Here is a 59,374-nt window from a genome sequence, read left to right on the forward strand (position 1 = left end):
CTTGTGAGTGAACTTTCAGTCCCCTCCTGTTTTTCACATGATCTTGTTTAGGGCATCCCACCAAAATTTGCTGTGAGCACGGCTTTTAAACAGGTCTGGAAAGTAAACCAAACTTCAGCCAAAGCCATGATTTCTGGTCAAAGCCCACCCCCCTCCTGTTCCAAATGCAGTTCCATCCTAAGCAAAGGGCTTGTGAGGCTCAGAGATGTTTCTAATTGCTCTTATCTCAGGTTTTATTTTGTAGAGAAACTATTAATTTCTCCAGAAAAGCTTTCATGGATTTCATGCGAGTAATTTATTGGCACCTCTGAAGCAATCTCCCTGCACTGTATCTACTCTCCACATTCACTTGCTTTTAATATATTAATTTCATTCTGGGCCCTTTCCAATGATAGCATCTCACAAAATATTTGATTTTCTGTCTTCAGAGAATTAATCTCTACATCTTCCCATTCGTTCATACATTTCTTTATTCTTCTATTTCCCAACCCTCTCAAGAGTACTGTCACTGACTGTGTCACATTTTTCCAACATCCTTATTTCTTACACAAAGACATGAAAATTCTCAGGTCCAGCCTGGTCAGTGTTACAGACCTAAATGTGTCTTATGTTTGCATGTTATAACGGGTTTGTTCTTGACTCTCAGAATACATTTAATCCTCTACAGTTTGAAAGCTCTGCAGAACATACCTCTGATGAAGTAAAGCAGCAGAACACAACTTATCAAAGTTACAAAAGTAGACCATCTGCCTTTACAGTTTTTGGTTTTGTTTTTCTTCTATGAAATATTTGCCAAAGTCGTCATAGGTAGCTTTCTTAGAAGAGTGAGCTGGGCAGTATTAAGCATCTGTTTTTTGCCCTCATCTCAACTGGTTGAGCTTCTGAACCCATAAATATATAAAAGAATCCCAAGTCTGTATCACACACCTGAGACCTGGCTAGCCCCATGCTAGCTCAAACATTATTTGTTGGGTTTGATGCATTTCTGATCTCTTCCCTCCACCCTCCTCGACCACAGAAAAACATCACTAAATAAATATTGACACATACAGAAAGACGTTTAGGGAATATAGAACTGGGACACATGATGAGAGAGATGTTTTCTTACTCTGAAATCTCATTCTTACCAGGCCAAAACTTTGGTGACCTTGAGGTACAGATCTGAATCCTACTCCTTCAACATAGCTGCTGACAAAGGAGCTTTGAAGGTACAGCCCAGGCACAGAAAGCTTTCACATGCAGCTGATGGCCATGCTGGCTTTATCAGAGCATCCACCTGATTCATATTCTAATAGTCTCTACTTCATTTAATAATCTGTACTCCAGAAGGCATGTATCATTAAAAAGCATTTATTTGGAGAAAAGTCTTGTTTCCAAGCACTGTGTTCTGCAGTTTGTGTTTGCTATTCAAAGAGAGGACATTTTGCTAGGTGCTTTGCAGATGTAGGATGAGAGATAGCTCTAACTTCCCGGCACGTCTGATTCAGAGGTAGTGAATGATTAGTGGTGACCGAAGGAAATGGGGAGAGAATCCATCCTCTCAGTGCTGAGATACAGACAGACAGTCCTTGAAACTTGACTCATCTCTTCCTAAGTCAGACATTGTCATAGGGGGAATTGCCAGGAGGTATCTCTTCCTCTCCATTGGTGATGAAGAGAGACAACAGTGATCAGCTCAGACTTTTATATTTAATTCACAGCCATCTCAAGGTTTGACTCCAGGTTAAGACACCTAAATATAGGTGTCTGCACATAACCTAGTAATCTAAGGTCTTTTTATAGTCAGTGAAGATCCAAGACTTCATTCAGTAGCTGACAAATAGTTATTTACTACAAATTTGGATGCCCTAGAGCATCCAAGGCATCTACATGGGACTGACAGATATGATTCAGGACCTATGGGAGACACGGCCTTTCTGGAGAGCAGTTGGAAAACAAATGTTATTCCCTTGAGCATGACATGGAGGCTATGCCACTGGAGAGCTATACTTGAGCAACTCCATCTACCCCAGCACAGATACAGCTCTTGGAGCCTGGAGGACCAAATGTGGGTGGTTTGATTCATGAACCCAAATGCTGCAGGGACTATGTGTGTTCATGGCTATCTCCAAGGATCTCAAATTGGCACTGTTATTCGGACCATTGGCACCATCGATGGATGTGGCTATGCTGCTTCTGGAGGGTGGGATTCCACATGGCCAGCTGGCCTTCACATCGCTGGAGTGTCCTCTCTCATGAATGCAGGATCCTGTACTGAAGTGTGTCTGGCACAGTAGTGTGTCCAGGGCAGGGCCGCAGAGGGATCTGTGGCTGGCAATGTGAGACGTGTACAACGCAGAGAAGACAGAGCACATGCTCTGTTTCCAGCTGCTTTCAGCATGGGATAGTTTGGGCTGCCAGAAATACACTCACTTCAGCTACCTGAAAATCAAGATCTTAGGCTTTCCGCTCTTTGAGATCCATTTAACAGCTTACATGGACACTGAGCCTTGTTTTTCTTCCAGCAATGGGCAGATTTGGGAGTGCGGGATTTGAAGGAGGGGATATTTTTGAATCCAGCCCACAAAGCCTTTGTTCAAGAGTAGTTTTTTGCACTTTCTAGTCAGCCATTGCAGCAATAAACAGCATGAAGGCCTGGACACAGGCAGCATTATGGAGTTGCTATTTGTGGAGCAGATGCAGTTTGGGTTTCTGAGCAGACGAAAGACCTTTTGTGCCCAGCACTGCCCCCGCTGATGGTACAGAGTCCCTAATCCGGAGAGTGATACCTTCCTTGGATATTTTTAATACTGGTTCATTTAAACAAACACATATCCACATGGAGGGATGTGGAAGTTTAAGTGATTAGAATCTACTGAATAGTCATGAAAGCTATATCCAGACACAGCAGCTCCTCAGAGTGCAAATTGCATGAATATATATGAAGTGACTTATTTAAAAACACTAGCCTTTAATGCTGCTTCTTTCAGTTCATTTCATGCAGAAATAGAAGTGAAGTTTTAAGGTGAAAATCTATTCTCTTTTATGCTGCCATAAATCAAGATAGTTAATTCAAAAAAAATGTCCAAGTCAAACCCTTGGGTTGTGACTCACCTGGATTCTGCTGGAAAGCATAAAAGGAAGCAAGAGAATAAAAGGGTTTCTTTTGTGAAAAAAAGAGTCAGGACCCTAGAATTTAAGAACCAGATTGTTAAAACTGCTCAATGAAAACAATGAAAACAGACTGCTCCGTTTCTAGGAGGAGTTGGGCAACATTTTAAAATAAGAAGTTGTTTGTGTCTCTTAGAAAATTCTGTACCAATTTCCAAGCAAAGGAAAACATAAAATAGCTGGAAACTGATGTAAAATCTTTTGTTTCAAGATGAATAGTATGCTTCATTCTGATAAAATCTGAGTGAGATGAGTCATTTTGGCTGTGATCATAACCTGAAATGCATGACTTGTTTTCACCTTTCAATTAACTGATTTTTTTTTTTAAATCTCTTGTCATCTAACTTGAGGAAAAAATTATGTCTTTGGTTATTTCATAAATGAGAGCTCTAGATCCATCCTGCTTTGGGAATTAGCTTACTTACTGGCTCTGATGGTGCAAGTGATGATTTCTTGCAAAGAGCCCCATTTTGTTGCAGTCTATGGGTGGAAATGGCACCAAAGCCACATTTTCCTGCAAGGGGGGTGATTCGCATGCAGGGACAGGGTGGGTGTGACATGGACCCGCGTGGCAAATCTCCTTCCTGACCTGCCACCACCCCGTGCATAGATAACTATGTGATGGCATTGTGGGATGCACAAACACCTCCCTGGGATCCTGCCAAAACCACAAAACACATTTCCTAGCGGGAGCTTCAGCAGGGTATGAAATCTGGTCCCCAAGGAGGGAAATGGGAACATGGACCAGTCCTCCTTCTTGCCACAGTTATTTGGAAAATGTTTAATGGGCATTATTTTTTCCAATAGGGAAATTGCCATGGTTGCTGTGGGCTGTGGTGAGAATATATACACATATACACACACATATATATTTATATATTTATACATATTTAAGTTAACATCTTTAAAGAACATCTTGAATAGGAGTATAATAGGGGCTGGAGAAAGGGGACACAGCAAAGGGAACACACACACACATAAATTCTCTGGTCTCTGGACATACATCCAAGGATATGTGGGTGTCTGGTGCAAACATGTAGACATTACCTGTTCTAGATGGGGAAATCAGGGTGGGAGGAAAGCGGAGCTGGGATTTCCCAGGGAAGGTTTCCTTGGGAAAATGCCTGTTAGGTGTGGTTCGAGGTTTTTGGCAGAACGGGTCTGTTTTAATCAGTGTTTTCACCTTTATTTCAGGTATAAAAGTAAAAAAAAAAAAAAATAAACCTCCTGAACCAGCTAGGTTGGACATTTTAAAATAATAAAGATGTCCAGCTTCACCTTGTGTTTGGAAGATGTTTCTGAAAATGAAAATTAGTTAAATGGGAGTATTCTGAATCACAGGTTTGTATTTATATGTATATGTATATGTATATGTATATGTATATGTATATGTATATGTATATGTATATGTATATGTATATGTATATGTATATGTATATGTATATGTATATATATAAAGCTTTGCCTGACTTTGCCCACATATTTCTCAAAATTTTGGTTTAGACAAGTTTGGTGGTTTTTTAAACATCTGCTGTGGTCCAGGATCAGAATTATTCCAATGCCTTCACATCTTCCAACACAAAGAAAAAAAAAATAAAAATAGTTCTTGCCTAATTCTAGTGACTGACTTCCCTTCTCTTTTAGTAGAAGTGGAGCAGGAGTAATGTATGAGTGTCCAGGGAGTCCCCTGGTCCAGCAGCATCCCTCTGCACCCTGGCCAGGAATGGTGAGGGGTGCTGGAGAGCTGCCACCTCCCAGGAAAAAGAGGTCACAGGGACAGATTTGCTGGGATGTTCCCTTTGGCAGTTCTTTCTGGCCTTGAAGTGGTGTGGAGAGCAGATAATTTTTTTCCAGAATTTGACCTCTCTAGTCCCACCCGCTCCCCCTCATAGCATCCACTGCCCACATCAGGCAGGGCATGGCTGGAGTTGTCTTCTCAGTCATCCACAGAAAAGGGCTGTTTCCCTGATCATTGGCACTAGCAGTAATAGAGCCTGGGATGCTTTAACACAGAAATTTGGAGTGGAATTATTAAAAAAAAAAAGTCTCTTCAGCACCTATTGCCCAGATCCCTTCATCACCTCGTGAAAGTTTCATGCCTGGAAAAGACCTCTGCAAAGAGGCCTGAAATTGGGAAACAGAGGTGTAGAGGGAACTAGACACTCCTCACTCATCCAGAGACCTGAGAAATCAATCAGGTTTTGAGGAAGACCAACATGGCCTGGCCCAGGGCAAAAGTCCCTATTGTGCTTCTGGATAAGGGTGACCTCTGCTACAGGGACAGAATCAGAGTAAATCATAATCAGTGGGATTTTCTGAATTGCTCCCGTCCCCAAAACATTTTCCTCCCCTTCCACTGCTAGAGAAGAAACATCCAGTCATTGCTCTAGCAGGGAAGGAAAAAAAAAAAAAGAAAAAAAATGAATGAAAAGCCTTGAAAGCCAGCACACAAACATGTCTTGTAAGGGTGTCTTTATTTAAGCGGATGGGGTAAGGGAGTTGGAATCACTTTTTGAGGATGAAGAATTCACCAGGGAGGCTGCCATGAAGTCTCACAACGGTCTCCAGCACAATGCTGGGGTCTATGTTACTCAACCCGCGGGAGCACCTTGAAAAAAAAAGCTGTTTTTAAAAAGGTGTGCGGTGGGATTTATGGCATTCCAGCATTTAGTCTGGTATGAAACAGATCTTGGTTTTTTACAGCTACAGTCAAAGAGGAGGGCTGTAGGCCGAGAGTGACAGATGCACTGCGTTCATGAAGATTGTTGCAAGATACTTTCGTTTCTAGAAAAAAACACGACCCAATCGTTGAATTTAACATTTGAGTACCAAAAGCTGGTTTGTTGTTACAGGGATACACAAGTTCAGACAGCATTCCCAAGGACCCTGCTTCAACCTGTTGGTTGTACACTCAGGTGGTATGATACCATTTAAAATTCAGTCAGTTATGCCACAATAAATGTGCATATTTAATAGGATTAAAAGCAACAGTGGGAATTAGCCTATGGAAGAGGAGGAGGAAGAGAAGGAAGAGTATTCTGGGAGAAAAAGGATGTAAAATGCCAAGAAACATTACCCTTTGCGTTACCTTGGCTCTTGGCTACAGGTTGTTGCAAATGCTCCATCACAACTGTTTTTGAAAGGAAAGTAGGTTTTCAATTAATTATATTTTTTTTTCCTAGAGATCTGCTTTCCTGGGAAAGGCTTGAATTTTTTTCATTGAAACAAAAAGTATCTGGACTCTGCAGCTGAATTTATGTGTTCCTACATGCAAATCCCAAGATGTATGGCCTTCTGTCTTTTAGGGAAAAGAATTGTGAGGCATTGCAGGCATTTTAGTCCAATAAAATGGCCAGTAAAGAGAAAGTAGTGCTGGCATTTTCAAAGCCCAATATTTAGGTCTTGCACTGCCCCTGCCCCTCACAAAAAAAAAAAAAAAAAAAAAAAAGGGGGGGGGGGCTTATTTATTTCTGCAAACAAAATATTTTCATGGATTTTTCACCTATTTTCTCCTAAGCATTCCATTAGGGACAAATAAATAAATAAATCCTGATCAGTTGTCTGGGGACATCCAGGCCAAGCTTCCAACGTTCTGTATAACAGCTGATAAAGTTCTTGCTCATATATTTATAATTTTGGTTTAGACAGAAACGTGCACACCCCTTCAATCCCCCACTTCATTTACATACAAAACCCCATTTTTTAGTTATACCTGAGACACTTAGATAAATTCCTTCTGCTTTCATCTTGGTTTTTAATTCTCAGTGGCACCCTGTGCTGGGAGCAGACTGACTCTGAGTTTTTCCCTGTTTTCCTCCCCAGTAACTTCTGGAGATCTCGTCCATCCTTTCCAAACACACGTGGGGTGGAGGGAGGCTCTGCAGATCGGTATGGAGGGTTACCAGGACAGGCCCTAGCAGGATGGCTGAAAGCCTTACTGAACTAAACTGATTTTTGACCATGGTTAGAGATAAAAGTAGAGAAAATGAAAAAGCAAGACCATGAGCCGATTTTTTCAGTTAAATCTTTGATTTCCTCGATCTCGAAAGAAGAGCATTTCTTCTCGCTCACACATGGCAGCTTGCTCACCCACACAATGTCTGGTCTCCAGGGCCTGACTGAGGTACGTGTAATACGGACAGCATCTTGGCAGTGCCTCCAGGCAGGAGCTGTGTTTAAAGTTAATGGGAATCAGCACCCCAAATACTCTGATTTTCATTTACACTGCAAAGCTTGTTCACATCATCCTACAAACCCCCAGAGGCCCTCCATGGGAATAAATGTGCAAAGTCAGAAGCAACACCTACTGCTCAGTGCCCCTCCTTCCTTGATTGCTGGACATTTTGTACTGCACTGGTACAGTAAGTTGTTTGGTGCAGGGAGTTTCTTTGCAGCACTTACTATTGCATGCTGCTGGCCCATGACCGGGTACAGCATTCCTGCTGCTGCAGCTCCTAATTCTTAAATCCCACTGTGGTTTCGGGCTACTGCAATTAGCTCGGAAATGTTTACTAAATGGGACAATGCACAGATTGGAGGAGAGTTCGTTTTGGCTCATGCTGCCAGGTTCACAGTGTCCAGTGTATTCGTCATGAGCAGCACCATGGCCACTTGTGTTGCAGATCCAAGTTCTGAGCTGAAAATTGGCACCAGCACACCGGAACGACAGCGATTCTCACTGTTTGCTTGTTGGAGATGTGAAAATGAGTGAAAGAGCAGGAGAGATGAAGACAGATTGAGAGATGACAGGGAACAGAAGGTGAGGAAGGAGCCGTCATGCCGCTGGCTGGCTCGTTACCTTCACAGCTAAAGAAACTTTTGAGTTAACGCTCTGCACCTCTCCTCCGTGGCCTGAATTTTGGGAGGCTGCCTGGAGTTGCAGTGGTGCAAATGGGATGTAACTCCATCAAAAACGGTAGGATGGCCTCATACACTGGGCCGAATCTATATGGTTATAATGTAAACACAACCACAGTTTGGTCCCAGACACTTTCTATCATAGACTTACAAACTCTATATTCAGTCTTTCTAAACTTCCCAGTGCCCTGATGTAACTGGTTATGAAAATGAAGTGTGTCTGGCACAGCTGGAGTTGGAGAGCTAAATTATCAACTGGCGCCTCGCAGAAAAAATCCGGTGCCTTTAAAGCAGCCAGGTGTCTGCTACGCCGTAAAACACAGAAAAGAGCCTGTGCTTCGCCTGCTTTAGACTGCCTCCTCCATCCCCCACCTCTCAGCCTCACTATAAAGAAACTCCCTAAATCCCACCGTAGATCGTGCAATCACGGCATTGTCTGTAGAAAGGTATTTGTTTAGATTAAGTCTTTTAAAAATAATGGTGACAAAGGAATACGCATTAAACAAGGAAAATCTTAATTGACCTAACCAAACCATTTGCTAAATTCCTTAGCAGATGTAGCAGTGTATATAGAATAGAAATAAGTATATTATGTTTACCGTAACATAAGAAAATGAATATAGTGGAGTAATAAAAGCAATTAATCTTGTCTTATATTAGCTAGTAAATTTAGAGTGTGTGGAGAGGAGATAATACACTATTTTAGCATCAAGTGTCCTTATAAGACATTAGTGAAGCGATGCTGTGATGAACGAAGCATTTTGTTATATATTTGTGAATTCTGAAAGTGATGCATTAGGTGGTCTTAATGCTGCTGTCAAGGTCGAAGTGATATGAATGTAATCTTAACCAGTAGAATGAGGTCTCGCTAAGTGTATCACATGGGATGCCAGACTGCATAGGTAATAAATTAGTATGTAAATTGGGGTAGTTTTAGGAGATAAAAGGGCATATTTGAGGGGTGTACTCCGAGAGCTGCTCTCCCAAGGTAAGGTCACCGACAGCTGGCATGGTCCTCTTGCTGTCAAATCAGCCTGTAGCAGAAGTTACCAAAGATTTTGCTCTGTTCGAATTCTTATGTGCTACAGAGTACCGCAGGTACTGAACTTTTGTCCTGTCTGCCCTTTTTTTACTGCTTTTATTCCAACAGATCTAATAATTTTCATGTGACTATTGAGAAAAAATGGTATTTACTTGACCTGTGTTTTCTACCAGCCAACAATGGAAAAGGTTACACTCCAGAACTGAACCATGCACTTGTATTTAGGCATTTCCATGAAGTCCCATTTCTGCAGTCAAAAAAAAATTGCTATAAGAATAACAATAAAAAAACCCACCCTTCTTCCTAAACAAAGAACCTGGCTTATTGTATCTCCTTTCTTCGGCTCTCCTGCACAATGTGTTGTCTGCAAATGGAAGTCCAAACTAGCTGCAGTGATGAGGTTTCCAGCTTTGTGCAATCAAAAGGCACAAATCTCATTTGCAGGCTGTCAGTTACAAACCCCAAATCTTTTCAAGGCTACACAACAGTGCTAACAAGTGGGGGTGGGCAAACTAGAAAAAGGCAGTATTTTCTTGTGAAAAAGGAATCCCAGATACCTGCCTATATAGAGCAACTTGAGCCAATACTCCCAGGGTAGGGAACCTATTTAGGACCGCTCCCTAAAGCATTTACTCTTACCTTTGATCATTTCTGTGTCTAGCTACAGTTAGAACCTGGTACTAATAAAAATGCAAGATAAAGTTGAAAATTAATGACTATAGAAACTAAGGAAAGTTGGTTGTTGTTTTGTTTTTTTTTTTTAATAAGAATTGGACCTTTTTCATCTGATGTGAGGTCTAACCTACAGCACTTGCCCCATCACTGGTAAAAAATGAGCTCTGTACTGCTGGGACAAATCCCCTCCTGGAAATATCTCCATTGCTTCTGTGCTTTTTCCCTGGAGCTTAGGTGACTGCTAGGACTAACTGCATGATCTTTTTAAGAGCTAGTTAGGACAGGTGAATCCCATTCTCTGCAGGTATAATTAATTCCACCTCTAATTAAGCTGTTTCTGATCTTCTAGAACATCAAAGCTTCTCTATGTGGTAATCTTATATGCTTTAACTATTCTTTTTCCCCCAACACATCTGCTAAGTGAGGAAAGGGAAACAACAACAATTCTGCAAAATATCAAGGATTTGGTATGGTCAAATTGTTCTTTACTGCTTTATTTTAGGATTTCCTTTTTAGAATTCTACCTGCAACCAGGAAGCCTGACTGGAAACAAATCCTGTTTCATTTTTCTTTACATGGGCAAATGACCTATATTTATTTCCCAACTTTTTAACAAGCTAATTTAGTTTTGGAGAAAGTTCAGGTTGTTTCTTTATTCTAAAAGAGAGTGCCAGTCTTTAATTTCTTCATTTTAAAAATCTAACACTGTGTAGCTAATATCATTGTTACCTTGGAGTAGGTTTCTCTGTTATTCCCCACAGCTGAAAAAGAACATTATAGATATGAAATTGTTCTGGGCAGAAGCTGGGAAAGAAAAGCTGGCCAGGAATATAAATGACTTTTCCTTTCATTCATATTGAGTTTGCAGTTATTCTGGCATAAAACTAGAGTAAAACCACTCTTAGACGATTTACACCACTGACTTCAGTCGGGTTGCTTTGTGTTCACAATCCTGGATTCAATGGAGATGATAGAATAACACCAATAAAAGCACCATACAGACACCAATAAAAAATAAGCAGAATCTGGCCCCTCAGAAGCACCTTTTAGACAAGTTGGAGCCCTAAGTTATGGTTATGTGCAGCAAACAAGGTAAACCTGAGGCCAGCAAGGAGGGCAAAAGCAGTAGTGTCTTCCTTGCTAGGAGCTATTGCTCATGGGCCTGTGATGGTGGGAAACCACTGCCCTGGGTGAGGCCAAAGCTTCTTTCTGAATACATATAATGTGGTTTTCTAATCCTCCCTCTGAGGTGTCAGTGGGGCTTTCCAGGAGAGTCCTCTTTTTGGGTTTTGGAGAGCAGCTTCCTGATGGGTGGCCCCTTGAGTACGAAGAGGTCAAGGATTCCCCACAGTCACACACCAGCTCTTTGACTTGGCAGAGGTGGACCTCGCAGAGCAGATGATCCTCTGCCTCATACAGGTGTAAATACAGATTTCCTCCAAGGAAAGCTGCACGTGACACCTACCTGCCTTGCCGGAGCTGGTGGAGTTGCTGCTGATTCACGCAGGGAAAATTTGGCTCCGTGACCCCGACCACTGGACCACACAGTTCCCTTCCCCTCTCCATAATTTATACACAGTAACACACTTGTAAGGATGATATACACTTTCAGCAGATATTCCCCATGCCGATATGATGAATACACATCCAGGGTATTACACTACGTAACCAGTGACAGTAAAGAAATGGTCTGGTGAGCTCAGATCTCGAAGGGTTGATCCATGCAAACAAGAAAAGCCCTTGCCTGGAGATCCTGAGGCATTATCCCAAAATAGAGGCAATCAGATGCATAGATGGCAGCAGGAGAATCATTTTAGGGACTTCTCTCTGATCTGAAATCTAATAGTACAAACTATGGAAAAAAAAAAAGATCCCATTTATACATGACGCAGCTGGTTTAGAGGAAAAAAGCTTTTTCCCCACAAGAATTTTTATCCAAAATTTAAAGAGAAGTTTGCCAAACTTTTCTTTTCACATTATTCAGTGTATCCAGCAGGGAAGGGAATGGATATAAAGGCTGGATTGTGATGCCAAGTGTTGGTTAAATCCAGACCCCTCCTCAGGTCCAAATGGGACCTGAAAGAGGACGTATTGCCAGAAGGCAATTCTTCTGAGACTTCTGGGCTGAATTTCAAAGACATAAAAGAAAACTTGGAAATAAATGTAACATTTTGGACAGCTACCAGGATCAAAAGAAAGTCCCAACTGATAGGGTTCCTCTATAGCTACTATCAAACATACGTAGCTGCTACCCACATAATACTTTTAAAATCTGTGGGAACAGCAAATGAATATGTCAAGAATGTATCTTTCTGTGTGTCGTAGAAATTTCCCATTGAGACCTATCACTGGGCCATCCAAACTGCATCTGTATAAAATAGATGAAGTCATCAGTGAATTTAATGGAATCTCTGCTCTTTTCTCCTACTGGGCTATATAAAACTCTGCTTAGATCATTTTTCTTGGAGTGTAGAAAGGAGAGGAAGTGGTTGCTTTGTATTGTGTTCTGTTCTTAGTCTGTGTTGCTTCAGAAGAATGGTTCAGTAATTGCTAAATGTTTTCAGCTATTTTTCTCCTTTTCCTTCACTGAAATCTTAAAAAATATCCAATCAACCCTATAGTTCAACAACATTGAGAAGCTATCACAGAAATTTCTTTTGTACATTTCAAAGAACTCTTGACAAAAATTTTAAAATTATTATACTTTCTACTTACGGTGATGAAACTCCCTGTGATAATTATGGTTGGTGTTTTTAACCCAAGGTTTGTTTCAATGAAGTATTGCTTATATTTCTCTTTCTGCATCGCTTGTCTAGCTGAGATATGTATCTAAGCTGACATGCCTACTTTGCCTTGCTCCAGCTGGAGTTTGTCTGAACAGGACTTGTCCCAAGATTCACCACCAAATTGTATTTTCTTCCATATTCACATCCCTATTTTAGGTGAATGCACTAAAACATCATGGATAAAGTTACCAACATAGTGACTGAATGCTCAAGAGCAGTCCCACAGAATTATTGACTCTGCTGGAAAACTTCTTATTAGAGTAAAATTGCTCCACTGCTGGGTCAGATAATTTCACCCAAATTAATAGTTTTGTGGGCAGCAAAGCATCTTGCCTCTTGAAATAAGTGGCAGGATGGCCTTTATCTTTCTAATTGATGTGGAACCTAATCAGCAGAGTCAGTGTTCGCCAGCGCAGGGAGGGTGGCACTTTCAGCCATTTCACTAAAACTGAGTTTCCTTGCAGGATTTTGCAGTGGGACATTGATGACAGTTACAGGATGACAGATGGGTGCAATTCAAGGTGAGGGTCTTCTGCAAGGAGAAAAAAGAAGGTCTCTTTGTGCAAACCACAGAGCTCCAGCCACTCTATTCAAAAGCAATTCAAAATCCTGTTCAAAGACCTCATTAACTCAGCGGGAGCCTGGTCTGACCAATAATTTTAAGCTTAGACCCTTAATAAGGACAGTCACAAGGGGACAGAGACAGCAGGATATATTTCATTTGTTTCTAACCAGGGTGAAATTCATCTCTATGCAGAAAATCAGCTTAAGGACTCTACCCTACTTAAATTCCTGCAAGGCCTCTGTAGTTCACTTGAGTAATCATTGATTGGATTCTTAAGAGATACAGAGGAGCTCTAGCTAATTACAGTACATCTGTGAATAACTGCATTTTTGGTCCTTAGGCAGTTCTGAAATTTGGAAGTAAAAAAAAAATCAACCTGAAAGGAAAGTATTCAAAAACATGGCGTCTTGAAAAATAAGACTGTCAAAATCTGGTCAAGTGAAACATTTTGATTTGATTGCTACAGGGGTTTTTTTACCACATATAACACGGAAACATATTTTGAGGTCAAATGTTTTCTCAACCTGGGAAGGTGAAATGTTTCATTTTGAAAATGGCAAAACAAAATGTTCCCATTTTTATACTATAATTTGTGTGTGGAGAATTTTTTAAAAAACTCTGCAAAGTTTTAATACATTTGTGTAGGGTTCCAGCTGATCCTTATCTGAGTTTTGGTGTTCAAAAGTTTGGCACAGACTTCAACTTTCAGGACCCATGACACAGAGTCCTTGTCCTATATTAAAGCTACAGATGAAGCACTTGCACAAGAGGGTCTGTCTCCATAGACAGTTATAGTGGACATATATGGAGAAAATGGATTGTTCTCATTTTGGCAGAAAAGATGAATGTTTGTGTGATCTATGCACACAAACTGCAGCAATATTTTAAGATCAATGATACTGAGGACAGTCACAAGAAAAGACCATTTGCAACCCTGTAAGATTGATGCTTCCTTTCAGGAATGGGTGAAAAACACTGGAAAGATTTCTCTCTACTGTCTTAAAAATGCTCCCAGCATGATCCAAAGCCATCTGAGCCAACAAACTGATCAGTTGTATTACGGTGACATCAAGAGGCCACTGCTGTGCTGGAGACAAAACCACTCTGCAGAGCTTATGGTCTCCTGGCAGCAGGCAGGAGATTGAGGAGAGCAGTAACTTGCTCAAGGACATCTCTGTGCTCAGGGCACAGCTGAGACCCAGACATGCCAGATCCCAAACCTGAACCGCACAGCGCACGCTGCTTTGCCTGCATCTGAGGCAGATTTTTGAGGCTAGAGAACAAGCTGCAGAACTGATATGGATTTTTGCTGAAAGAATCACCCAGAAGCTGTAATTTACTGGGTACCCCAGAGGGTGGCTCATGACCTGCTGTAGGGTATCCAACTGAGAGCAGCCTGCAAGGCTGGGATCAGTGAGATCTGGAGTCAGGCATGCCTAGACCAGGCAAGGCAGAGCAGGGATCTCACAACCTTGAAGAAATGCCTTCGCATGGAGTTTTCTAAGAAAAACAAGGTGTTGGTAAACTGCCACCAAATTGTTCTTTCTGTTTCCTGGGAGATGAGAGTGGTGATAGTGCAAGGACTGATTGGCAAAGTGTCCTCCTTCTCTGCCCCACTCCCTGCATAACAGACTCCCTCCACCCCACTGTCCCTCTCTGCCATCTCTCCATCTCCTGAAGCTCTTTGCACAGGGGACACTAGCTGCACCATGCAAACATACTCTTTAGTTGTAGTATTGCTAAATCTCTCACGCCGAGGCACAGTGGTCTCTGCCCTCCTGCATGCCCTGGGATGCAGGAGAGGATCTGGCTGTCAATCCTGATGATCCCTGGCTGGCACCAGCCAAAATCCTCCTCTGCTACGGGACATCTGAGCATTTTGACAGGCCAATTTTCTCCCACTCACAGGAATGTGCTCCAGGAGGACCAGCTTGGGTTGAATGCTCAATATGTAGGTCTGAGACATAGCCTGGTGCCTCTCACCTCCATATATGCTTGTGGGGAAGGAATGGCTTACACATCTTTCCTGCCAAGCAAAGGCTTGATCTTATGGCTAAATAGTAGAAAAAATACCAAAGGCCAAGAATGCCACAATTTTTTTCCTGTGAGGTTCCTCATTTGAGAGGTAATTTAATTTTAATCATAGTGTTTATCCAAGAATATGATCTGAGGAGTCAAAATTGGGAAATCCCTTGAAGTGGTGACATTCACAAACAGAGCTGGGATTTGCAGTGCATCAGCAATGGCTGTGTGCACCTCCACCCCATCCTGCTTTTTGCAAGGTAGTTTTGGGGACAGGCAACCTACCTCGAGGACAGCATGAGTACAGCATCTGAGTGCCAGCAACACACTGCTCCTGATTGAGGCTTGTCCCTTCTCTCACGCTGTCTCAGGAGTTTCCCTTAACAGCCTTTCTGTTGACTTTCAAAGGTGCATATTCTGCTATAGGCAACAGTCCCTCAAACCGAAAGTGTGAGCAGTTAAATTTTACTAAGACGCTTGGGTTTAACACAGCAAATGTACCTTTCCAATCAAGCCAACAGGAGCCTTATGGTCCACATTTGCCCTTCTTCCCTACAGCTCCTTCATCAGTGTGACCGACTCCTAGAAGCTCTCTGCTTTCCTGAGCTCAGTTTAGGCTTCAATTGACTTTCACGGTGCTGAAGAGGCTTCACTCTGTTGTGCAAATCGTCCATGTTTTCCTACATTTCTTGGCTATTGTTCTTGGCCATGGCTGGTTTGTTAAAAAAACATATTCAACATTTCTCTATCTGCTGCAAGTCAATTTGGGTGGAAAGCTTGAGTGGGTGAAGGAGCAGAAGCAGCCTCCTTACAGGCTCCTATGTACGTGTAAATATTTGAAAGGTCATACAGTTATTCATACAGTATGTTCTGCCAAGCTTTGTGCAGAAAACACTCACCTTTTTTGGTGTCTCCTAATAAATCTTTTGGGGTTTGCAAATGTAGCAGCAGGCAGTCTTGTTCCCTTTTGCAGCTAAATAATCCATTGTTTGCTTGTTTGTTTGTTTCCTGAGCAAATCACACCTAGAAACAAAAATATCATTAATGGGAGGTGATTGCAGATGCTTACAGTGAGCAACAAGGGCAGGTTATGAACAAACCTGGGGATGGAAAACACAAAAGGGGTAAGATTTTTATATGGTGACTAAGTTCCAGAAATGTGTTGTTTTCCTGTTGTGGCAAGCAGCAACCCACTAATTGGGCCAATGATCTCCCACGGTTTGCAATGGGCAGGGCCCAGGACTGAACTGTGGAACGGGACTCTCCTTTGCCCTCAAATAAGGTGAATTTGGCTCTGGATGTGAACTGCTCTTGTGGATTGTGCCTTTCTCTCCTGGCCTGACCTGAGCCCGGGTTGGCCTCTGTGCTGGAAGAGGTCCAGCACTTACCAGCACCTTCAGTCCTTTGGAGTCCAATGGACATTCACAAGTACATGTGCCAATGCTGCAGGAGTCCGGAGACACGTTGTTCCAGTGGCACCTTGCTGGTGCTTGTGCTTGCACGTAGGTGGATCCCCCATGTCTCAGCCACCTCTCAAGCAGAGCCTCCCAAAGCTGCAGGAGCTCTGCGGCAGAGGTGTTGCAGGACACACCTCTTAGTCCTTGTGTACCGCAGTCGTCCTTTCCATTTTGGAGGCAATCTGGGTCATGGTTTCCTCAATGATGTGGAGGCAGCTCCAGCAATTCCTCTCTGCTAATGAGCTATTTATGAGCAAGGTACCTAGTCCAAGTTGCTCATCCAGGCTCCTACATTCAGGAGAGGGAACCATCCCATGTATCTCAGATTGGACACCCAGGGTGGGATTTAGCTCCAGGTTAAGGAGCAGCATTTTGGTGTTAGATGGGGATATCTGTGTGTGCTGATGGTGGAAGCTGTTAGGAAAAGCAATGGAGTTGTGGTCCACATTAGAGCCAAGAGGGGGATGGAGGTGGTCCCTTATGAGTGTCTGCTCGAAGGTGACTTAAACAGCTTCCATCTTCCACCATTGGGACAGATCTTCACAAAATGTGTTGGCAATTTAGATACCTGGCACACAAGTAGACACCTAAATTTAAGTGTCCTAATGGGGAAGTTGAATCCCATATTTAATTTTATAAGGCTAGGTCAAGGGGGGAGGGATCTCTCTGTTAATCATTCATATGAATAACAGTTAAACAGAAGTAGTGGTTTATTAACTTATTCTTGTTGGATGACTATTTAGAGGAAACTGCTGCCTTATTTAAAACCAAAGGAAGGTCTTCTTGCGTAGCTTTGTGAGTAAAAGCTTCCTCTAGCCAGCTGAATGAAAACGATAGTCTTTTACCTCTGTGAGCACTTAAATATACTCAAGATTATTATTTTTTATGTCTGAGTAAAGCAGAAGGCATGTAAAATCATGTATAAAATATAGTAAGGTATATCTAGAGGGAGGCTGTATGGACATCAAACATAGCAAACCTGATATAAAATATAATGAAAGAATAAAGCAGGTAACAGGGCAGATATAAATCCTGGTGCAATGAATAAAGCATGTCACATATGGTGATACAAAAGTAGAAAATGGCAAAACATGCATCAGCATAGACATAAAGCATAATGAACTGATGGATGAAAGTCACATTAATGAATAGATTGCTCTTGTCACTCAGAATAAGCAAAATGATCATTTTGTCTTCTGAGCCCTTAGAGAGCTTCTGGCTACACAGGACTATGGGGAGGGTTTTCTAGTTTTCTTACTCAGAAACTAATAACATTTGACACTTGCAAATACCTTTCGTGGAATATTATCATCAGGTCTAAAAACCTGTCAGGTTGAAAACCTTTGTTGCTGGATCTAGCAAGGGCTTGCACGAAGCAGACATGGGCTGGAGACCTAGGAGAGACAGGTCAGCATGGCTTGCAGATCTTGGGGGAATGAGCCTGGGAGTACTACCAAGTCCAGCTATGCTCCTATTGCAATAACCCCATCCACAGCCACGTCTCCATGGTACTCACTTGCCCAAATACTTGTTCGCCGAATATCCCTGATGAAACACTCTGCTCAATAAGATGTAGGTAGAAAAGCACAGATGGGCTAACTTTCTCTGGGGTATCGTTTTTCATCTTTTTAACAAAGATATTTGAAAGTATTCTTTTAAATCATGGTGATGTAATTCATGTGTTATACTGTGACTGTTTCTAAATGCAAGTTTTCACCTTTTCACCACTGTTGGGAGAGAAGAGGCTTTGTAAGGGAACAGAGGAACCCAAGTAATTGCCCCTAAAGAGCAGGAAACACCGCCCTGCAAGACCAGAGCTGCAGTGGGGTTCAGCTGAACAGACCTGGGCAGAGATGTTACTAAAGCACCAACTTGTAAAAGTGACTGATCGCAGAGTAATTTTGCCTATAAGCACCCTTCACCTCAATCCAAGGTAGGACCCCATGACACAGAGCTCTGGTTACAGCTCACAAGCAGGTGCAAATTTTCATGACCCTCTGACTTCTGGAGAAAGCCCTACGTGCTCCCCTGCTCCCCCCCCCCCCCCCAGTGCTTTCATCTGTGATCTGGCAAGAGGCAGCAGCTATTCAGTGATTGCACATCATCTCACTCCTGTTGCATCCTTTGCTAGCTGCATTTTTACAAACCTCCTTTTGCAAATAGATTTGAAAGGAGAGTGCATTTAGTTTAATTAGTGGACTCTACAAGCAGAAGCCATTTGTCAGCCACTTAACCAAACTCTCCCTTTTTCCGGGCAACAGCAAATGCCTGAGCCCAACTGGCTTGCAACAGGAATTTGTGGTAGCAGACCCAACTCCAGCCTCTGCCGGAGATTTATTGCTCTGGTGGCATGCAGCACTTCTCTCATTAATGCTCTCACATTGTTATTTGGCTTCTTCTAAAGTGCAAATACATGAAGCAATGCTTTGGAGGAAGCCAATTAGGAAGGACAGAAGAAACATTTCCCACTTGCTGGGGCCAGAACCAGGACTAAGCAGGATCAGGGCTGCATGGAAATTGGGAGCGGGTCACAGGGAGGGTGTTAGAGGTTTGTGTGCAGGAAACTTAAGCACAAGTCAGCTCTGTTGTAGGCTGGCTGTTTCTCTGCGAAAAGCTTCTTAATTTCCTTTGTACTTTGTTTCCTCATCTATGAAGTCAGCAGAGACTAAAAGCTTTGTGTTTCTAACCTGGCCTCTTGCTTTCAGGATTCTCACTACTTCCATAACTGTCCTTATACAGAACAGCGCATGCCTGAAATGATGTCTGAATTGGGCATAAAGCTTTAGACAGGGAACGTACGGCTGTGTTAATACCCTTCTGAGAAATGCAGGCAATTTGACGGCTCTGATTTATTCACAGTGGCTGTCCTACACTCCGGTTTGACTCTGCTCTCATCGAGGAGCAGCACGCCCAAACCTGGGAAGGTCTTCACTGCCACGGGTACAAAGGAGAGGAGCACATGGCTCATTTCATCCTCTCCTCGTGCTCTCTCTGAAGGAGATGTCTTGATGGGAGATGCTTTCTGATGGCAGCAGGCTGTGAATCGAGCTGAAAGACTGACACCCCTCAAACGAGAGGTCCCACCCGGGATTGCTTCCAGGAAGGAGTCAGGGGCACGGCTCTGCAAAGCATATATAATATATGTCCATAACTCCATGAAAAAAACAAGGCTGTGTTCCTTAGAGCAGACTGACTTCCTACAACGCTGATCTTTCAGCAATGGTCTGGGTGTCTGAAGAGGCTGGTATGCAGACCACTGAAAGGGGCCACTCAGGATAATGCTGTCAGCCAAATATGCAGTGGCATTCCGGCAGTGCAGGACTATTTGAAGCCAATGGCCCAGCCTGGGCCACACTTTCTATTTGTTTTTACACGTTGTGAGCTAAGTTTGGGTATGGTATGCTCAAACACACAAGCAAGCCTCTGTCTGCCTCTAAAAGGACGGGGGGATTGCAAAGGGAAAGTACACTTTTCAAGGAAAGTCAGATTCAAATTATGAACCAGCTTTTCATATTAGCAGGAAATACTTGATCCTCCTGCACCTTCTTTTGGCTGGGTCCACAACATGGCTTTGAGGGGAGGCAACCCCCAAAGAAAATATGCCATGTGGAGAAGGTAAAGCAAAGCCTGTATTTGCAACTGATTTGTAAATGAAAGATGCTTAAACAGATCAATTTTTAAAACCAAATATTATTTTTAACCCTATTTCCCCAAAGATGCTCCAGACATTATTGTGGTTTGATGTAGCTCTAGCTGCCCCAGGGGTGCTGATAGATGCAGGGCTTGATGCTTGTGCTGTCTTCAGTCCTAGTCTATGGCTTTGTGCTTTCCCCGCTTGTGAAGAGATTGCAATTTCATGTTGTACTATGGATCCACCAGTGAATCTCTGCGGCTGGATTACATTTTTTAATAGTAGTTAGAGGCCATGCTGAAAAACGTGCTAAAACAACCTCATTTTTAGCCTGAAAAGCACACACCACAATGGTGAAAACCAGCAGTGGTGTCAGAATTTTACCAGTTATTAGTCACAAGTGATTTGGCTAAAAGTGACCCAATTTGGTTCAAAAGCGACCCCAAAGTGGTAGGATTTAGTCTAAACCTAGTCTGAGGTCCATTAAAACTTATAGCACTTGTTCGTTGTTTATCTCCTATTCCTTCCTCTCTCCACTTGATGGTTTCATGGTGGCTAGGAAGCAGGAGCTCTGAAACACTGGAGTAAAGTCTATATTCATAATACTGCTTGGAAAAAAAAAAAACAAACACCAAACCTGCCTGTAAGTGTGTATTCATAACATTGCTCCACTGTGTCTGGAGAGGGAAAAAAATAAACACTTCTGTCAGAGATAATATTCAGGCAAACCTGCCTCTCCCCATCTCCAGAGCTGCAGTTTCTGCCCCACAAGAGTTGCTTTGCTCTTCCAGGTGACGTTGATTAGGGAGGCCGAAGTTGTGCTGTCTACAGAGCTTATTTTGCCAATATAAACTGTGTCTCTAGTAGGGGGGCTTTCTTGATGTAACCTCATGGACCAAACTTAAATGGTACCGTAGGTGTCTGCTGCCTCAGCATTGAACACCTCTGGAGCCCTGGAGGGATGGTGGCCATCTGGTGCTGTGCTCAGGCAGGCTGTCACTGTGGAGCCACACATGGGACAGAGCTGTCTCTCTTGGGGGAACACAATTTTTAGGCTTGGGGACTAATATTAGGCATTTGCACTCATTCAGCTGGAGTTGTGACCACAGGAGGGCAAAGTTTTCACAGAGCTATGAATATTGCAGAGGCTGTGGTCAGGGTGAGGGCTCCAAGGCAGAGGTAGGCTGCAGGGAACCGTCCTGCTCTGCTCATAACCCAGGACAGGTAAGGGGGAAAGTGGCAGAAATGTCTCCTGTCCCAGGTAACGGGGAGGTCAGTGCACAGTTCAGACTAGACAGCGAGATCCTGATCCCTGGACAAGCCCTAATCTCACCTAAAATTGGGGAAATTAAAACAACAGACAAGACTGACAGTGCACTGACTTTCTCAAAGTTAATAAACACCCATCAACAGTGCTGAGATCACAGAGTGTTTCCAGGAGATGTGGATATTCTTCTGTTTTGTTTAAAAAAACACAAAAACACAACGCTAGAGCAATGACACTTGAAGCAAAAGAAGATGAACTCCCTCCGTGGTTAAAGAGCTTTGAAAATATTTCCTGTCATACTTAAAGAAAGATTGATAGAAAGATAGGGCTTTAAAACAAACAGGAGATCACATTTTGGGGGCTTCAGCCCAAACCCTACAGCACTGTGATAATGCATGAGAAAATCTTTACCTCTGTAAACATAAGAAAACTATCTGGAAGGAACATTTCCCAGCTGCTGCCATGGATTTGCCTTTGTATGTGAAGGCAGGGAGCTGCAGGAGGTCTTTTGTGACAGGAGGCCCATAACTATACTCTGTAGAATTGACTTTATTTCCCATCCTAAAAAGCGGCGGAATCTGTAAAAACTCATACTGGGGAGGAGTGAGACCAAACATACTTCAAATTTACTCTGCATAAAAAATGTATCCTTGAAACTTGGAGCTGTTCAGAAGCCAGGCAGGTTCTAAGTGGATTGCAGAAATATAACTTACAGTGATGCCATCTTTTGCCAACGTTATAATTTCAGTGTCTATAAATTTCATGTTTTCCTTTCAATGAAGTCTCTCCTTGTAAACTGAGCAGCCTGTGAATCCACAGGCACCGGTTACCTTCCCAGCTCTTTTCTGGCCAGTGGCATGGCCATGAACCGGGGCATTTCTGCACACATTTCTCAGTTTCCCATCTGTAGAAAAGGAATAATGATGCCTGCCCACCCCTGCAGAGCCCACTGAGGCCCCTGGATGAAAAGGTGCATAGAAGGAAAGCAGATCTTTCTAGTCTTGATGAGCATTAATTACTATGGGCTCAGCAGTGTGGGCTCGGCTGGGTTTGCAAGGAAATTTTCAACTGGAGTTGAAGCCATGGACTTGGACCAAAATAAAACACACCAAACTGACCATACAGCCCTAGGCTGGAGTAACCCTAAGCTAACTTAAAACCAACTCAACTCCCAGTCTCTCCCAGGATGCTCAGCCTTCTAGTGTCTTTTTTTTGCACTTGAGCATTGCCCTCCAACCAGTGGATGGTGGAGAGCACAAGTTATCCACAGCAGTGTGGGCTCTGACTCAGAGCTGGTCCCCAAGGGTACCCCAAAGCTGCTTTCAGCCTCCTGCCAACCACAGGGCAGGAGTTGCACTGCTGAAGAATATGAGCCCATCTTCTTCCCCAGCTTGTTATGAGATGGGATAAAATCCAGTGTAATCGCCAAAGTGAAAAAAAAGAAGATAATCCTTTCCCTTTTCTTCTTCTGTTCAGCTGCACTTACCTCTTATTTACAAACAGTTTCCCACAAATCCAAGACTGAAAAACACAGAGGCATCCTTAAAGGGAAAAAAAAAAAAAGAAAGAGAGAACCATGTGACTTCAAAACCTGGGACATAAGCAATAAACTGACAGATTTGGTGAGATTCCAAAGAAAACCATGGGAATATGCAATGGGACCCAACTGCACTGACCCTGCCCTGCCCTGAAATGTCTTTGTGCTGCAGACATCCCTGGCTCTGGAGGGGAACCCAGGCATGGCCAATCTTTTATGGACAATCTGATTTAAGTTATAAGTTGACCCTGTCTCCGATGCAGTGTCTCCAGGGGCATTCAGCTACTTATATTTCATACCATCGCTGCCCCAAACTCCTGGCTTTCTCTAAAAACACATCACTGCGGAACTCCAATGGCATTTGGGAACATCCACGCAGCCAGACTGAAGCTTTCCAGCACACCCCCCGTAACACAGCTGGACGTGTAGCACTCAGTACAGATTTGGAGGGCTACAGAACAGCTATTTCCTGGCACTGAGGTGGAATTTGTGCATTTAGTTTCATAAGAGCAATCAAGAAAACCCTCTGCCTAAGCACTGTAGGGCCCTGATGCTATGCTGCCCAGGAATGCTCCTGGAAGCACGAAACGATCAACTCAGTGAGTACATTTAGGATGCTGAAACCAGGCGTGCTGGCACGCAAGTCCCCTGAGAGCTTGTCTGAGTGTGCTCAACTCTATCATTAAATTTACCTGCATTTACCTGCTGGAGAGCTGCCACCCTGCTGTGGCACACCAGACATTTCCCAGGAAGCCAGAAACGCAGGTCAGTCTGCTCCACAGACGGTCTAAAGGATGACGTTTCTGTCCCATGGAGTGGGGAAAGGGGAAAAGAGAAGAAAAAAAGTGGGTTTGATGAGAATGGTAAGAAATATATAGCAAAGAGCACATTTTAGTAAGTTCAAGCAGGGGTAGACGGTCTGACGCCCTACATGGTGGCTAAGTCACCGGGCTCAGGTCTCTTTGTTGCTTTTCTTTTCCAGGAGCTGACTAGCATAAATCACATCAGCTGTGCCAGGAACCAGGAGCAAATCTGCACATCTCTCAGCCAACAACCCTGACCTTTGGAGTCCCACCAACCTTCTGGTCCCACAGGCCAGGGCTGCTCAAGCATTGGCTCCCAGGAGCACTTCCAAGGAATGGTGACATTGCTGGCAAGGAACGAGCTGCTTCAAACGAAGGAATTTGGATGCCTCATTGCAAAAACAGCGGGTCAAGTTTAAGGTGAAATTCTTGCCCCCCTGCTTTTGTTTCTGATGATTTTTGTAGGACAAAGCTGCACCCTGCTTTGGAGCCCTCTTCTCCCCGCACACCTCACCCACTGGACACCACCTGCCTGAAGCAGCATTTGTGCTTACATTTGCCATCTGGGTCGTGCAAGCAGTTAAAGGTCTGTTAGAAAAGCAATGCAATTTTGCTTTCTTTATTATTGAGAAATCAAAGACCTCATGTGACTTTGTAGATGACTTAAACATTTATAGACCAGGAAGGAAGTTGAGCTGTGCTGCTCACTTTGCTTTTCAGTGGAGCGGTTGCCGCAAATTCAACACCATTAACTCACAGCTGCGCAGAGGGATCAGAAAATGACTGCTCAAATGACCACCGAGCCCCCCAAATGTTGCTTCTTCAACATCAAGACAGCAACAGTCGCTCTAGGGATCTTCCACATGGTAAGTTACAGGACTGAAAGGGGGGACAGAGAGAGGGAGACAAGAAAAGAGAGGCGGAGGTGTAATCTTTGCAGAAGGTGTTATCATTGCAGATCACAAGGTTTCCTGACTGTTGCCTTTTCTGTGTTCCCGAAAGAGAAAAACCAATTATTTAGGAGGGATGGACAAAAGAGGAGAAAGTGGAGGGGGGAGGCAGGAAGAGATTTATTGTACTGGGAGATTTTTTTAACTGTTTTTCCCCTGACTTTACCACTGGAGCTCATGGAAACTCACTCTGCTTTCTGTTTTTCCCTTGAGGCTTAATGCAGGAGCTCTTACCTATGCAGGGGTGTGTAGCTTGGCCAGGGCTCAGCGCGGTTACATGGACCTGTTGGTTAGAAACTGGGCAGCACAGTGGCAATGGAAACTGTGGGAGTGCTGAAATTATGGGTCACTGGAGGGAGGAGGGATTTAGGTGCCAGGCAAGCAAAGGGCGGGTGGGCAAAGCTGTCTCGTTTCTCTCTCTACGGCCAGTTGGACACTATATGCACCGTTTTGGTTTCCGTTTTGATCTGTGGCTGTGTTCAGCTGCCAGGCAGCTGGCGTAACTTCCCCGGGGGTGGTTGCAGATGGCAGCGAGCAGAGGCAGCACAGCCTGGAGGGACGTTTCTTCCCTGCTGCCTGGTTGCACAGAGGTGCTTTCAGGTGGCTTTAAGTCATACTGAGGATGTGGTTTCTCGCACAGCAGAGGCACTTAAAATAATCCCATCTGTTGCACTCGGTATGCACAGTCATGGGTTGGGAGCCTGCAGGGTGATAACGGTTAACAGGGGCTCTTAACCCACTCCTTGCACCGGAGAAGCGGAGTGAGGGGAGCTGTAGCCTGCAAATATGAGCTGGTCATGGCAGCTGTGGCAGCCGGGCCATGCATAGGAAGGACATGCCATGGTCCCCCTGCAGCACCAGTCTGCTTTCCTGGGGCAGCAGGAGCAATCCAAGCTGCCTGAGCAAATCTTCACTGCACTATAGCCCCCTCCTCACTCACACAAAGCCGAGACAGTGGTCCGATGTGCTGGTTTAATGGTTTTGACTTCCACGATGCCATTCCTGCATATCTTGGTGGAGGATTTGACTCATGAAATGAAAGGCAAAAAAATCTGGAGATCAGTTTAGTCTCTTTTTTGGATAGTAAGATAAAGGCAAAGGATTCAGTGAATGATAGGGTTTTATAAACGCACCAGGAGCAGCAGCACTGTGGGCTGCTGGGGGAAGCAAGCGAGGGGGGTGGCTGTGCTTGGGCACAGCACAGCATCTCTGCACCTCCCTGGTTTGGGGCAGGAGATGGTCCTGTGCCAGGCCAGAGCAGGAGAGCAGAGAAACTTGGGTCTACACCACATCTTCATGCAATGTAACTGCCAACATTTTCCCCCAGGCATTACTTGAAAGCCAGGTGCTGTAGTAGCATTTCCATGCCATATTTTAATCTTTTGGGGACCTCAAAAACATTATAAGATTGGTTAAAAGAATCATGCAATTTTATAACCTCTTTTGCCTTCTGCTTTTTGAGCATCTGACCCTGGGCAGGCTACTTGTCTTTTTGCCACAAGTTCAAAGCTTATAATCTCACCGCTTTAAAGAAAAAGAAATTGCTGCATTTCTTGTGCATTCTCATGACCCCAAGACACAAAAATTGAAACACATGAACGCTGAGAGTTTGCAGCAGAGCACAAGCAATTTCTGACAGCCAATTAAGCATATAGCCATCACAGAGGGATGGTCATGAACCGTTTAGAAATGGGATCCTCGTAGGAAATATTGCCAAGATCTGAAGAGGAGCTGGCAAAATTAAAGGTCTGTGCAAAGGTGGGAAACACAAGACAGGGAACTACAACGTATTTTCTCCAGAGGGCTTCAAGCACGCCATGCGACATGAGCTATCTGTTATCAGTGGTGAAACAGAGGTACAGAAAATTAATTTTTTTTTTCCTAGCTGGGAGGGTGAATCATAAAAAAGCCTCTTTTGTCTTTCTTAGACGTCAACAAACGCTTTGAACTGAGGCACATTTTTCTCCTAAGTGTTTCACCATGATGCCACTAACAACAATAGAGATTCCTGATTTGCACCAGTGCATGATGGAAGAGAATGAGACGCTACTGCTCAGGGCAGGTGGCTAACAGGGGAAACTTAATTACCAGTGACATCATATGAAAGATGTGTTATTTCAAAAATGTTTTGTGGGTCTGTTGAAAACACCAGGTGAGTTTTAAACAGCAAAAGGCAGAGAGTCTTGGAGTGAGCCTTCACAGTGCTCATGGGAAAGAGTTTGCAGAAGAGGTTCAAAGGTCCACTGAGGGCGGGCAAGAGAAGCTGCTTTTCTTTCCAAAATGGCAAAGGCAGAAGTCATAAGACAGATGTCCAGAGTCAGCCCCAAAGTCTGGCAGCCTCCCAGCCTGTCTCCAACAGCAGCCAGCAGTGGCTGCTTAGAGAAGAATGTATTGGAAGAAGGACAGGTACCAAGTGATCCCTGCCCCATGCATCCTCTGCAGTCAGTACGTCGGAGGGTTCTTGAGCTTGAGTTTACATGAAAACTATCATGTAGCTGTTGTGTTTAATAATCTCCAGCTCTGTTCTGCTCACAGTTCCTTTTCAATCATTTCTTTTCCGTGTTTGACAAATTCTAGTGTGACAGGGGAAGGAGGAATTCTGTGAGCGGAGGCTGTTTCACACAGTCTTTTTTATTGCTGTGAATGTTGTCCCTCTCCTGACTGTTAGCAGTGACATGGTTCAAATCAGAAATTATGTGTGGTATACTTAGTTGTAGTTTATACCTTATCCTATATAAATAAAAGGATAGTTATCTGTGACAAAACACTTAGATTCTCTGCATTGCTAATTAAAAGGGGGTAAAGGACTGATCCTGGGCCCTCAAGCCAACGGATGCTGCCTGGCTTGGTGTCAGCCCCTTCTGCAGCAGATTGGTCTTGAAGAAAAGTGGTTGGAGTGGTTCAAACCAAAGCCAGGGAGCAACCTAAGTATGGCAGTATGGGCAATCAGGGGTCTAGTGCTGGAGCTACCCATTGACCCTCTTTTGTGTGGGACGAGTCTGCATTGAGTATGAATGTAACTCTGAGACCATTTTTAAAACAGACTTGCCCATCACCCATAGCATGTCTTCAGCACATTCACAGGAAAGGACTTAGCAGTAATAACTCCACCTGATATTTTAATGAAGACCAAACTCTCACATTGCAGTCAAAGCCACCTGCATGTGTTCCCTTTCTGCTCTGCCAGGGCGTGATTTGGCTTCACCCTGCACCTAAGAGATCATAAGCAACGTGAACTCACCATGGGATCTCACCGTGGTTTTGGAGAGGATCCTGCAGAGCCACAGCTGGGTCCTTGCTCTGGTCTCCCTCTGCCCACATTGGTAGTCCCCAGTGCCAGGGCTGCCTGGGTAGGAAGCAACCCCGTATCTCTAAATTACAGCTCTTGTGCAGTTCAGCCACCATCGCAATGACCAGCTGGATGTGGCTGGTGGTCAGAAGGGTTTGTGGGTCACCCTCTGAAACCTCGTAGCGCATTATTGCAAAACCAGAACAGTGATTACCATAAGATATGCACAAGCGTGGTGTACAAGATCAATGCAGGGAATGGGGAGCCAGGGAGCATTAGCAACTAACATGCAACTTGGGTTTAGACTGAGGAGCCAGAGATGCTCTTGAAGACCAGGGTTGACCCAGTAAAGGATATGGGAAATGGACAGGGGCAGCCTCAGCTCTTCAACCCTGCTGCTGCTGGTTCCTGACAGAGTGGCCATCACTACAGCCTCTAACTCCCCAAGTCTCTGCAGGTCCCAGTGTGTCTGTACCTACTGTATCATCACAGTGGGTTTCTTTTACACAGAACCCCTTGGGAAACAGTTTGATTTTTGGAGAAGGTTGTCTTGTCTTACTGCTTTAAGAGATAACAGAGAATAGCAGATATTTTTTCCCTACCTCTTCTCCACCTTTTTGATCGTATACCTGCAGCTGGGCAGAGGGAGGGAAAAAGAAAAGGAGATTTATAAGTCGGCAGTGACTTGGATGATTTGCTACATCAATACTGTTGGTTTGTATCAGTATAAATTATTGCTGTGGGTCCTAGTGATGAATCATAGTGATGCTGGGTGATAGTAATGCCATCAAACACAAGCTCTCAGGCTTTGTGGTGATGTCTTGTCCTCCTATAAATCAGATTTGTCTCACTGCTGATCTCTCCATAGACAGTTGAAATAAATGGTGAGCTTTCTCAAACAAATGGGGAAGAAAAAGGAGGGGAACAAGGAGGGGACAGAGTTGTGTGATTAGGAAAGCTTCAGTGGGTGTTGGGAGGTGACTTGCAGGTGAGTTTCAAAGAAAGCATGGAGGAATTTGTCCGTCTGCTCATCGGCTCTTCCCAGGCATGAAGAAACTCAAGTTATTTGACATTAGCTTCAAGAACAAGGCCAGAAAGTTGCTTCTGTGCATACAGCATGGGCAGAAAACCTGCAACTCATTTGCTACTAGTCCTTGATTAAAGCCAAAGTAGGTCTTGGAAAGCAGCGTGTCTGTAGCTTGCTCGGGCCTCTGTCGCAACCAAGCTCTTCTCTTTGTCAGTTCTTTAACTCAAGGAGCAGAGTCGCATCTCTGGGACCTTCCCTAGTTCCAGTCCTCACCTGTGGACATGACCTTTCTGGTACAGAGCTGCAATTCATTGCACCTTCACCAGGCTGTGGCTGACCTGAGATGTTCAGCAGTCCCTGTGCTGCTCCCTTGTCCTCCTGGAGCATCTCTGTTGCACAAACAAGAGGGGGAGAAGGAGGCAGCAGGAAAGAAAAAGATGAAATGTTTTGAAAGGAAACCAAATGGGAGCTAAAAACACTCCTCACTTCATCCCACCCTGCCACAACAACCACTTTTAAATTGAAGGAAGAAAAGGCGCAGCATTGAAAGTATGGCATTTTTATGCGGTGCTATTTGCCGTCAAGGTGCTGGGTGTCACCTGCTTGCGTGCACCACTGTCAGAAACCTTCACAGCACCCCAATGCGCTGTTGGAACAGCACGTCGCTGTCCCCATTGACCCCTGTTTATTATGGCTTCGAGCTCTTCTTGCGGAAACACTGGGTGTGAAAAAAAAGGAGCAGCCGTCACACTAAGGCCATGTGCATAAAGATAAATTATTTGGAGATTAGTCAAGCTGCACATATTTCAGAAAAAAAAGGCACATGACATAACCTCTAGCAGCAGTTTAACCCTACTGCAGCTGCAGCAAAATTATTCATCAGGGAACAGGGGCTGCATGCGTCATGCTGTTAAGATTCTGCCTTGCAAGACACCCCCAATTTAGCTGTCTTGGTTTAACGGCTGGCTGTACCTCAGTCCTACACTATTTGGCTAAGTCACTTCATTTCCTGGTGTTACAAATCTTGTACCAAGAAACGTGAAGCACTCCTTTTAAATGGAGGCAGCAATAAGATGAGAGGTGTCCTCCAAAAGTTGCATCTATAGGAGATAAAATAAGAAGGGGTGGAGGGGCTGGGCTCACACCAAGTGAGCTGCAAACTGAGCACCGGGAGGTGAAATTTCCTATTTTAAGCCTGCATCTCTCCTGTCGTAACATAGGAATAAGAAAGGGAACTGGATGCTTGTCTGAGCAGTCCTGTCTGTCTGAAATGGGAATATTTCTGTTTCTTCTGGAGCTGAAGGGTGAATCTCAAGTGAGAATATATACAGACTGGTGGAGCAAGGAGTGCCAGGCAGACACCACATCAATTTTTCTATACCTTCTTCTCAAATTGAGGTGAGCAGCCCACTGTAGAGGTTTCATCACCTTGTATGTATATTCTCTGGAGGAGTAAATGAGATTGCCACATGCCAGGCAGCAGTGTGTCAAACCCAAAGTCAGGTGATGGAGAAGTATCCTGGTCCTCACATGGCACTTGTGATGGAGAGCCGACAGAAAGGCACACAGATCATTGTCTGCTTTATCTCGTTGCAGTTCAGTGGTTTGTTCTTTCTATGCAAAAGCTCTTTTAAATGGAAAGTTTATAGCAAATGTCACTTTAAAAGTCGTCTTAATCTTTCAGATTTGGCTTGCGTTTTCTATCTGACGTGTACTTATTTTATGTGACTGCAGTTGGTCTGGTTGTGTGGCTTATTTCAACGCTTGCAAGGAAACCAGGAACTCTTTTGCTTTACTGTTCCCCTCTTTGATAGACATTAGAGATGGTTCTTCATACTGTAGTTTAGGCTGTGGCTCTGCTCTGGCTCTAAATCCAGCTGGGATGGGAGCATTTGGGATTTGATGTCCTGTGTTCACTCACTCGTCTTTCAGGAATGAAACTGATGTATAGGGCTCAGGTCATCTGTTTTGCTCAGGCCTCCATTTAACAGAAACCTGAAAAAGCAATTTCTTCCTATATTTCCCATGTTGACATTTGAGGGGTTTGACCAACAGTAGCAATAAGAAAAACGAAGTCTCTTCGGGAGCATGTACATGAGACCTCTCAGACAACTTAGGGCACTTGAAGTCAGCATGTGATCTCCATGTGCAGTTAGTTGAAAGATCCTTTACATCCCAGGGGAGACCGTCAAGTGTAAAGAAACTTCAGATCGATGCAATTTCATCCTTGACAAGGTTCAGTGCTTCCATGGGACTTCAAACATTGTTACATTAAACTGAATTCATGTTAACTATCATCTCATGTCCCCATGTAATGAGATCTAGGTATTTCTCCTTTTTCTGTCAGCCTCATGAACTAATTGCAAAGTTCATCTACTGCATGGCAAAATAATGAAAAAAAGTAGTGTGTCTTATGTAGCTATTGAACAACCTGATATCAGACAGGCTGGGAGAAAACATGACACATCCTTTCTTCCAACTCAGACTCTAGACAGTACTTTAAATTCAGAGGGTAGGCTAGTGGTGGGACACAGGGTCCCAGTCCCCACTGCAGTAAGAGTGTGGCTTGGTGGACACTCACTCTAGAAACAAAGGACTCTGGGGGATGTGCTACAGCTCTTCTGAAAACTGCACTTGCAGCTTGTGGCACAGAAAGTTGATGAATTCGGTTTTGAAGATAGTTTCTAGGTCTCCTGCAGCTATCGCAGAGACAGCGGGAGACCCTACGTTCAGTTCCTGTCTCTGCTGCAGGCCATAGCAGCCAGCCTTGCTTCCCCATTTCAGGGCAACATGAAGTCTTTCTTTCTATGCCTCTTTGTTTTGTTTGCTTGCAATGTCAGCCCTAGCACATCTGACTATACATTACTCCAGCCTGAAGTCTGCCTGGATCTCGTATGGCACCTGCAGCCGCTGCTCTGCAAAAGACAAAAAATATGTGCTCTTTCCCATACATAAAGTTTGCAAACACGAGCACAGACCACAACAGTTCTGGTTCCTCCTTGCTTGCATCACTTCTTTAAGTGGTTGTTGAAATGAAAGGTCGCTATAGCTATTGTGGAAAAGTTGTTTCAGCTATACGGTACCTGAGCTTGTGTTGATCTTGGTGGCAGATACAAACTTGCTTCCTCCATCAGTGTGAGGTTCAGATGACTCACAGACAGAGGTTGTGCAGTCCAGATAAAATGGCTTCTGTCATTCACCTCTTCATGACAACCTCTTTTTTGTTGATGGTAATTTTGTTGCTGGCTCCTGGCCCTGGTAGTCTTCAGAATGGGTGCTCCTAATGCTGGTGGGGTGAAGATGGAGAGTCATGTTTGCACAGGTTTCTACATTTCTTGCACACCTCAGGATTTCCTCTCCTGCAGACTCAGTTCCCACATCTCCAAGGAAAAAATGAACAGGGCATGATGGTCCCTGGATTTCTCCTGCTCTCTGCTCTCAGGCTGTGCCCTGTGGCTGTGGCAAGAGGTCCTCCTGGAGAGGGGTAAAGCTCAGGCAGAGAAGAAGTGGCAGCTCTTTGCACAGCAGTAGAGTGCTCAGAGAGCTTGTCCAGACAGTGAGGTGGAGCTGCAGGGACAAGCCCGTGTTTCCTGCATCCTCAGGGAACGTAGCAGCAGGCTTCCTCCCCAGCCACCCACGCTATTAAGCCAATTTTAAAATAACACAGCACACACTATGCTGCTTTTGGAAAGGGCAGCTGTAGGTATAGGGCTGGCAGACTATGTTATGAAGGAGGACAGCAGAGACCGGAGAACGAGGACGAAAGTGATAAACAAGATTGGATGCATGGTGGAGTCAGAAATGTGCTGTCTCACTCTACAGTGCTGAAACTGTCAGTAATGTGATGAACAATAAATGGCATCAAAGTAGTCCTTTACCCCAAGAGGTGTTATTTGCTCTGACAACACTGCGGGCAGTGACTGATGCTCCATTGTGGCCTTGGACTTCTTGTTCTTGGATCTGCATCAAGTTTGGTCCCCTTGGCACGTGCTGTCTGCAGCATACACACTGGCAGGGTGGTATTGTCCCCAGGAGGGATGTGGTGGGGTGTCTGGCCTTGTGGCTACTCGTTTCCTGGTTTTACTTGCATGGAAATACCCTGGACCTGCTGTCTGAGGTAGTCCATGGTGAGGTCTCCAGCCTTATGGAGGTCTTCTGCAGCCCCTGACTGCCCAGTGCTCCACATGCAACAGGAGCTCTCCCTAACCTGGGGGTTAGAAATTGATTTTCCACTGCAGATCATTACTGTTTGGATATAGAAGTACAGTGCTAGGACTGAGACCACAGCTCTAGACCTCACTCCATCTCGCAGCTTGCTAAACTCAGAATGGGATGAACCCTGGAGTCTGGGGTTTGATAGTCCAATTCAGAAACTTGGAGAAAATCATTTTGGTTCAATGTGAAAAAAGCACTTTGGAGATTTTTCTCAAATAAATAAAAGAAAGAAAATTATATTTTTGTCAATGAAGTAGTATAGCTAGACTTAAAGAGAGATCTTTATTCTTCTTGTGTTTCTTTTTATACTTTAAAATACTATTGTTATATTTAGCTCAATTCTGAAGCAAAATGCAATTTCAAAATGTAAAGCCAAGACTTTCTGGATAAAAAATGTTGAAACAAAACTCATTAACTTTGTAATTCCTGCATCCTCCTTCAGAATCTGGCAGAAAAAGACAGTTAAACCCAAGCCATTAATAAACTGATAACTTTTGCCTCAATGTTTCCTTGTAAAGGATTTTAAACACTTCATGACTGTCTCACTTGGAGACCCATCCTGCATTTAGGACTGTGGCTATTGCATGCTCCCTCGAAACAAATTTGTTGATAGGAATTTGGCCCAGGGCCCACTAAATTGTGTCTTTTGCTTTTGTTTTCCTAGGTTATGAGCATTTTGCTGCTGATTGAGTACTCCCTGGAGGTGGCTAGCGGGAAAGGCTTTTGCAAAGACCTGGACAAGGATTACTACAAGATTGGTAGGTCACCAGGATGCTGGAAAACAGCAGAGCTCTGTGGGGTTGAGAGGGAGCCCAAGGTCCTACATTGCTCCCTCTTTCACCAAAGAAAACTGGAAACTGGTATTCAGAGCAGATGGGCCAAAAGCTCAGACCCAGACACAAAATTTAGGCTCTAAAGATTTGGATTTTGGTTTAGGCCATGGCTGTGTTGGCTTTTGGGAGACCAATGTGGAGCCCAGTGAAGCTGTCTTTATTTCAGTGGATCAGGCCCTCAGCCCAAACCCTCCAGTACTCTCATACTCCTCCAGCCTTCCCACTCCCTCTGCAATACACTTTGCATTAATCTGACATCCTGGTTTCCCCTTCTCTTTCTTTTCACTAACCGTAGATCATTTAAGCCTTACACACACTGTTGACTCCCTTCACATATTGGGCATTTTCCAGGAAAACACCAAAGTGTCTGACCAACTCCTCAATGGACCTAGTCTGGCCAGTGACCTTGGAGTCCTGGAGTGGGGAAAAATTGCAGCCCCACACTACATCCCATGGGTGCATGGGCTACCTGACGTTGCCACCAATACCCTGCCCTCTATGCCATGGAGCCATCCTCTTCTCATCATCCATCATGCCATGCAGGGGTCTCCTACCTCACAGCTGAAGGCACTTTGGAGTGTCACAGCAGCCCACCTTCCTTTCCCCCCTGTCCCTTTGGCCCCCATCCCCAGATGTTCCCAACCCCTGGTGTTTTTTGCAAACATTGGTTGTCTGGAAGAAGCAGCCAGGCTGTTTTGTATACCACAAATAGTCACAAGCATCATATTCACCACAGCTGATTGAATTCCTATGGCTTGAACTAGGAAGGATCTAGCTTGTCTTTCAGAGACATGGCAGATTTCTCATGTGGGGTGCCATTTAGAAAATAACTCCCCAAACCTCAAATATTACTTAACCAGGCTAATTTTGCATGAAGCTGTTTAGAAGTAACAAATGCAGGGTGCTTTTTCCTTTTCTTAGTCACTTTTCGGTGTAAAACCACAAGTTGAGATAACCCTTCTCTGCTGTGTGCAGAAAGACGGAAACCAGACTCCCACACCCTGCATTGTCTCTCTCTGCAGAGAAGGCTCATAGTCAGAGAAAAATGCAACCCACAGCAGCAAGGACTTGCCTGTTCCCTGCTTTTCCAGTATGTCCTTCCCCAAGCTGCAAGCACGCACGGAGAGGCCACCTGTAAATGAAGGAAAAAGAAGTCAAGTACAGCAGATGCCTGCACATCCCAAACTCACTTGTCCCCAGGGCAGGAGTCAGACACAGTGGAAAGCATGAAAAAAAGGCATAGACACTGTCTGGGTGAAGTTATTGCTAACAGATGGGTTCATGCTTTTCAAAAGAGCCCAGCTGGGTTTTAGGAGGCACTAATGTGATCCACCAAGGCTGTTTTGAAAGTCATCAACAGTGAGCAGAAGATGGAAATTTGGGTGAATCCTGCTAATAGGACACCGAGCAAGGGTCTGCTGGTTCACATCTTTCACACAGGGCGTTATTTCCAAATTAGTCCATCTGGGTGGGTTGGAGGCTACTTTGCTTAGCTGTGGTCCACACAGGCCCCTCTGGAGCTGTGGCTCAACTCAACACCCAGCGCAGACTTGCATGATGACTGCTTTGGAAAACGCTTTCTGCAGAGCTTTCCTATTAGGGCAACATGCAACACACTGAACAGGCTCTAAACCCTGACTGTTTTCCAGGTTGCTGGGATCAGCACAACATAGGTAGGAGAATCCAGTTTTCCATTTCTGCAATAAATGTTTCTAGTTTTAATTTCACAGACACAAACCGAAGAACATAATGCAAGCGTGACCTTAAGATCTTCCTCCCTTTTTTGGCTTTGGGGTTTTTTTGGTGGTTTGTTTGATCATTTGTTTTTATTTTGATGTACCTGGCTTGGACATGGGCACAGCTGGAAATATGTTTTCCTGATGGCAGGGTATGCACATGCATTCTGACTAACACAGTGATCTGAACTGCTGAAAACTGAACATGATATTTGCAGATCAGAATACTTTCCCACAGATAAAGTTATGTAAAAATGACAATAGTTTATCTATTGCAGAAAGATCATCCAAGGCAATTTTTACTTTTCTTCAAGTATCTAAATAAAATATTCTTCAAAGAAAAAGAAACAAATCATTGAGACAGATTTTTCAGATAATTTCCGTACGAAACCATTATATGCTTTCTAAGCAAGACGTGCATTTCTGCAAATCTGGAGGGTTTTCTTTAAGAATAGAACAATTGCGAGTGAAATTGGTCCCATTTTTAACAACCTCCCCTCTTCCCACACAATCAGAATGACAGGTCTTCCCCCTCCCCCTCTTCCACTGCCTCCTACACAAAAAGGAACATTTTATAATGAAATCCCCAGCACTTCCACTTGGCTTCTCTTCCCAAGTATTTCAAAGGGCTCTGCTTGGGAGATCGTGAGTGTTTTGTGATTGTAGTTGGAATAAACACAGTGCAACCCTTCTATTTCCAGAAACTAGCAGGGAAGCAAACCAGCAAAGCAGTACAGAAAGTTCAATTTGACTTCAAAACCCAGATGGAAGAGTTGGAGAACAATTTGGGGAGAGGTTCTGTCGATGCCCTCAGCATCTGCTGCTCTATTTGTAGATCCTGCCAGATTAAAGCATGTCTCAGAATATATAATGCTAACGCTGTAGTCATGGCCCAAGAATATAAAGAAGTCAAGGTTTATGGGAAAATGCTTTTCACATGATACAGTAGGAAAAAATACCTATAGGAGTTCTTTATAAGGTATCAGAGCTCCCTCAAGATTTCTCAGCAGTATGTTCTGCTGCCTGAAAAAGAGGGGCTGGGATGGGCCTTGACTTCCACAGGTATGGTCAGGGAGGGGAAGGAGAATTGGGATTGTTGTAGGTTTTTGGGATTGCCAGGGTAATGGGAAGGGTGAGTGGGTCAGCTGCCCTTAGAAGAGAGATGCTCTGTTCCTTGCAGCCTGTTACTCCTTGCTGTCTTGGCTTACAAGATGCCACAGGCAGCACAGGACTGAGAGCACTCCTCTGAAATTTGTTTTTCAATGAAAATTGATCAAGAAATTAATTAAGACCTGCTGAAAATGTTGGATTACAATGGGAAGAAGACCCAGGTTCTTCTTTGTCTTTGGGAGCCTTGAAGATGATTTTCCCACCCCTAGTGGGGTCAGTGCCAGGATGGTTAATCTAAAGCAGGTCTAAATTTACTACCTAACTAATGTTTAAGAAATAACACAAGATTAATTTGGCCAGGCAGAGGGAACAGGAGACAAACTTTGTTGCGTGGTGATTTGGAGCATTCAGTTGCAATTTGGAAGAATTAGGTTCACGTCTCTATGCTCTATCTCACGTACAGCACAAATTTGGATGTGCATTTCCCATGCAGCCTCCCCCATTATTAGAAATCTCATCCTAGAGCTGAGAAGCCTTCCTAGCAAAAGTCTTCTTGGCAGTGCATATGAGCTTTGGCAGACTAGCTTTTCCTGCTGGAAAAATAAAACCAAAAAATGATCCACCCAAAAACATTTCAATTAAAACCTCCTTACCCATTCTAAGCTACTAACATGAATGGTTTTCTGCCTTGAAAAGGTTACACCCCACTGCCTGCCATAGGTCAGATCTTTAGGATGTCTTCAATTCATGCCTGTGTCCAGTCTGAGTGTTAATCACTTTTATTTTTCATTAGTGACTATAAAAATTGAGGCTGTGGACAAAGTACAACTGGAAAAGTTGTTTCAACTTCTGTCCAGTCAGCCAAGAAAAATATCTCAGTTATGCCTGAAGACCTGTGTGCACAGCATATACCATATCCTATGCATACCATTTCCTATGCAGAAAGTATTCCCTCTTTCTCTGATGAAAAGGGAACCTGGCTGGGGCTGGGAGGCTTCTTTCCCTTGCTGGTCCTGCCCGTCCTTTGAATGCAGCTGTCCAGAAACAACTTCCTGCAGCTTATCAGCAACCCTGAATCTAACACTGCCATCCTTGACAATCTGTGAATGCAACTGTTAAACCACAGCTTTATGAGCCCTGTTTGTATTTCCCATGCCAGTTTATTGGGCCATAAAATAGAAAAGGGTTTCTCTGCATTCATGGGAAATATTAGGACTCATTCAATGTCCCTCCTGGCTACATTCAGGGCAAAAACCCTGATGTGAAGTTAATAAAAAATAGACATTTGGCAAATAAATATTCTCTCTTCCTGTTGGATGTGTCGGGTTTTTTGGTACTACTTGCTAGCATTGCAAATATCTAGTGCAGCTCTGCGGAGGCTCTGTCATATGCCCCCATTCTGGTTGCACCACCTCCCCGAGGAAAATGGCATTTACTTCACAGCACATATATATTCCTTCTCATTAAATTCCCTGGGATCTCTGGGAGACTCAGGTAGTTTCAGAGAATTTGAGTAAGAAAAAACATTAGAAAGAGCATGTTCATTTATTTGTTGCTGCTGTTTATTCCTGTGTGCTTTTGGGAAAAGGTGCACCTCAAAGGGGGCAAGCTCTCACCTCACTCTCTGCCAGCAATAACTTTATTTTTTAACGACTGCCAGCATGGAGGTGGCTGTGGAACTGAAATATTCTTGTAGGTAGGATATTCTAGGGCTATAGGAGTGAAGCAGGCTTTGTGAGGAGCAACTTTTCTTCCCTGCCTGATTTTGTAATCATTGAATCACAGCAAAAGTAAGGTGGATCCCTGGAGGTCTCCAGTCCAACCTCTTGCTTGAAACAGGGCTGACTCCAAGGTTGGGCAGCTTGCCCAGGGCTTTGTCCAGTTGAGGTCTGCAGATTCCCCAAAATTAGAATTCTACAACCTCTCTGCATCCCTGTTCAAGATTGCATCACTTATTGTAAGATTTTTCTTCTTTTTATCTGGAATTTCCTTTATTGTAACAATTGCCTCTTGTCTTGCAATAACAGCCCTCAAAGGGCCAACACACCTTCTACAGGGACAAACCCTGTTATTCTCTGAATACTCCGGTACTTTTTAAGGTGCTGTAGAGGAAAATGGGTTATTCCTGAGACAGGCACCCAGATGAACATGCGGGGGGAACAGAGGAAAAAAGCATGGAATGATGTCCTGTGTTTGAGATTATACAGGTGCTCAAGCTTGGTTCAAGGTTCCTAAATTTTGCCCTTTTCTGAGGGTTTTTAAGTACAAAAGAGACAAACATTCATCCTACAAAGGCCAACTAAGCATGAAGGGAAATGCTGAAGAGACTTAAAAATTAATGTCTTATATTTTTGGACAACTGATGCTGGGCATGGAAAGAGCCTGTCAGTCACAGTAATCCGGTCTCTAGGGCCTGCTGTGGCTGCAAGTGCCTAAAACCCCAGGGATCCCCATGGATCTACTGCTGGTTCTGGAAGGTAACTTGCAAAGTATTGCAGGTGACATCTGGCCTCTCTATAACATGTACCGCATTCCTACCTCATGGAGGGTTTGCACAGGCAGGGCTAAGAGCCAGCAGCTACCACTGTCTAAGGGGGTCACTCCTTTAGCCCATCTGCTAAATGTGCTCCCACAAAGGAAGAAGTCATTTTGTTTAGGTAAAATCTTTGATTAATTAGATCAAATCTGTTAGTACTAAAACGTCCCTTGAATGGAGAGATCTGCTGGCAGCAGAAGGGATGACTATATTTGCTGTGAACAAATAGGAGGCAGACAGTGCGTGGAAAGTTGTTTTCTCTTGGTTTTCCTTTTCTTTCCATCCCTTTGTGTCTGTAGGGGTGTGGGCTTTTTGTTTCTTTGTTATTTTGTTTAGGGTTTTTTTGATCTAGGTTCTGCTTGGAAAATTCAGCTGTGTTCTGCCAGCAATTAGCCTGCAGAAGCAACGGCCAGTTGCCCAATTAATTAGCAAGCCTGCCGAGAGAGCTGGAGCATGAGACCATGTAGAAAAAGGCAGAAAAACACAGCTGTCTTGAATCTGAGGAAACACCGTGCTAAAGAGATAAATCCTCTCTTGGGCAAGCTTCTGATGGTTGGTTCTGGGAGGAAAACCAGGGAAAATGGCTCCAGGCAGTTTGGGGTTTAATGGGACTGTCTCCTTTTATGGCTGCTCCTACAAAGGCTGAGCCTGTCTTCTTTGCTAAACTCTTTTTTGGCTTTAGTTTATGCTGTCCTCATGTTAATCTTTGGTTCTTTGTGCACCAGATCACAGCTTTGTCTCTACTCTCCTGCTTCTGAAAGGTGGGTTTGATTTTCTGTGTTGAAGCTTAGGCTCTTCCCATGACCCTTGTGAGCTGCAAAGCTGTGAGCAGCCTCCTCTGCAGCAAAGTTCTTTCTCTATTGCTCTCTCTGTTCTCTCTTGGGGTTTGCTGGATTTGGGTTTTCTTTCTTTGCTCTTTCCTAAGACTTCTTCTTCTGTGTTTCAATTCTCAGTGCTTTGTGGTAAACAGATCCTGCATTTGGTTTCTTTATCACATTATAAGTAAAAGCAATATTCTTGTTTTGTGCCATCAAAAGTCTTTTCCCCTGATGTAGGTTAAGTGTTCATTGGATACTGTTGATCGTTCCCTTAGGTCTTGAATGTCTGACACCACCATGTGCAGTAACTTACGTAGTGCTGCTCCCTCTCTTGAGATAAGCTATGTTTGTGTCTTTGAGGGGTGCAGCCTCCTCAAAGGGTTTTTCCCCTTGAGCCCCAGAAAGGAAGAGGCTTCTCCATGCTCAAGGAGGGAAGTACTTGTCACAGCTGCTTTTCAGACTAAAGGTTCCTCATCAGCAAATCTCATTTCTAGAGGAGACTCAAGTGTGTTGCTAATTCTTGAGAAGATAGATAGTAAGGAAAGTGAAAATATATTTTGTATCAATGCATTTAAATGCAATAAAGTGCACTCTCTGCTAACAGAGTAAGGATGTGAGGAGTGTGGCTGTTAGTGCCACCTGCCCTTGCTACCAGATGTGGCTCAGCCCAGCTGTCAGGCAGGTCCTCTACAACCCTGGAAAGGCTCCAGGGCTTCTCAGTATTGTCTTTGGTGTGTTCTTCACCTGGCATTTGTTCATACCCACATTGCTTAGCAGAGCCTGGATGCAGTACTTGACAGTTTGCATATGCTGCAGCTGCTGCATCTAAATGGGTGCCCATCTCCTGCCAGATGTTGTGGGCAGCACTGGGTGGTAGGTCTGCCCTTCTCCAGCACGGCTCTCCCTTTGACTTGGGCTGACTGTTTGCATTTTCTCCCTCAGAGTAACTGGCCAAAATATGATATGCAGCTGTGACTGCTCCAATGCAAATATTTTGTTCCTGTAAACAACATTGTTGGTGTTATCTGACTGAAAAAGAGGGATGTGTCCTGGTTTCAGCTGGGATAGAGTTAATATTCTTCTTAGTAGTTGGTATAGTGCTGTGTTTTGGATTTAGGGTGAGAATAATGTTGAGAACACACTGATGTTTTGGTTCTTGCTGCGTAGAGTTTACACCAGTCAAGGACTTTTCAGCTTCCCAGGCTCTGCTCGGTGCACAAGAAGCTGGGAGGGGGCATGGCCAGGACAGCTGGCCCAGCCTGGCCAAAGGGCTATTCCGTACCGTATGGCATCATGCTCACTATGTAAGCTGGGGGAAGAAGAAGGAAGGGGGGACGTTCGGCGTGATGGCGTTTGTCTTCCCAAGTCACCGTTACGCGTGATGGAGCCCTGCTTTCCTGGGGATGGCTGAGCACCTGCCTGCCCATGGGAGGCAGCGAATGAATTCTTTGCTTTATTTTGCTTGCATACGTAGCTCTTGCTTTACCTATTAAACTGTCTTTATCTCAACCCACTAGTTTTCTCATCTTTACTCTTCCGATTCTCTCCCTCATCCCACTGGAGGGGAGTGAGCGAGTGGCTGTGTGGTGCTTAGCTGCTGGCTGGGGTTAAACCACGACAGATGGGTTTCTCTGCCTTAGCATCTTTGTAAACTATTTTATTCTATTGTTAGCAAAGCTAGGAAGTGAGTTAAGGACACTTTGGTGTATGCGCAAGCACTGAAATACTCCCCCATCCGCTAAAAATGTAATGTTGTACCAAAGCTATAGGCAAACACTCAAATGCTGGGGGAGATGGAGGGGTATTTTCATGGGGGAAAAAATGGGTAATATGGAGCAGTGAAGGATTTCAGAGCAGCTGGAATGTATCAGGGATCCAACAGGCTAAAGCACAATTTCTAGATTCTTTATGAAAGCAAGTGAAAGGGGTAACGGAAAAAATAGTTAGGCACTAGATTTATTGAATAGCCATGGAATAATCAGGCAGTTGGCAGGGGGGGAAGCAAACCAGTCATCAAATATTTCTGACGTTCAAGAAACGTATGTATGGAAAGGATCAGTTGCTTTTAAGAAGTCAGAAAAGTTAAAAGTTTGGCTCTTTTCTAATAAAATTAAACCCTTTATTCAAGCACTTGGGAGTTGGAGACCCCAAAGAGACTGCTGCTATTTGAAACTCAGATAAAGCAATAAGAAAGAAATCAGAGAGCGAGTTGGAGGAGGCACTGTGAAAGACTGTACATTACACAGAGGCAGATAAAGAAAGTAGCAGTGTTTTGCCTTTGGAGGGAGCTGGACATTTTTTTTTTTTTTAAGCAGCAAACCAACTTTACAAAAAACCTCACACTGTCTAGACTGCTACAGAGACCAAATGTGTATACTGTACAGTGCAAGCAAGGCTTTGGTAGTCATCATCAGGGCAGGCTGCAGTACCAAGAGGGAAAATTGCTTCCTGGGAACAGTTCAGTAGGAAGCTACATGTATGTAAGAGATCGCCTTCCTGCACCCAAAACAGCTGACAAAGATTACCTTCGGCCCTGGAGGTAGAACTGTCTCATGTTGTTCTCCTCACACGTTTATTTTTAATGTGTATGTTGCATCCTACAGCTACAGAGAGTGGAGGTGAGATATTTCACTCTGAAACTCTGTGGTCCATACCAGCGGTGGGTGGTCAAAACTCGTGCTTCTTGTCTGCTTACGAATCTTGCAGATCTTTCACCAGATTTCACTCAGTTACTTTATCTGTCTCTGAGTCTCGAAATAATTTCCAACTCAGACTTATTAATCATTAGCTAGAAGCATTCTGCCTTTTTTTTCCTGCTTCATTTTACCTTAATATTGTAGCCTAAGATATTTAAAATTTCAGTCCAGGCAATAAAGCCTTTTGGCTCCCACGTGCCTGAGCTGACAGCCTGCTCAACCCAGTGGCTAAAGAAACAGAAGCTTCAAAGACAGATGAAAAAGTGGATGGAGAAAGGGAAAAGGAGGGTAACTTTCTAGCTGCATGGCATTCATTCCCCCACATATACAAGAGGTATGATTGAACTGAGATATTAGGCTCCAGCTTTTAGTAATGTGGTAATTTTTTTTAATCTTTTATTACTTTTAGCTGATGTCATCACCAGTTTCCTGTTGATCATCATGCTGTTTGTCATCAGCTTCAACCTCCTCCTTGGTGTGGTGAAGGTATGTTCTCCACAGATGACATTTAGCTGCTGGCTGAGGCCTCTCTGAGTTAGGAGGTGTTAGAGGAGCGGGCTAGAGGATGTTCACTGAAGATGCTGAAGTATGATTAAAAAAAAAGAGAAATCTCTCCAGTCTCTTACAGAGAGAGAAGGCAGCTGGTTTGCAGTCTCAGGCTCATCTGCAAGGCCCCTAACTGCCAGATTTACCAAATCTGGGTGACATTTCCATCAGGACTATTTTTCTTGTTAAGGAATGGAAAGGTTATGATTTAGAAATGTTGTTTTATTGCATCATTTCCTTGCTCTTTTGCAAGTCAACTCCTGGAGGGGAACTGTAACTCCCCTGTTAGACTGGGGATTTATTTCCCATTTCAGGAGAAGAAATGACCATGCAATGGTGTGGGAACCCAGATTTCTCTGGTAAACTTTGGGGACAGCTGAATGGCAGCTCTTACGGGATCAAGTTCCAACATTGCATAGTGAAAATTCACAGAAACTTTCCAAGGGGGTGAAAAAAAATCAATGTTGATGCCCTTCATTTCTGAATCAATTGTCACCACAGTATGTGGAATTAGATGCAGAAATTCCAGGAAAGTATTTATTCTTGGAGTACCTTAATATATGCCCTTTCAGGTAGTGATAGCTGGTCTCATTCTCCCATTCAGAATAGAAATAACTGGCATTGCTTTTCTTTCTCAGAAGAGGGAACGTCTCCTGATCCCGTTCCTTGCTCTACAAGTCATGGACTTTCTCCTCAGCCTCCTAACAATGTTCAGTTCCTACATACAAATCCCAGCGATCATTTCAGTGTCCTCCCTTAGCCACACGGTAGGTAACAGCTCACTTCTGGGGTGGTCTTCTCTGTTCTGTATGAGATGGAGACCGAGGCATAATGTAGGGATAAAGGATCATTATCCTGGGCCACGGTTCCTCGTGGCGAGGTATTTTCTATACTGGCTGGAGACTGGATGCAATCCTTGGGGCTAGAGGATGTGCAAGGAAAACTAGTGACAGCTGGGACATTGCTTAGATTCCCATGTCTGGGAATCTTCCTGTTTTTATTTTCTGTTGCATGGCTTTGGGGAGGTCATTCTGGGTGTGCCCATGCTGGGAAGGGCTTGCTGGAGATAAGCTAGGAATATCACTGCTCCAGCTAGAGGCCTCTTCTGTGGAGCTTGTATAAATCAGCCCAACAGGATGGTTTGCTCATCATTTTGGCTAGTATAAGTGAATTAAATAACTTAGGTTGTCAATGTGAAAAAAGCACAGGCCCTGCGTAAAATGTGGAAAATCTACAGAGGTGACGCAACCTTATAATCACAACCAAATTCCCGTTCCCTACCCTTCTTGCAGCAGGGACACTCGAAGATCCCTTTCCTGGCTCTGCAGCTGCTGGACTTCTGCCTGAGTATTCTCACTCTCTGCAGCTCTTACATGGAGGTCCCCACCTATCTCAGCCTCAAGTCTTCAGACAATGGGGTAGGTTATGAGCAAGCTCAACTGATTTTTTTCATGCTGTGAACCCCTATGAAGTTTCTTTCAGTGGCTGTTAAGACAGAGTAAACTTTCTCTGATCTCTACAGTATATCGAGAACTGCTCTGTTTGATGACATAAGAGGATTTTCCATATGTTCTCACCATCATGGTGTTCTTGACTGACAGCTTGCTTATGCATGTGTTTCTTGAAAGGACACCTTGTTTTTCTTGTAAGAATCTTATGGATGCAAATTGCAGAGCAAAATGATTTGGATGGAGCCTGCCTGCATGCATTGAAAATGCATCAACTTTTCATCTTTATTAAACAGTCATACTTTTAGTTCTCATTTAAATAGTCTTCTGAAAATCTTTGCTAAAGAAGTATAAACAGTAGGAGGAAAAAAATACCCCTGTACTCTTTCTGATGAGGAAAGGAAGGTGGCCTGTCCCACCTTTCTGAGAGGCAGGCTGAGATCTCCACCACTTTGTGTGACCCTGGTAGAGGGAATAAATATTTATGACTGAGACCCTCTCCCTCTTTTCACAGGGCTTTTTGCCAACCCTGGAGAAGTTACCAACAGATGAATATGCCAAAGTGATGGTCACCTTCACCATTGCGTTCATTGCTGTCCTCTTTCTGAAGGTAAATGGCTGCCGGGTTTGGTGAGGCTGAAATGAAGCTCTCTTGCCTGAGGGATAGGAGGAATTGGTTTTACTTCTCTCTCAAATCTGCCAGGCCATTGGAAAGTCTTATTGTTCCCTCCTTGGGCATAATAGGAGCTATGCCTCAGCGTAGTGTCTGAGGCAGGTCTAATATTCAAATCACTGGTTTTATGCTTCTGCAGCTGCGAGTTATAAAGCAAAATCTCTCTTACATCCAGAAGATATTACTGCCCATTCATCTCTAGAAGGATAAGGTGTTTGAAAACAAATATAGGAAACTCCTCTGCTATTGTGTGCCAAAATAAATTAGAACATTAAGCAGCAGGTTAGATCTTCCACTTGGGTAAGTCGCTGTATCTGCACTGATGTAAGCAGAGTTACGCACACTGATACCGTGACATTTAATTAAAACCTGTGAGCTGCTAAATCCTGCTTGCTTCTCAGAAAACTCCACTGTGAGATAGTTTTTATTCTTCTTGCCTCAATGGATCAGAGAACAGGTTTTTCACTGAGGGGTTTCAGACCAGCTAAGAAAACCAGATCTTTCCAGGTACTTGAGCAGATTCTGTCACAGTGAAAAATGCTACTTGTTAGTTGGAAAACACTTTTTATTCAGATTCTTCCAACGTGGCTAGACAAGCCAGTGTGGAGTGAAGTGTCTTGTACAATTGCACTGCAGACACGACTTTAGCATATCATTTAATATTTGCATAAACTGTCCAATAGGAGTGGAGATAACCCTGAAACCCAGCTGGCAGCGTGGATCTTCAGCAGAAATCTCACTGACCTGGCAAATCGGTTGATTTGAATTTTCCATAGGGTTAGCTACAAAACTGCTTAACTTGCAATGACTTCTTGCTCTGGAGTTTGTAGGAGGAGGGATGGGGGGAGGATAATTAAAAAAAAAAAAAAAAAGGACAGGCACAAGTACTCCTTGGTCTACTAAACTCCCCAAAATAAGTCATTAGGAACCCCATTCTGTAAACTTAGTGACAACCCCTCCCCTATTCCATGTGTAGCAAAACCATTTGCATGAGAGAGTTCCTTCCAAGTGATAAAGATCTGATGAGGAACGTGGCAACAACATTTTAGACCTAAAAAGGCCATTTGGCCAATTTAGGGCCCATTGGTTTCAATTCACTGAATGCTCGCATCAGGGTGTCATCTAAATATGTTGGACTAGCCCAGGATCTTTTTGCATAAATTGACTTGTTTAAGGACCCATCACAAGCATTTATTACTCTTACACAGAACAAACATTTTAGTGTATCCTGTGCTGTTTGCCTGCCAACTTGCAATTACTGTCCCCAAATAGTTATCTGCATCCCGCACCATAGAATAACTTAGCTAAAAGGTGGTCTGTCAGATGCAGAAGAGATGGGGCACCTGCCCCACTGAATGCCTCTGACAGTGACCTCATATGAGACCTGCAAGACTTTGCTCGCCCTTTTAGCAGGGAAGATTTCTCTGACAGTGCTAGGGGGATGGTAACGCTCCTCTCCCTCCTTTCTCTCATACAACACCACACTTTGCAGGGAGCGTGTCCTGTTGCAACATGGAAGTCCCTCCATGCAACTTCATAGCTCCTTACCAGTGTGGTGGCTGGTTGTATGTTTACCTGTAGAGCCCCACTGGTGATACCATCGGTTGTTCCAGTCTAAGTTCCTTGGAGATGCAAAGTATTCAAAGGGCAGAGTGAGTGAAGGAGTGAAGCTTACCTAGCACCATTAGGGCAGTCTCTCTTGCTGATCTGTGTATCCACAAGTAATCTTTATCTCACCTCAGTATCATAAAGTCATCCCCTTCCATGACCACGGTGATAAGAATGCAGAAACCAAGGGGAATAAAACATTTCTGATGGGAAATGAAAGAAAGGGTTTAACATAATTACTTCTGAAGTAGTTCACTTCCTGATCTCTAGGACAAGCTTCCCATCCACTTATAATGTCAACGGCTGCCAGAGAAGTTTTGCCTCTTCAGTTCACTGTGGAAAAGGGTATCCTACAGTGACTCTTGAGTGTTTTGAGTTAGCTGGTAATGGGATGATCCCAAGGTCACTGGCTGCCTTTACGTAAGCTGCATGTACTAATGTATTCTGCTTAAGCCTGCTATTGCTTGCAGCAGTCTTAACTGAAGTCAGCTTCATTGAAGCAAACTCCTCCAGAATCAAAATCAAAGAAAGGATTTTTGTTGTATGGGGTTTTTTTTATTATTTATTGGGGTTTCTTTCGTGGATGAGTGGGGGGTTTTGTACAGTTTATGTGATTGCTTCAGTGTCTTGCGTATTTGCTCTCTGTATGAAGAGGCTTTTGGAAGGGGGAAGGTTTTGGCAGTATTCCCTAAAGGTGGTCAAACTTTGGATTTACCTCCTCATCTCTGGAAGTTTGTTTGAGAGATGGATTCCTTCAACTCAGATACTTCATTCTTTGTTCTCGTTCTTTGTCTTGGCTTTGTGTCAAGACAAACAGTCCTCATTGTTCTAGGAAACCTTAAGCTACATGGCTTGTTCTCGGGGCATATAACTCCCTATGTTCCTTTGAAAATGCCAACTGTTTTTAAAGTAGAGTCTTACGCCAATAAAAATAAGAGGCACATGACTTTGCCTCGCTGCACAGAGTAGGGAAAATATTTATTTAATATGGTATGTTTCACAGGCCTTGCTTATTTTCTTGTGCCACTATCCGTCAATTGATCCATTTTTCTCAGAAAACCTCTATTTATTGCATCTTGTAACGCTGAGGTGCAAGGTGGTCTTGTCAGAAAAGTGTAGCTGTTGCAAGTATAGGATTTTGTTGAATGAGCTGACCTTTCATGTCAGTCCTTGTTGACCAGGGAGCTTTGGATCTCTGGGAGGTGAATGTTGTACCCAAGGTGCTTTTCTGAGACATCCAAACTTTGTAGCCTGCTCAGGAAAATAACATGAAAGACATGCTTTCCTTTCCTACCTGATGACATTGCACTCTCGGAGGTCTCAAGCATGTGCTTTATATTTAATGGTATTACTAGTCTTATTGACTTCCCACACCGGTGTACTCTTCTGAATGGATGGAGCTGTCACCTTTCTAGTGAAGGATCAAGAGGCACTGATTTAAGGTCCTGGGACATATGGTCCCAGGCTTCTACCTCCAGAGAAGAGAGCAGGGCAGTAGCAGGGTGATGGCAAAAGTGGAAATGCTCTTGTTGACTTGCAATGCAATGGCAGACTTCCCTTTCCTTTTCAGGCCTATATGTTCAAATGTGTCCTGAGCTGCTTTAAGTATATTAAAGCCAGCAAGAGACAGGAGGTGAAAGCTGACCCACAAACAGTCGAAAAGGTGAGTAAAGACTGCTTTAGATTTACACCATGAAAAGGCATGGTTTAGACTGATAAGATGCGTGACGATCCTTACTTTTGCTTCTTTCGTGGTCTGAGAGATAGTTCAATCCTTCAAATGTGCATTAACAGGTACTAATAATCAGTTTCCAATTATATTATATTCCTTTAACTTTACTTTCGTACAAAATCTTTCAAAGGCAATGGTATCTGCAAGGAACCTGAAACTCAGGCTCCAGGCAAAGTAGATAAATGGGAATATATCACTTGTATTCTCTGATTCAGAGATGTGTTTTTAATTTCAGTTGAACTTTGGTTTCTGTGCCTAATAGCGCTACCCTTCACCTTTCACTGGATCAATGTCTGAGAGATTTGGTGCATTGTCCTTCATCTTAACAGTTTGCTAAATAATGAATATCAATGTCCTTCCTTACATTGCTGATGATTTCTTCAGCAGTCACATCCAGCTGCTCTGACACAATGGAAAGATACTGAAGACCTTCCAAAAATAAGAGATACTGTAAAGATGGATGAGAAGTAAAGAGGAAGAATATGGAATGCTAAGTGTAGGCATTTGTCTTGTTGAAACTTGGCAAATATGATGAGCCTTGTCTTGCCAGCAGTGTGTGCCCCTGCTGTGCATGCATCATGGCTCTCTGCAATGATCTGAGCTTAACTTCTTTGCTTAGGCAATGAGGCTTATATTCTGGACATTAAAGAGCCTTGGTCCATTTATTGCAACCATGCTTTGAGAGATGGAGTTGGGACTGGCAGCAAAGTGGTTATAAAGTGCTGCCGACCTCTAACTCTTCTGGATTTCTGCCCTTCATGTCTTACAGCCCATGTGGTTCTTTTACCTTGCTTTGAACTAGGTAGAGAAACACATCCAAGATCAAATCCACTCGAAACCCTTCATGTGGTCCCAGAGCATAACTAATGGTCTTCTCTTTCAGGCTGTGCTGCCGTCATATGAGGAAGCCTTAGAGTTGCCTTCCAAGGAAACCCCACCACCCTATGTAGCAATCTAAGCTCCACTCATGGAGAGAAGACGACATCTGTATTGCTGTTGGTGCCTCTTACCCCTTCTGTCAGATAGTCAGCCTCATTGAGAAGTCCTTACTTTATAGCAATACCATGCTTATCACAATCCAGCTCACTTTATGAGCCTACAAAGAGTGATGGTGAACCACTGGAGTTGGTGCCTTGTTCTACACTGGCAGTTTTGACTTGGTACTACCAACCTGCAATGCTAATTTTAATAAACTTGGCACCAGGCACCACAAAGGTTCCCATCACTGGCCTCTGACATCTGGCTAATGTGAACTGTAGGCACTGGCCTGAATCCCTTGTCAGGCTTGCTTTATGCCAGCAAGATGCTGCTTCTCATCTGTCTCACGTCTAACTCAGCAGCTGAGACATTTAGGAAGTGGAATGGGGGGAAAATGGGCAAGAACCGTTTTGCTGAGATAGTCCAGCCCTGAAGCTATGCTAACCAGCATCTTTTATTGTGGACCCTATGGGAAAGGGATCAGCAAGAGAATGAAGGTTTCAAATGAACTACGATGCAGCTTTCATCCTGTCTGCTTATGATGATGATTGATAGTGTGTACTCCAGAATAGACAACATGCTGGAATTATCACAGTATTGCTCTGCCATTTTATACCTGAGTGTTTGCATTTTTTTTGCTTTTAATGTGACTTGAAAGATGAGTTTCAATTAAAAAAAAAATGTTAATGGCTTCAATACTTTGCTGTCTGATTTCTGAATGATGCTTTCCTTGCTGTATGAAGTGTGTCACAAGGAAGCAATAGTTTGCTTTCTAAAAAAATTAGTTAGCAAAAATCGTACTTTGGCCTTAGGCCAACGTTATCTCATGTGTGTGCTGCTTGCAAAGGAAAAGATGGTATTTCTAACAGCCAACCTGGCAATTTAATCTAAAATTCTAGCTTATTCCATCCTCTTGTACATTATCACCACAGATAAAGATCCTGCTTTCTGTGGCACATTCACAACCAACTCTGCACAGGTCAGTCGCTGTAGATGTTAGTGAATAGTGCTGCTGATGACAGATGAGAACTATCTGGAATTCAGCATCTGCTCACCTTTTTGGATCATTGCCTGCCTTTTAAAACAACTCAGTATGAAAGTGCAATTTGCTCAGTAATAACTATTCCAGCAACATCCACAGTGTGGACCACAGCCTTGGGTCTTTGTTCTGCTCTAAAACAAAACAACAAGCTTCAATGGAAGATTTGCCAAAGCCTAAATAAGAAAGGTCAGTGCTGCCCCGTGCTCTTTTCACTGGATGTGTATTTATGTATATGGGGATGAAGATAAAGATGTTGGTCATATACTTTTGAGATGGTTTTCTCATCACTGAAGAGGGGTGATGATTCCTTTTCTCTCTGCTTCATCTCCCTTGTTCTGGTGACCAGGATACTCAAAACCAGACATGAAGTCTGGAAGGGTGTACCACAACGCCATCTTAATGTCTCCAGTGCTTTTAAACATGCTTAAAATTACTTATGAAAGTAGAAACCCCTCAAATTCTTCAAGCAGAAAAGAATTTTTCTGACCCTAAATCTGGCAATTGTTTAACTGTGACCAAAGAGCAAGACACAAACACAAAATTCAACCGCAAAGCTTTGCAGAAGCATGAGAAAAGCCCAGCTTCTTGCATCAAGGTCCATCTCAGTATCTTGCTTTATTAGGTGGAGAGATGAAATGTTATCTTTGAAATATGAATAATAAATAGGCTACAGTACCTTCCAGACATCACCTGTCAGCCCTCTTGGTCGTAGTCGTGAAGACCAGGCTGGATGCTGAAACTGGCTGCTTCTCATTTCTCACCAGCTACCTGCCCACCTTGGTTGCAGTGCTCAAAGCCAGGTCTGGAGGAGGCCATGGGGTGGGCTACCTGGGTGGAGCCTCTCTCCTTGTTAATTTAGGGAGGTATTTGAAAGCACAGTCCTTCCCTTAGGATTCCTTATCACAGTCTGTAGGTGCGGAGATGGTGTGTGACAGTCCTCACAACTGGGACATCTTCACCAGGCTGCCTTCCACTAGCCAGGATTGACCAACAGCCTACTAACTGGGTCTGCCAACAATATTATTAGGAGAAATGCTGGCAAATCACTTGGCTTCTAAACCAGAAAAGGGTTCTTTATTGTGATCCAACTAAATTGAGTTAAAAATCCTTTTCCCTCTCTTTAAACGGTTCAAATTCTCCCTCTAATTAAATTCCCATTAATAATGCTCTTGGCTATTTAGTTACTGCAGCAGGCTTCAACATTCCCTAAGCCTCTTGGTTTAATTGACTTTGATAATACAACTAAAGCAGCTAAAGTACCTTCAACGCATCTCTTGCAGAGCTGGGGTTTGTTTCAACGTGCATGAGGAGTTGAGCCTTTGGGTACACACTTGATCTCCTAAATGAACCTGATGTTTCGTGTCTCTTAGCAAGCCAGGCGATCCTTCTGCTTCATGCAGTATTTTCTCTCCAAGGCTCAGAATAATTCCCCGTGAAAGCCTGGCTCAAAAAACCTTGAAATCTGATAAAATGTATAGATTTATTGTGAGTTTCCAGCCAGGTCAGGGGCTGAGTTCTAGACGGGAAGTGGTTTTGGTTTTCTGAAATGTTAGATGATTTGGCCAACACAAACTGAACACAAGCTGTCCCAAGCCTGTTAATGAGCCAGACGATGGCGCTATCAATGCTGGTTTTGAGACTGATACAAGACTCTTTTTAATATGCTACTGTTATACATTTTTTCTTCTCTAAACTGATTTACTGATGCGAGTCTCTCCAATACAGGCTGAGAACCAATTCACACAAATATGCTTAATGCTGCTCCACATATTGCTTTTTTTTTTTCCAGTGCAGAGGAGAAATGAGCAGCAATTCTTTGATGCAGAGAGTAGATTGAGCTGATGATCTCAGCACTGGCAGAACAGATATGTAAGAGGGACTTGACCACCTTTAGAAGCAGCATCATCTCATGGAGGTGGAGATGCTCCAAGACTCCAGAGATATCCATTAGATTACCTGACTGACTGTGGCTTTTTCCCCCCATCTGACCTGGAGCAAAAGCTCCAGTGGAAAAAGAGCTTTTTGCTTTGAGTGTCTGTGTGTTGCTTTGAGCACTTCTGTTTTGCTTGATTTCTTATTCTTCTCTAGGCATTCTGGTGCCACTGCCTTCAGTTGGAGGAGATATGTCTCGCCCTCTGCATGAAACAACCAAACACACTTCACTGGTCTCCCTATGCCACAAAAAGGGAAACTGAGGTATGGAGGAAAAGGAAATAACTCATGGAATATCATGGGCCCAGGCAGAGGAGGGAGGGAAATTGCAGAATGGGTGAGAGTGATCCTGGTCTGCTCTCAAAACCAGTCTCAGTGCCTGAGACTGCAAGAAAAACCTCTAAAGGTCTAAGCACATCCCCAGAGACTGCCTGCAGGTAGTCCTCAGGGCTGGGGGAGATGGAATTGTGCCCTGTTTGCTGCAGAAGTGTTTTGTTTTATTGACACAGGATAACTCTCCTTGAGGCTTCTTCCCTCAGCCTTGGGCTGGTCCCAGTGGAACAATGCTGCAAACCCCAGTTATGTGCTGGAAGTGCTCCCATGCACCATTCACAGCCTTTTAGTCAAACGTTTGATAAACCTGTGCACTGATGGGAAATGTTTTCTGGTGAAGGTAACCAGCACAGGTTGCTCTAGCAATCCAGGCCACGCCTTTTTGTAAGAGACTCTTTGACATAGAAACTCAGTAAAACCTGATTCTACTAATCCTCCTGGATGTTAAGCAGCGCCAAAGCTGGCAGAAAATACAGTGTCAGTAAAGCCTGGAGAGGATCGGAAGCATTTTTCTGGTGCTGGCTTCTATCAGACTTTGAAATGGCATCTGGAAACATGATGGAGCTGCTGGCAGCCTGGCAAAAATAATACATAATGCAATAGGAACAACAGTACTCAAAACTAGGCAGATCAAGTCATAGTGTCCGCTATGATGGAAAGGTCTCTCCTATCCCAAGGGTACTCTGATGTCCATGAGTGGGTATAAATAGACCTTGAAGAGGGCAAAGACAGCAACTTGGCCGCATTCCCTGGCATCTCCTTGAGCTGACGTAAGCGAATGTGCTGACTGGCCCTGGAGCAGCAGAGGGAATCCCGGGTGATGGATGTATGGCGTTTCTCCAGGAGCCTGTCACTGCAGACTGTCCTGTACCACAGGGACCGTGCTGCCCTTATTGGTTTTCTTGCTGCCTTGGTTCCTGCTGATTTGAATGACACCTATAAACCTTCCAGGATTCAGACCCTACTTTAGCTTTCCTGCAGACAGTTCATTAAGATAATTACTCACTTGTATCAGTCAAACATCGTTGCAACTGCTGTCCCCGGTGGTGGGCCCAGAATGACAGAAATTGGCAGTGTGGTCATGCATCAGCCCAAATCCTTTTGCTGCCGTTTGCTTTCCGTCTGCGCGCTCATCCATCAGGCCAGACACCTCTACAGACTCCAGCTGAGGATCTCTCTCATCCATGTGTCTGCCCACAGGATTTTGTAACATTTCTGCTAGTGAAAGTTATTTTACAAAGATGTTCCTCTTCTTGGATGATCCCAGAGTCTTTATTACTACATCTTTCTACCCTGGTCCTTTTGTACGGTTTGCCTTGATCCAGCTGGTATGTTGGCTCATTCACCTTAGAGAAAAAGAGCTGCCTGCACAGTGGCCTTCATCTTTACAAATCACAAGTCTTATATTGCTGTTTTATTCAAGCACTTTAGTAGGACAGGTATAACCTTAGGGACTTCTGGGCCAGGCCAGCATTGTTGGTGGCACTGTACAGGTGGAGAAGTCAAGGCACGGAGGAAGGACATGAGCTGCCCAAAAAGTTTTGCAGGTGGTCAGCAGGAGAGCCAGGAATAGCACCCAGGAGGCAACTCGGTCCCAGGGGGAAGATGTGGGCAAGGTTAATGCAGCAAATAAAAAATGATCCCTCTGAAATAAATGTGACCCATAAAATATATAAACATTGACTAGCCATAAACAGCATTTACTATTTACAGCATCAGAGCACAAGGATATTTGCCAGCCATTTGCAGCTTAAAGGATAAACAGCAGTTCTTTTGATCCTGAGTTGTCGAAAGGGTTATATTTAAAGCCATTCATTTCTCCCCAGTCTTTCACCCTTTACATCATTTGTTTTATGCTTTGCACTGATCCCACTGCTGTAAATATCACTTTCGCAATACCGTGGTGGTGCAGTAAATATCCTTTCTGGTAACGAAGCAGGCTGGGAGGGACCCCTCCACTCCCCGTAACAACCTGAAATAGAAACACCGTGGGGATAAAAATACAAGAATTGGAGCTTTGTCTAAATGGCAGCTTTTGTCACCCTTTCTCTGAGTATTTGAAAAATGGAGGCTGTGAATCCAACTCAGAAACACTCACCTGGAAACATCAAAGGAAGCCTAAAAAAGACAAAAAAATTACTGAGCATTTTGCTAAACCTTGGAGCTTTCTGGTGGCTGGAGGGCAAGAAAGCTGTGTTTACTACAACTAACCAGTTTGTTTAGAATGAAATAAAAATCAACAGTAACCTACTCAGGATTTGGCTGCTTGTCCCTTCCCAGCCCTCTTCTTGCTCCACTGCCTCAACTAGCATGACTTAGCCGCATCTCCAGATCCCTTCTAAAAAGTATTTATGGCCCAGGGCTAAAAACATTGTGCTTTTTTTTTTTTTAAAGAAAAATCCAATATTTTAAAAGCCTTAAACTCTATTGGAAGTCTGGAAATGTCTTGAGATCCCTGAAGTCTGATTTCCTTTTTTCCCACAGAAAACCTTCACATTCTTCTGGGTCATTTACATGGAACAGCCTTAGAGACTGATTCATTTTGATTTTGTCATTTTGATTTGTTGACATGTGACATTTATACTAAGATATTAAATGTAATAATGGTATGTTTATTGGAAATACGTAAATAGAAAACTAAAATACTGTTTTAAAATAAAACTTCAGCAAAACACATTGGAAAAGTAAAATGCCAAATCAAAACAAAGCGCATCTGCACTATTGAAACTAAAATGTCATTTTTCTTGGCTTTTCCCATCTGTCTACATTGCTGTGGAATGTTATGCATATAGTGATAGGGAAAGAATCTACATTTATGTAGTCTATGCCATCAGACTTGCTTGTCTGATGACAAATGAGAAGTTACCACCTCTCCCAGCTCTAATACTGCCCATATTAGTATGTGCTTGCTTTTTAGTACTTTTTGTACTTATTCTTAAACTGGGCTTTGCTCTTCTCTGGCCCATCCCAAGGCTGGCAGATTCAACAATCCAAAGAATGAAGGCATCCAACAGAGTGGTATTTTAGCATCAGGATTTTACAAACCAGGAAAAGGCTGTTAGAAAAACAAGGGAGGATCTGAAGGAGAATGCAGCCCAGGGAGCAAACCATGAATAAGTTTAGGGCATCGCGCAGAGCTTTGAGCCACCAGCCACTGAAAGAAAACTTCTCTCTTGCCTGGGTGCAGAGGATGATGCTTCCCTGACTGGTCATGCTGGGGAGGACAAGCCGCATCTCCTGAGTTCACGCTGGAGTCTTCTGCTGGACCTGACTGCCTTTGGAAAGCCGTTTATTTTAATTCAGTCTCATTCACCTGCAGGCAGAAGCCTTGGCTGTAGTTAGGCTGTGTCTGTTGTTAGGGCAGTGCAAAGGCTCTCCAGCCCTGCTAAGCACTTACAATATTATTATTTTCCAGCTGAAGTCTCCCAGCAGTTTAAGCACTCTGATGGTGAGCTTCGTGCTGCCATGTCATTAAACGTGTCTCATCCATGCTGTGACATCCAGGCGCTGCGGACAAGCTTAGTGCAGCCAAGCTCATTCATCTGAGCCAGCTGACAACGGGCATCAGAAACCATGGTCTCACACCAGTGATGACAAGATGGCCCCAGCAGCTCCAGCCCCTCTGCCCACCCACTGGTGGGAGCATGGAGGCTGCAGCTGTTGGCAAAGTACTTTTACCCATAGTGCTGGTGGAGCAGAGCAGATCATCCCATCATGTACTGGAGATTTCTAAAAAAAATATTTGTAACCTCCATCCTGAGAATAGTCCCGATGGCCATAATCTGAACAGAGATGTGGAGAGCAAGGGACGGGGGTGCAAACCCAGGTCAGAAAAACCCATACGGGTGCAGGCATTGTCTTTCACTATCACCCTCTTTGCCTTGATACAAAGCAACTACATGCCTTTTCTCCTCCATCTGCACTCAGATAATAATACAACAAGAATGTTGTTTGGGGAAAAAGCTCCCTGGCTATACACAACAATTTTCCATCAGTCTGAAGCATTTGATTTCAGCAGGAGCAAGGTGGGACCAGGATCTTCTGCTGACCATCCCGCAGTGGAAGGAAAGAGGGGATCTGAGTATTTAAAACAAGCACTTTTTTAGTAAGGAGACATGGATGTGAATGTGTTGGAGGGAGAGGCAGACCTTCCTTGTGCCAGGACACGTGAAGCCTACAATAGCGGCTCTACAGAATGGCAGGGCTGCTCTGGGGCCAGCATAAGCTGTTAATGGTTTGTCTGTTTACGTTACAAGCAGGCTCGGGAAGAGCTTTAAATGCATATTTTCCTCTTGAAATATTGAATCCAGTGTTTTCATTTTCAGAGGCCTGGGGAAAAATTATGTTTCATATTTTAAAAATAAACACTGCTTTTACAGAGATACAAATGCAGACCTATAGTATCCAGCACACCTTTGCCTCTCGCCTTATTTTCAAAGCTTTAATGTTGCTTGTGTGCCACAACCTCTGCTAGTGAAAATATTCACCTGAAATGTATTTATCTTTCTTTGCTAATTAACAGCAAAATGACACAGAGAAACTTTATATTTTCCTCAGCAAGAACAGCCATAGAGACTTCATTTACAGAGGGCTCTGAATGATCCCTATTCATGGCAAGCAAGTACTGTCTGCACCAATAGATCCTTGTATGCATGGCAAAGCAACAGGAGAAACCCCATCATAGGCAGGGCTGGAGGTAAAATCTGCCGGATTTTATGCTTTTATTTCACTTTGTTCCCCGATAGTCGTAAATGTATGGGTGTAGCTGTTCTATATATTTGGGGAGCAAACGTACCTGTGTGCATATAAGCACACAAGGATATCAGTGAATAGTATTTATACATATTAGCACTCATCTAAATCCATGCATATATAAACACATCCATGAAAAGCATGCATGGAGGAGAGTTATGTGTCTGCATGTATGTGCACACATACATATTTATATACGTAAGCCCATACACGCAATCATGTTTATATGCATGTATGGCCATATGCATATATATTTATGCATCCATTCAAAGGCGTAAGCATTTATACGTGAAGTTTTTATACCAGGCTCTTTGTGCATGCACATGCATACGTGAACATCTGCATGTGTTTTCTATACTACTCCATGACCATAATCTGTAATTTTCACATCCTGCATGGTAGCCCTTTTAATCCCAGGGGCTCTGCAATCACAAGCAAATAAAATAAGACACCACCAAGCTTGGAAAAGGGCCTCAGTGACAGAAAGAGGTGAAATGGGAGCAAAAAAAGCTCATCTGGAGCATTTGCTCCTTCTGGCTAAAAATTACCAGTAGCTCCAGAGATGGTAGAAAGCCTGTGATTGATGGTGTGTACCTGGGAAGATAGCAGTGGGACAAATCCATGCTGATTTTGCATGAGAACATAGCCATCTTTTAATATTTTAATTAACACTTTTAATGTTGAAAGAGTTAAGAATAGCCTGGCAACTTCACTAAGGACAGGTTCTTTTTTTCCTAATCAAAGAGCTTTTCTCCACAGGAGCTCTCAGCCTCTGATGAAGCACTTCTGGAGTAAAGAGTGACTCTGGATAAGGGAAGAGAAGCTGGACTTTGAATTAAAGGTAGTTTGCCGTGGCACTGCACTAAATGCAGATTAAATGGATGAGTGCTCCAAGGGTGTGCTGCTAGAAAGGTGAGCAAAGACTAATCCATCAGAGGAGAGGGGCTTTAATCAACTGACAATAGTGTAATACAGTAGTTAAAAAAAAGAAAATAGATGCACTGCTTTGTGATGAACCCATCATTAAATTCATCTTACTCTAGTACTGAATCTCCCCACTGCTTTTCCATAAAGAAAACATTGGATTTCTGCTCACTTGCAGCATCATCAGTCTTATTTGTTGATTTAGATTATTGGCTTTTTGTGGCAGGAGCTGTATCTCCCTCGTGTGTACAGACCTGAACGCTACGCTGTAAAAAATAAATCAAACTTCTAATCTGTCTGTCTATCCTGAGTTTCTTGTCTATTTATCTAGTTTAGGCTACTGAGTTCTTTCTTTCCCTCCCTGCTCTCCTGGACAGGGGGCACAGCCTCATAGAGAAGTAACT

The 59,374-nt window shown here is 43.7% G+C and overlaps 1 protein-coding gene across 1 annotated transcript; it reads left to right on the top strand.

Moving 5' to 3' along the window:
• Positions 1–24,335: 24,335 nt before the first annotated feature.
• On the top strand, positions 24,336–50,683 carry LAPTM5 (lysosomal protein transmembrane 5). Its single transcript, XM_009468500.2, has 8 exons — positions 24,336–24,658; positions 33,938–34,031; positions 43,412–43,488; positions 44,187–44,315; positions 44,841–44,966; positions 45,511–45,606; positions 48,848–48,940; positions 49,893–50,683. Exons 1-8 carry the CDS (start codon positions 24,572–24,574, stop codon positions 49,965–49,967), a joined length of 777 nt encoding a protein of 258 aa, XP_009466775.1. The 5' UTR covers positions 24,336–24,571; the 3' UTR covers positions 49,968–50,683.
• Positions 50,684–59,374: the final 8,691 nt, after the last annotated feature.

Source organism: Nipponia nippon, unplaced genomic scaffold, assembly GCF_047370975.1.
Source record: "Nipponia nippon isolate SJK-2023a ecotype South Korea unplaced genomic scaffold, ASM4737097v1 scaffold_23, whole genome shotgun sequence".
Taxonomy (NCBI): Eukaryota; Metazoa; Chordata; class Aves; order Pelecaniformes; family Threskiornithidae; genus Nipponia; species Nipponia nippon.

Bases quoted from the DNA above. Each gene is read 5' to 3' on its own strand.
- LAPTM5 (XM_009468500.2), top strand. From the start codon at position 24,572: ATGACTGCTCAAATGACCACCGAGCCCCCCAAATGTTGCTTCTTCAAC. The intron at 24,659-33,937 runs GTAAGTTACAGG...TTGTTTTCCTAG, and splicing joins CTCTAGGGATCTTCCACATG to GTTATGAGCATTTTGCTGCT. The intron at 45,607-48,847 runs GTAAATGGCTGC...TTTCCTTTTCAG, and splicing joins TTGCTGTCCTCTTTCTGAAG to GCCTATATGTTCAAATGTGT.